Source organism: Ochotona princeps, chromosome 9 (genome assembly GCF_030435755.1).
Source record: "Ochotona princeps isolate mOchPri1 chromosome 9, mOchPri1.hap1, whole genome shotgun sequence".
Classification (NCBI taxonomy): Eukaryota; Metazoa; Chordata; class Mammalia; order Lagomorpha; family Ochotonidae; genus Ochotona; species Ochotona princeps.
In genome coordinates this window covers 78,283,302-78,354,480 of record NC_080840.1, presented here as the reverse complement: position 1 = coordinate 78,354,480, position 71,179 = coordinate 78,283,302, and the positions used below count along the sequence as shown (strand labels likewise).

General features: G+C 49.5%; 1 protein-coding gene and 1 pseudogene across 2 annotated transcripts; one reads left to right on the top strand and one right to left on the bottom strand.

Annotated features, from left to right (window-relative positions):
• LOC101532185 (ornithine decarboxylase-like) overlaps positions 1-7,966 on the bottom strand; it is a 9,878-nt pseudogene extending 1,912 nt beyond the window's left edge.
• A 29,075-nt stretch (positions 7,967-37,041) lies between these two features.
• Positions 37,042-70,192, top strand: FLT4 (fms related receptor tyrosine kinase 4). Of its 2 annotated transcripts, none has more exons than XM_058668868.1 (30): positions 37,042-37,363; positions 47,216-47,312; positions 47,609-47,853; positions 48,052-48,164; positions 48,255-48,417; positions 48,502-48,641; positions 48,863-49,031; positions 49,300-49,417; positions 51,682-51,836; positions 51,914-52,076; positions 53,798-53,930; positions 54,890-54,998; positions 55,735-56,097; positions 56,237-56,383; positions 56,478-56,609; positions 56,698-56,804; positions 56,997-57,132; positions 57,531-57,635; positions 57,889-58,002; positions 58,147-58,235; positions 58,318-58,468; positions 58,734-58,828; positions 59,188-59,310; positions 60,254-60,365; positions 61,006-61,105; positions 61,484-61,589; positions 62,152-62,300; positions 62,903-63,023; positions 64,267-64,364; positions 69,819-70,192. In XM_058668868.1, the coding sequence occupies exons 1-30, from the start codon at positions 37,306-37,308 to the stop codon at positions 70,006-70,008; spliced, it is 4,101 nt and encodes a 1,366-aa protein (XP_058524851.1). In that variant the 5' UTR covers positions 37,042-37,305; the 3' UTR covers positions 70,009-70,192. The 2 variants fall into 2 exon arrangements, with proteins under 2 accessions (XP_058524851.1, XP_058524850.1); XM_058668867.1 differs by having other exon boundaries at positions 64,267-64,338; positions 69,819-69,961.
• Positions 70,193-71,179: the final 987 nt, after the last annotated feature.

Genomic DNA, 71,179 nt, shown 5'->3' with positions numbered 1-71,179 from the left:
CCACACCCAGCCACCCTCAGGGCCTAGACTCCTCTAGCTCTCCCTCATACCCTCACCCCTTAGCTGAGAGGGGCGGAGTAAGATGACTATGTCTCTGTTCTAAATGTTTGGTGATTGTGTATATGTTTGTTTATTCATTATTGTTGGTGTCCCGTTACTTTTGTCTGGACAAGACTGAACTTTTTAACCTTCTTCCTCCAATTCTTTGTCTTGAATTGTTTAGTTGTTATTCTTATTTTGAATTAGGAGCATGTGTGACTGACTGACAGACGAGATAGGATGGACCATGACTATATGCTATTAGAGTAAATGAATACTTACATAGTTACAAAGAATGTATATTGATATTTATGTTCATTGGTCAAAATGTGTTCTAATCATGTAATTGATCCAGATTGTAAATCACTTGTGTTCTTATTTACAAAGAAGTATGTGAGATTTTGCCTTACAGGAAAACAACAAGTTCTTTAAAAATGTGTAGTAAAATCAGTCATAATGTGTATATTTTCTGAATATTTGCCTTTAAAGCAGTGGAATTAAAGTCTGATTCCTTGTGAAGGACAAGAGTGTTTTAACATCTCCTTTTAAGTTATATTCGTCTTATTGATAACTAAACCTGCTAACTAGCTTCAGTAAATTCTCAGGTAGCCTCTTAAGACAAGAGCCAAATTGAGAGGAAGGTAATTTGAAAAAACCTGCTGCTTCCCAGTTTTAAAGTGGGTTTGTTAAAAATGTGTTTCCTCGAATCGGAAGAAATGGCTGAAAATTGCTTAAAACAATTGTATTTAAAAGTTTGGCATGTTTTTATTTAGAGTATGTCTTAATTTGGAGTCTTACATGATTGTTTCAAAATGTAAATCAAGAAAATTGGCAGATTATTAAGGAAGAGAATTACTTGTAGAATATTTTGTCCTACAGAAGTATGGCTATCACAGAATGGAAAGAGAAAGCTGGGACAAAATTCTTACAGGCTTAAGTATGTTGAGAAAGAGATGGGGAAGTCAGAAAATTTGAGAACTAAATCTTGTAAGCTTTATATATATATATATATTGGCTATAATTGTAAAGATATTATTGCAACATTAAGTCTTTAACATTAATACTTACTGTATGCTGACATTAATATCTGTTTGCAAAAGGCTAGTAAATATCTGAAAAATCTTTAAAAAGACTAATTTTGAAAGCTATTAAAAACTGAAACATTGAACTTTATTTTTTTAAACTTATTTTATTTTGTATTTTTATTTTTTAAAGATTTATTTATTTTTATTACAAAGTCAGATATACAGAGAGGAAGAGAGACAGAGAGGAAGATCTTCCGTCCAATGATTCACTCCCCAAGTGAGCCACAACGGCCGGTGCTGCGCCGATCCGAAGCCAGGTACCAGGAACCTATTCCAGGATCCCAAGGATTTGGGCCATCCTGGACTGCTTTCCCAGGCCACAAGCAGGCAGCTGGATGAGAAGTGGAGCAGCCAGGATTAGAACCGGTGCCCATATGGGATCCTGGTGTTCAAGGCGAGGACTTTAGCCGCTAGGCCACGCCGCCGGGCCCAACATTGAACTTTAGATAGTCTCTGTTTAATTGGTGACTGTGTCAATTGTCTATTGAGCTTCAGTAAGCTCTATTCTTGTTTGTTCCAACCTTGAATTTGTTAAACTATTAAAAAGTTATGAGATGATTTTCTGCATTAATTACTGTGGTTAAGATTATATTTCCCTTTTGGTGACTGCCTAAGGAAATATATGTTTTGCTTTCCAGTTAGGTAATCCCTTTGGTTCTCTATATTGTCTTTGTTAAATTCTAATGGTTTAAAAAGAGCTACATTTTCAAGAGTGTTTTCTTGAAAGATGTACTTATTTTGAAATATTTATGTGGTCATTTTATAAGTGACAAAAAAAAATCTTGATCTGTCACTGTTTAAATCAGCCTGATTCTTCTGATTTTGGAATTTTGAGATGGACCCTTGGGAGTCTCACATTCAGAAGAATACTTGTCAAAAGATTGCATCTTTCTTTTGGTAAAGTTAATTGTGTAGAAAGAATTTGATTACAGGAAGGACTTTGGAAAGCCTTGCCAGTGGGGAGCCAGGATTAGTTGCAATCTTGCTGGGAAGGCTCAAGAAATGGTTGATATGAAAATTTACAGGGGAGGGGCCCAGTGTGATAGGTTAGCGGTAAAGGACCTGATGTGGTAGCCTAGAAGCTAGGGTCCTGCTTTGAACGTGCCTGGATCAATGGGTGCCTGTTCTGATATCTGTGTCTCCTCTTCCCATCCAGCTCCCTGTTTGTGGCCTGGGAAGGCAGTGGAGAATGACCCAGGGCCTTGGGATCCTGTACCCACGTGGGAGAACAGAAAGAGGCTCCTGACTTTGGAATGCTTTAGCTCCAGCAATTGCAGCTACTTGGGGAGTGAACCATCAGATAGAGGATCTTCCTCTCTGTCTCTTCTCCTCTCTGTATATCTGCCTTTCCAATAAAAGTAAATACATCTTTAAAAAAGAAAGTTTACAGGGGAGAACCTCATTAGTTCTCAGGTTTAGATAACAGATCAAAAGGATGTACTTTCTCCTCCAGGGTGAGGGAATAGAAACTAACAGACCAAGGAGAGGCACCTGCTAGATGAACAAATTGATAATTGGTATACTCCTTTTTATTCTTGATGTGTAAATTCCTCAAGTCCTCCTCCCTAATCTCTAAGTCACCATCTGCTTGTGGTGTCATCAGTCATAATGGCTAGGCCCCTGGGTCTAGAAAGTACAAGCAGGTGTAAAATCCTACAGGTGGTTTCACAGTGCTATGTGAAATACAGATGTCTCTACTTGCTTAATGTTTGATAATTCTAAACATAGACACTTTGTTTTCTAGTTTTCAGCAGACCTATTGTATGCATTAAAGCTAAAGTCTAACAATAAACTATAGATGTGGTTTATTCAGATTACTAAGAGCAAGATGTATTTCTAAACAATTGGTAACTTTAAAACTTTAAGAGGTTTTTCAAAAAGGCTGTTGCAAAAGCTGTTTTGTTTTATAATGCTCAGAGTCATTTTTTTACGGTGCTTTGCCATTCAAGGCCTACCACAACACATGAAGACTGATAATGGGCTATGCTTTGTTAGTAAAAATTTAAGAGAATTCTTTAAATGTTGGAAGATTAGCCACAGTACTGGAATCCCTTACAACCCTCAAGGACAAGCTATTATAGAGATTCCATCAAGATCTAAAAACTCAATTACAAAAAGGGGGAGTTAGTCCTCATCAGCAGTTAGGTCTGGCATTGTTTCCATTAAATATATTAAATTTTTTTTTTCAAAAATGAACCAGTAACCCATTTTCAAAGGCATTGGTCCGGTCAAGAGGTTAAACCTGAGGTTATGGTAAGATGGAAGGACCCAATGACCAGACAATGGAGAGGCCCAGATCAAGTACTAACAATGGGCAGAGGATTTGGGTGTGTCTTTCCAATAGGAGGAAACAACCCATTATGGATGCCAGCCAGAAGCCTCAAATTTTGTATAGACAATCCTAGGAATCCAGCTTTTGATGCCCAAGAACCAGAGGTTCCTGAGGCCAATCCCCCTGTTAAAGCACTGGGGATTAAGACTGTACAGGAAAGGATATGATGCAGGTATCATTTTTTTTTTCTCTTCAATTGATTGTTCAAGAATTTGTATTTCCCAAATAAACCGGAACTGCTTGGATGGATCCCCTGTTGTGTCTGTTTGTCTCAAAGGCTGGATGGCGGGCAGCAGACTCACCCCCTCCAACAATGGGTTACTAAAAGAATCTGTGGGGGAGATCCCACAATAGCCAGGACGTAGATTGTTTCAGGGATTAAATCTTTCACAAAAAAGAATAGCCCAGAACCAGATTTTTTTGCGAATGAAATCTACCAAATGTTTCAAGAGGAACGTACTCCAATGCTCCACAAGATAGTCAGTACAGAAAGGGAAGCAATCCGTCCAAATTCTATTGAGCAAAAATCACCTTAACACCAAAACTAGGTGGAGACACAGCAGAAAAAGAGGAACTACAGACCAAGATCCCTGATGAACACAGATGCAAAGATCTTCAACAAAATACCAGCCAACAGGGTCCAACAATACATCAGGCAGATCATTCATCCAGACCAGGTCGGATTTATCGCTGGCATGCAGTGATGATTTAACATTCACAAATAAATAAATGAGATGCACAACATCAACAAATTAAAGTAATGATACGATCATCTCAATAGATGCGGAGAAGGGGTTTGGTAAAATCCAGCACTTCATGCAAAACAGTTCTATACCTATACATTCTATAGCACAGTCAAAGCAATATACAAAAATCCAACCCCAGTGTCATAGCAAACAGGGAAAGACTGGAAACTTTTCCAGTAAGATCTGCAAATAGATGAAGGTGTCCCTTTTACCACTGTTACTCAATCTAATTTTGGAAAACATTGCCAGAGCTATTAGGAAAGAAAAACAAATGAAAGAAATTCAAATCAGAAATGAGGAATTAAAACGTTTCCTATTTGCAGATAAAATAATTTTCTACATAGGAGAGCCTAAAGACTCAACAAAGAGACAATTAGAACTCTGAAGAGAATTTTGCAGGGTAGCAGGCTACAAAATTAATGATCATAAACCAATGGTGTTATTATACACAAATAACTCCATGGCTAAGAAAGAACTTGCAAGTACAGTCCTATTTAAAATAGCAGAGGAATCTTAAATATCTTGGAATTAACCTAACCAACAATATAAAAGACCTCTATGATGAAAAATTATAAAACATTAAAATGAAACAGAGAAAACATTAAAAGGAAGAAACCTACTGTGTTCCTGGATTGGCAGAACACCACCATAAAAATATGCATATCACCAAAAGTTAACATACAGATTCAGTGCAATCCCAATCAAAATCCCAACAATATTCTTCTCTGAAATTGAAAAGATGATACAAAAGTTTGTCTGTAAAAACAAGAGACCACAAAAAGCCAAAACTGTCCTGCAGAATAAAAATCAAGCTGGAGGAATCACAATCCCAGACCTTAAAACATACCACAGAGCGATGGTAATCAAAACAACCTGGTGCTGGCATAGAAACAGAGATCAATGGAAAAGAACAGGAGCCCACACACGTACAGCCAGATAATCTTCAACAAAAGGACTAAAAATATCCAGGGAGAAAGCCTTGTCTCTTCAACAAATGCTCTTGGGACAATTGGATAACAGCCTGAAGATCTAAGAAACAAGATCCTTACATCTCACCTTATCCAAAAATCGGCTCTAAGTGGATCAATGGCTTCAGTCTGCCCCCAGAAACCATTGAACTAGTAGAAGAAAACATAGAAAACACTCCCGAAGATATAGGCATTGAGAAAAACACCTTAGAAAAGTCACCCAAAGCACGGGTATTCAAAACGAAAATAAACAAATGGGATTTCATCAAACTAAAAAGCTTGTATATCTCAAAGAAAAGGGTCAACAGAGTGAAGAAGCATCAATGGAATGGGAGAAGAGCTTTGCACACCACACAACTGGTGGAGAGAAAACATCCAGGATTTACAAAGAGCTTCAGAAATTCAACAACAGAACAACAACAAAAAAAAACTATGAAAGAATTGGAGAAGGAAATGAGCAAACATTTTTCAAAAGAACAAATTCAGGGCCCGGCGGCGTGGCCTAGCGGCTAAAGTCCTCGCCTTGAAAGCCCCGGGAGCCCATATGGGCGCCGGTTCTAATCCCGGCAGCTCCACTTCCCATCCAGCTCCTTGCTTGTGGCCTGGGAAAGCAGTCGAGGTCGGCCCAAAGCTTTGGGACCCTGCACCCGCGTGGGAGACCCGGAAGAGGTTCCAGGTTCCCGGCATCAGATTGGCGCGTACCGGCCTGTTGCGGCTCATTTGGGGAGTGAAACATCGGACGGAAGATCTTCCTCTCTGTCTCTCCTCCTCTCTGTATATCCGGCTTTCCAATAATAATAATAATAATAAATCTTTAAAAAAAAAGGACAAATTCAAATGCCTAATAGACATATGAAAACAATGCTCAGGCTCCCTAGCTATCAGGGAAATACAAATAAAAACTACATTGAGGCTCCACCTAACTTCAGTGAGATTGACCAACATTAGGAACTCAATTAACAACACCTGCTGATGTCGGAGACCGGTACCTTCCTTCACTGCTGGTGGGAGTGTAGGTGACCTGTAATCATATATTTAGAGTTGCACAGCCTGTGGAAAGAAATTGTGGGCATCTCCAGACATATTATAGGGTGGTAGTGATCAAAAAAGCCTGGTACTGGTACAGAAACAGAGACGTAGATCGACGGAGTAAAGTAGAAAATGCAGAAGGGAACCCACACATGCACAACTATCTGATCTTTGACAAGAAAACAGAAAACAATCCGGGAAAAAAAGGAAGGTCTCTTCAATAGTTGCTGTTGAGACAACTGGCTGATAGCATGTAGAAATAAGAAACCAGACCCACACCTTTCACCATACACAAAGATCAAATCTAAATGGACAAAAGATCTAAGCCTACCCGCAGAAACCATCAAACTTATGGAAGAAAAAGTTGGAAATACTCTGCAAGGTATAGACATGGCTGTCAACAGACAACAAAAAGAAGCTTAATGGAGAAATGACTTTATTATTTTGCACTGTGGCCATCATCCACACTTTCAGGATGACACACTTTGAGAATGCAGATAATTTTATACTCCAAAATAATGCAGATGTCACACAAAGGCTTTCATTAATTCTTATCTTATGTGAAGCTAGCAATTCTTAGAATAGCTATTCTTAGAATAGCTAATACTAAAAAAGAGAAGACATTAATACAGCGTCTTGATATGCTTTGGTCTGTTATTTACAACTCAAGGAAAGCATAAGAAGAGATAGAACTGAGCCCAAGGACGCTCTCTTCTGAGGGAGAGGCACAAAGCAGAGAGAGCACTGTGGATTTTGGTCAGCCACTTGTTGTTCCAAGGTTAGACACAAGCCCAGATGTTCATGGCTTGTGAATCGCTCCCTTGTAATCTGATGCACTCAGCTCTTTCATGTGAGCATAAACTTCCTAGAAAAAACACTAAAAGCAAAACAAGTCAAGACCAAAATAAATAAATGGGACTACATTAAGCTAAGAAGTTTCTGCACACCAAAGGAAACAGTCAACAAAGTAAAAAAAGCAATCAACAGAATGGGAGAAGAGCTTTTTACACTACACAGGAGACAAAGGGCTAATTTCCAGAATACACAAAGAACTCCAGAACAACAGTAACATCAAAACAAACTAGTCAAGAAATGGGCACAGGAAATGGGCAGACACTTTAGAAAGGAGCACAGTCAAATGGCTAACAGACACAGGAAAAAATGCTCAAGCTCTCTGGCAATAAGGGAGATTCAAATAAAAACATCACTGAGGTTCCATCCAACACCTGAAAGAATCACCCATACACACAAAACTACCAAAAACACCTGCTGGCAAGGTTGAGAATAATAAGGCAACAACTACTCCACTGCTGGTGGGAATGCAGGCTAGCACAGCCACTATGGAAGTCAGCTTGGAGGACACGTAGGCAATTAAAAATTCACCTACCATATGACCCAGCAGCACCTCTTCTAGGAATATATCCAACAGACTTTTTACACAACAAAGCAACATGCACCCCAATGTTTATTGCAGCACAATCCACATCAGAAGAACATGAAAGCAACCTAAATGCTCATCAGCAGAGGATTGGATAAAGAAACTGTGGTTCATCTACACTATGGAATGCTGTTTGACCATTTTAAAAAATGGAACACACTAACTACTTCATGGCCAAATGGGCCAAACTAGAGACCATAATGATAAGGGAAATGAGCCAATCCCCAAAGGTCAAATATCATATGTGTGCTCTAATGTAAGATAATAGGTTGTCAAATCTAGAAATACGATGTGAATCTTACCCTATGTCACTTCATACTTACCTGCATCTTTTGTAATAAGATCTTGTGATGTAATTCATTAATCAACCATCCATAAGAGGCTGGTTGTCTATAACCACCTGAGATGGTCAATGTCCATCCCACCACTGTTCTTGGTACAGTCCATAAACAACGAAGGCCTAATCCTCATTGTACCTACATTAGGGCCCCAGGATACAAGAATGAACCAACAATGAAAAGTTATTCTCCTACATGACTGGGAGAAGCATGATGGACTTGGGAAAATTCACAAAGGAAACACATTGTGAACCTGGAGGGAAGAGGGGAGGAGAGGGGGCAGGAACTTGGTTGGGGGTAGGAGAGAGCCCAGCGCCAACTAAATTGTATCAAAAACAATAAAAAAAAATTCACATCTACCATCATGGATTACTACTAAGTCATATAAAAGAACATCTATCATTTGTAACAAATGGGTCCAAACTATAGACCCCTATGCTCAGTGAAATAAATAAATCCCAATAAGACAAACAGTATATGCTCTCTCTGATATAAAGCAAGCCTCATGCAAAATACATGATCAAAAGTCAACGTCATATATTTAAATACTGGAACAGTATCAGAGAGAAGTGAAGATACAATGTAATATGAATATTTACTCCTAAATTTAAAAAAATGGACTCCTAACGAAACTGTTAAATATATCTTGACAATAGGATGCTTGACTTTCTACCATTGTCTATACTTACAATGTGATCACACACTTAAATAACAGAATGAGGGTCTTGTGACTATTGTTGAAAGACTGCTGTTGAAATAACATAGGAGAAAACAGTGGGGGTGGGGCAAGGGAAATGCATAGGGTGGAAGGTTAAAGCCCTGAATCAATGAAATATGTCATGAAAAATAAATTTGATATAGGATGAAAATATTAGTGAGTATGGGGCTTGGCAGCGTGGCCTAGTGGCTAAGGTCCTCGCCTTGATCCCATATGGCCGCTGGTTCTAATCCCAGCAGCTCCACTTCCTCTCTGTCTCTCCTCCTCTCAGTATATCTGACTTTGTAATCAAAAAATAAAATAAATCTTTAAAAAAAAAAGAAAGAAAATATTAGTGAGTAAATAAAAATCATAAAATTATTCATTGTTCATGGATTGGAAGAATTAATATCATTAAAATGTCTATACTGCCAAAGCACTGTATATATCTAACTAAATTCCTTTCAACACACCACTAGCATTCTTTACAAAATTAGAAAAAATCCTAAAAATCCATATAGAATCACAAAAAAAGACCTATAATTGGAAGGAGGGAAGGAAGGAGGGAGGGGAGGTAGGACGGAGGTGGGAAGGATAGGAGGAAGGAATAAAATGGAGGAAAGGAAGGAATAAAATGGAGGAAAGGAAGGAATAGAAAAAAGGAAGGGAGGGAGGAAAGGAGGGGAAAGGGGAGGAGAGGGGAGGGGGAGGGGAGGAGGGAGGGGGAGGGGAGGAGGGAGGGGGAGGGGAGGAGGGAGGGGGAGGGGAGGAGGGAGGGGGGAGAGAGGGGGAGGAGGGAGGGGGGAGGGGAGGAGGGAGGGGGGAGGGGAGGAGGGAGGGGGGAAGGGCAGACAAGGGGGAGGAAAGGGGGGAGTATCGTTCTGTTAGAATTGTGTCCATGACTGTGCCGGGCCCTGTGCTTGCTAGAACATACAAGAAACTAGTCTGGGAATAACTCAAAGTTTCTTTGGAGATCTCCCCAATCGAACTGCTGAACTCAGAACTCTAACCAAGAAAAGACAGAAGACAGAGCAGATCAATCATTCATCTCAGCTATATGTTGGCAGCGAAATATGGGGCAAACGGAGACTTTATGATGGACCATGTCAATCAGGGGACGACCTCATCGAGCGAAACTGGCAGCGATTCATAACTGGAGAACTATTAACACCACTCGAGCACATATCTCAGAGCATGCCCCACATCCGGGACTCGGGGTGGGCAGGATACCGGGTGGGGCTTCTCCCTCAATATCCCCCTTTACCTCAGATACATGATGGAAACAATATGGACATAATAGTATTACCCACTTCCCTATCCCCCTGAACCTTTTTTCTTTTCTCTTTTTCTTTAACTGTAATTAACTATGTAAAGATTGTCAACAGCAATACAATAAAATAGATTAAAAAAAAAAAAAAGAATTGTGTCCATGAACTACATTGAACCTGTTCTCTTTAACATCTCATTAACATGAGAATTGTGTTGTAATTATCATGCATTGGCATTTGCTGTGACACTGATAATCTAATGTAATATTAAATTCCTTTCTTTTTTTTTTTTTTTTAAAGATTTATTATTGTTGGAAAGCCGGATATACAGAGAGGAGGAGAGACAGAGAGGAAGATCTTCCATCCGATGTTTCACTCCCCAAGTGAGCTGCAAAGGGCCGGTGCTGTGCCGATCCGAAGCTGGAAACCAGGAACCTCTTCCGGGTCTCCCACGCGGGTGCAGGGTCCCAAAGCATTGGGCCGGCCTCGACTGCTTTCCCAGGCCACAAGCAGGGAGCTGGATGGGAAGTGGAGCTGCCGGGATTAGAACTGGCGCCCATATGGGCTCCCGGGGCGTTCAAGGTGAGGACTTTAGCCACTAGGCCACGCCGCCGGGCCCTAAATTCCTTTCTTAAAAAGAAAGAATTATAGAATGTGTCAGGGATGAATTGAGCTGGCAAGCCGAATTTATTGTAAACAAAAATGTACTCTTGGGTGAATAGGCAGGCTGTGGCATGGGGAGGGACAAATCTGCCCATGGATGCTGAGATGGGAAGAGACCTTTCTCCTCCTATTGGGACAGGAATATTCATGAGATGGAGAGGAGAGTCCTGGGAAGCAGGCAGGGGTTTCCTGGAATAGGGCTGGCCTCTATTTCCTTTCTTAATAAGAACCCTGCAGATCCGTCATGCTGATTGTGGGGATGGGTCACAGTGAACCCTGCTATGTTAATGAGCTTCGGGTTACCAAAGGTGATGATGCAGTTGACAGCTGTGACTGCCTGCTCTGAGACATCTGCCAGCTCCATGCTTTCTGTGGCTTTCCTTATGACAAGGAAAGATCTTGAGACTTCCTGGGGCAGTTGGGCTCCACTCCTAACTGCCAGCCTGCTCTAACGGGATGTATCAGTAGCTAAATGCACATGTGGTCACCTGAGCACCAAGGTGGTCCAGTAAGAGTAATGCCAATACTGTCATCTGCTCTAAAGCGGGCTGTTGTTCTCTTGCGCCAAGGTAGAAGAGAGCAGAAAGTCTGATCTTTTAGGTTTGTGCAAGTTTGCCTAATTGTTCCTCTAAGTAGCTGGAATGTGGCCCCCAGAAGAGTGGTGTTAGCAAGAGAAGGAGCCTGCACCTGCCAGCAGCTAAGCAGCCCATGTCTGGATGCCTGGCTAGAACCCCAGTTCCTCAGCTTCTGAGCAAGCTCGCTGCCAGCGCCAATTCTTGGAGGCAACAGGCAAAGACTCAAGGAATTGTGTCACCCTGCAACCCACATGGGAGACCCAAATGAGTTCTCCAGTTCCTGGTTTTGGCGTGGTCCATCTCTGGCTATTGCATATATTTAGGAATAAACCAGCAGGGAGGATATCTGACTGCAGGTCTCCGTCTCACTTGCCTGAAAAACAAATGCATCATTATAAACACAGCTGTTGAGATCTTGGCACTGTAGCCTAGTGGCCAAAGTCCTCACCTTGCAAGCACCAGGATTCCAGGTGAGCACCGGTTCTTGTCTCGGCAACCCCATTTTCCTTCCAGCTCCCTGCTTGTGGCCTGGAAAAGCAGTTGACGATGGCCCAAAGCCATGAGACCCTGCACCTGCATGGGAGACCCGGAGGAAGCTCCTGGCTCCTGGCTCCTGGCTTCAAATCGGCGCAGCTCCGGCCATTGCAGCCATTTGGGGAGTGAATCAGGGGACCTAAGATCCTTCTTTCTGCATTTCCCTCTTTTTGTAGATCTGACTTTCCAACAAAGTTCCAACAAAGTGAAATTAATCTAAATACATCCATACGTACACATGACCACATGACACAACATGACCACACGGTGGCGCCATTTGCACACTCAACAAGCTGTTAGCCTTGTTACAGGATCCCTATCTGGCAGTACAAGTAGTTTCCAGTGCTTCCTGAATGTTGCTCTAAAATTCTTACCACATGGTGAGAGACAGGAATCCATTCGACAGAAGCCCTTGTGTCAACACACGCACCCGTGTACTCAGGATGCACAACCTCCTGAGCCTTGAGCAAACTCGTGTGGGTCAAGTGCACATGTGGAGTGAGACAGCTGTATCACTGTGAATGTCTTCCCGTCAACAGAAGCCTCACAGACATCTTTTCAGCTCAGAACATGAAGTTTCACCTTCCTGTGACTGATCAGGATCCTTCCAGAGTAGCTGGGTTCATAGGCTTAGCCAAATCCCCTCTTGGGACTTCTCTTTCCTGTATGCGTACTTCTTTATCTATAGTTGAATGAAATTACATGCGAACACACCACTGCTGTCCTTTACCACTGATGATAACATACTTCTGCTCACCAAAGCTCAGCTGTCTCTAGCATAAACCTCAGCCTTTTTCCTGGGCCACTTAGCTCCTCTCAGCCAACTCAACAGGCGAGGCCCGCCCTTCTTCCCGGGGTGAGCTTGATGAAGTGATGTATGACCACATCCAGAACAGCAGCAGGTAGGCCTGGGTCTCCTCACCAGTCACAGTGTGTGACTGCTCAGCCTGACACACCACACCCTGCTGTGTCTCCCCAGGCCACGGCTGTGCTGTGTACGCCAAGCAACAGTGCCGGGACTTCGCTGGGCCCTCCTGGCTTTGTCAGGGCAACCCAGGGCCTCTTGCCTTGGCTTGGCCCTCCACATGTCCTTCGCTGCTCTGCAGGCTGTGGGCTTCTTGCGGTACCCTGCCTCCATTCCAGGATGCCCTCTGTCTCTTGCCCTAGGTCAGTGAAGATCTGGACCTCATAGGACTCCTCCCATGCTCCCTGCTTGCTGTGCGCGAGGGCATGCGTGACCCTCCCACTGGGCAGGTTTTGCTGCCAGAGCTGCTTCCTTCCTACATTGTGGCTTTGTTTTTGAAACAGTGTGGTCTGAATTCTGCACACTTGATCTTTCCTGGAGTTCACATCCAAACTGTTTCTCTATCCCAAAACTGGCATTTACACAGTACATCCTTTCAGCTTGCAGGCTTTCTCAGCCTTAAGAAGTTTCATCCAAGATTTACAAACAAGGTCTTAGGTCTTTGCTTAGCTTTCCATCCTCCAGCAGCTACTTTGGGCAGGCTAGGGTGTGGCAGGGCCATAGAGGGAAGGGACGAGGCTTTCTCTCAGTCACTCGTGCTGAATTCTGGCTATTAGCAGGACTAGAGACCTGGACTGGGTGTTTGTAGCAGTGCTTAAGCTGCTTGCTCAGAATAATTACAACCCATAGCAGAGTCTCTGGTTGGAGTCCTACCTCTGCTTCCAATCCAGCTTCCCACTAAGGCCTGAGAGACAGAAGGTGATGGCTCAAGTTGCTTGTCCTTACCAGCTCAGAGGGAGACCCAAAGTGGGTTCCAAGCCCCTAACCTTGATCTGGCCTAGCCCCTGCTACTGTAGGTATTTGGTGGATGAGCCAGCAGATAAAAAATCTCCCTCTGTCTCTGTCTTTCAAATAAAATAAATAAATGCATAAATAAATAAGCATTCTTTTAAAGCACATCAAAGGGAGGAAAGCTTCAAGTCTTGGTGGGAGAAGCTACCCAGCGCTCTGACAGAGTTGATGCACTCAGGGCATTGTGCAGGATGGGATGGGCTACCATCTTTGCAAGTCATCTACCACATTGGGAGAAAAGACAAAATAAATATTAAAAAAAATAAAAACTGGACTCACCAATAAAAGGTGAGGAAGAGGTGAGACAGTCACGGCAAAAATGGAACAGAACACAGCTGGATAGCAACCCAACTGTAGCACTGATTACACTAAATGTTGTTAGACTAAATTCAAAACTGTTGATCCAAAAGTCAACTCTCTGAGGTTTATAGGACACGTGTTATAAATACGAGAAGCACAGTTCCATAAGGTTTGTACTGATTATTTACACACCAACCAATGATACACGAGGGAAAATCTGGACATGATGCAGCTGCTCACTCAGCGTTGCGGTGCATTGTCTTAATTTTCATGATGTCCAGTTTACCCAATTTTTCCTTCTAGTTTGCATGTTTGTTGCATAAAGAATTCACTGCTGAAGAGAGTTAAGATGGTCAACCACGGAGGGTTGGTGTAGGGCAGAATGCAGAGACAAAGGGACCGAATTAGGCAGAGGAGAGCAGGAAGTGTAGAATTGCAAGGAAAGGTGTCTGAAGCTCCCTGGATCCCGCAGAACCAAGAAGATCCACACAATTCAGAGTGGCAACCCAGAAAAACGAGAAGGAAAAGCCTCTCAAGACAGTGACCCACACCCCGGGCTGCCTAAGGTGGATACCAATAGAGAACTAGAAACTTGGGGAGTTACGAATCCAGGCAGGGAAAAAGCCAGTGGGAGCCTCACTCAGAGGAGACAGAGAGAGTTAGAAAAACCTTTAGGGGGCCCGGCGGCGTGGCCTAGCGGCTAAAGTCCTCGCCTTGAAAGCCCTGGGATCCCATATGGGCGCCGGTTCTAGTCCCGGCAGCTCCACTTCCCATCCAGCTCCCTGCTTGTGGCCTGGGAAAGCAGTCGAGGACGGCCCAGGGCCTTGGGACCCTGCACCCGCGTGGAAGACCGGGAAGAAGTTCCTGGTCCCGGCATCAGATCGGCGCGCATCGGCCCGTTGTGGCTCACTTGGGGAGTGAATCATCGGATGGAAGATCTTCCTTTCTGTCTCTCGTCCTCTCTGTAGATCCGGCTTTCCAATAATAATAAAATCTTAAAAAAAAAAAAAAAAAAAAAACCTTTAGAACTGCCAGGCGACCCATGGCAGAGCCAACAGTAGCAGTGTGACCAAGTGAGCACCGGAGGCCTCAGTGGGTGGTAGTGAAAGCTACCCCAGGAGCGACCCTGGAGGCCTCAGCAGCCAAGGCCACTAAGACCATAAAGGGGGCCCAGAGCTATAAAGACCATTAGAACTTCCCAGCAGTCCCATCAGCGGTGGTGACAACTGAGAAGGCAAGGGCACCAGAGACCCCAGTGGCAGTGGCAGGGGTGCAGGGGTGACCCCAGCATAGGCAGCAGTCACAACGGAGGCCCCCAGAGCTGGCTCCCAGAGAAGGCAACACCTTTGGAGAAGGAGCAGTGGGGAAGTGAAACACATGAGTTAGGGCCTGTGGAGAGTGCCCTGAACTTACTTCCACCCAAGGACACTCAGCCCGAGCCATGCAGAGGGGTGTCCAAATCCTTTCAGAGCAGAGACATGGGGCCCACAGGCTATGAAGTTTCTCTCCTGGACTTGGCCCCTGAGGGTACACTTGGGTCAGCACCATAGCTAACAGACTGCAGGGGGACCCAGCAGCAGAGGTACAAATCCAGGGGTAAACAAAGCTACCCAACCCCTCACTGTCACCTGCTGTGCCCCATAGAGTGTGGAGAGTTACACTCCTGTCTGCACACCGTGTGGTGGTAGTTGGACCGCACCCACTTTAGGATACTGCAACTGAGATCATAGCCTGTGGATAAGCAAGTCAGAGATTAAATAAAATTAAATTAAATTAAATAAAAATAAAAACATCACTGAGGTTCCATCCAACACCTGAAAGAATCACCCATACACACACAACTACCAACAACACTCGCTGGCAAGGTTGAGAATAATAAGGCAACCTTACTCCACTGCTGGTGGGAATGCAGGCTAGCACAGCCACTATGGAAGTCAGTGTGGAGAACACGTAGGCAATTAAAAATTCACCTACCATATGACCCAGCAGCACCTCTTCTAGGAATATATGCAAAAGACTTTTTACACAACAAAGCAACATGCACCCCAATGTTTATTGCAGCACAATCCACATCGTAAGAACATGGAAGCAACCTAAATGCTCATCAGCAGAGGATTGGATAAAGAAACTGTGGTTCATCTACACTATGGAATGCTGTTTGACCATTTTAAAAAATGGAACACACTAACTACTTCATGGCCAAATGGGCCAAACTAGAGACCATAATGATAAGGGAAATGAGCCAACCCCCAAAGGTCAAATATCATATGTTTGCTCTAATGTAAGATAATAGGTTGTCAAATCTAGAGATATAATATGTGAATCTTACTCTATGTCACTTCATACTTACCTGCACCTTTTGTAATAAGATCTTGTGATGTAATTCATTAATCAACCATCCATAAGAGGCTGGTTGTCTATAACCACCTGAGATGGTCAATGTCCATCCCATCACTGTTATTGGTACAGCCCATAAACAATGAAGGCCTAATCCTCATTGTACCTACATTAGGGCCCCAGGATACAAGAATGAGCCCACAATGAAAAGTTATTCTCCTACATGACTGGAGAAGCATGATGGACTTGGGAAGATTCACAATGGACACATGGACACACATCATGAACCTAGACAGGAGAACGGAGGGGAGGGGAGGGAACCTGGGGGAGGGGAGAGCCCACCACCAACTAAATTTTATTTTAAAAGAAGTAAAAATAAAATAAAATAAAAATAAATCAATAATTTTTTTAAAAAAGAATTCACTGCTAATAGTGGGGGCAATCCAGTCTCTATGAAACTGTACCATAAAATTTAAAAATTCAAAATAAGGGCCCGGCGGCGTGGCCTAGCGGCTAAAGTCCTCGCCTTGAAAGCCCCGGGATCCCATATGGGTGCCGGTTCTAGTCCTGCCAGCTCCACTTCCCATCCAGCTCCCTGCTTGTGGCCTGGGAAAGCAGTCAAGGACGGCCCAAAGCTTTGGGACACTGCACCCACGTGGGGGACCCGGAAGAGGTTCCTGGTCCCAGCATCGGATCGGCGCATACCGGCCCATTGCGGCTCACTTGGGGAGTGAAACATCGGATGGAAGATGTTCCTCTCTGTCTCTCCTCCTCTGTGTATATCCGGCTTTCCAATAATAATAAAATCTTTTTAAAAAAATTCAAAATAAAAATTTAACACACACACACAAATAGAATTCACTACTAAGTACAAAACTAGTAATGGTTGCACCTTTGTTTCCTTCCAAGATCAGTGCTTTCGCTTTCCATTTAGACTTTAACCTATTTTGAGTCCATCCGTGTGTATAGTGTGCAGTTACCAAGGTCTAGCTCCATTGCTGTGCCACCCAGTGGTCCAGTACCACCCCTTAAAGATGAAAGAGTAGGAAACACTTCGTCTACCTTCACCTGAACAATGGTATGGCAGGATCTGCCAAATGTTAGTGTTGTACAATTATGAAGACTATTGAAGGCCTACAGCTTCCAGGATAAGGCTTGGAATTTTAGTTCTTTCTGTCTTTCTGTCTTTCTTTCTTCTTCTTTTTTTTTTTTTTTTTTTTTTTTGTCAACTGCAGCTATTAGGGCAAGGCAAGTCCTCCACCTCTCTCTGTACTGGTAGGGCATTTTGCAACTTCTGTAGCAGTTTACACTCAGCTTGTGGGAGCAAGGGTGGGCATAAAGGACACACTTTCCAACACAGAGGGACAGGTTCCGCTGATGGCTGCATCTGAATAGAGAACACACTATTATCAACATAACTGAAAAATACAGTATGTAAAAGTACAATTCAATGGTATCAGCAATTCAAGGTGCTGGGGAAGTACAAAGAAAGGAGCAGTTTTTTTGTATTACTCGAGTCAAATTGGTACAGATTAAAAATGAAGTAGTATAAATCTAGGATGTTCCCTTTAATTCTGGAGTCAACAAATGATTTAGAGGTTAAGGTGCCAGTTGTGAGAGCCATAGGCCCTATTGGAGTGCCTGGGCTTAAGTCCAGTTACAGCTTTTGTTGACAGTCACTGGGGGGCAGCAGGTAATAGCTGAACTAGTTGGGCTCCTGCCACTCAAGTGAACCAGCACTTAGGAGCTCTTTATGTTTAGCTCTGTCTCTATTACTGCCTCTCAAATTCACTTTCACACACACACACACACACACACACACACACACACACGTTGTTTTGATTATGTTTACATAATTGATTATGGTGGGAAGGGTTAAGGATTAGGAGAAAGTGAGTGAGACTACTGTTTGCAAGTTTTATTTTTCTTCTTTCTGTTTCTGGGAGAAAGAGGGAGACATGGGGGGAAGCCACAACGAGCCTCCCAACTGCCTCAGTACCTGGGAATGGGGAATGGCCAACCAATGTCATTCCAGGATCTCAACTATGGAGATCCAAGGGCTCTGCTTCAGTGGTTTCACTGACTCTGAAATGCTGTTGATCCCACCACTCCAAGGATGATGAAATCCTTCTAAGATCCATTGGCTGACATGGTCCACCTTAGAGTCTCCTTTCACCCAGGTATTTGCTGTCAGCACCTCACTGGGCTACTGGACCAATTTGTTCTGCCCTCCACCCTCCATACCAATAGCAGATGTCCTCTTCACGTTAACTTTCAAAGTATATCTCAGTTTCTTTACGACAGTTGTTTTCTGATTTGATATCTCTTTCCAAAATAGCTAACAAGCACACATCAAATGCATAAGAACAAGATTTACATGTTTCATTGGCAGAAGTCAACCAAACAGAAGAAGGAAGATGGTGACAAAAAATAAAAGTATACAGCATATATAAACGAAATTAAAAAGTAGCAGCAATAAGTTCCTCCTTATCAGTTGCTGGTTCAAGTGTCAGAGGATTAAGCTCCTCAACAAAATATAGAGATTGGATAAACAGACAAGAAGTGTCAACTACATGTTATCTACAAGGGAGTCATTTTAGACCCCAAAACACAGATAAGTTAAAAATAAAAAGAACAAAAATTATATTTCATGCAAATAGACTAAAAGAAAGGCTTGTTGTTACACTGACATTAAACAAAATAGACCTCAAGCAAAACTGTTACAACAAACGAATCAGGAATTAGATTTCAATGAGAGTAACCCATCAAAGGCACCATGGCATTGTAAGCTAACCTTCAAGCTGCAACGCTGGCACCCCATGTGGGTATCATGCCCTGTCCCAGCTGCTCCACTTATGATCCAGCTCTCTACTTGTGGGCTGAGAAATCCCCCAAGATTGGCTGAAATCCTTGGGACCCTTCACCCATGTGCAAGACCTGAAGGAAGCTCTTGGCTCCTGGCTTTGGATTGGTATATTGCTGCTGGTTGGGAGTAAACCACTGGATTGAAGAGCTCTCTCTTTTGTCTCTTCTTCTATCTGTGTATCTGTATTTCAAATAACAATAAAATAAATGTATTTTAAGAGATAGGTATCCCTTCATGAAGATATAGCAATTACAAATATTTGCACCTAACAAAAGAGCCCCAAGAAAGACAAAGGGAAAACATACAGATTTAAAAAGAGAAATAGCTTCACAAAAGTACAGAGACTTAAATACTCCACTGTTACTAATAAACTTGACAAAATATCAGCAAGTAATTACTAGACTTGAACAACACTATAAGCCAACCAGACCAAACTTACACAAACCATGAAACAGTTACTAGACTGAACTTCCCATATACAATCAGTCATTATCTAGAATGGATGTGAAACAAATCTCAGGAAAGTTTAAAACACTGAAATCATACCAAAGGTCTTCTTCAACCACATCAGGAAGGAAAACCAAAAAAATTCACAAATTTGTGGAAATGTGGTAGCACATTTAAAATACCCAATGAGTCAAGAAAGATTCACAAAAGGAAAAAAAAAAAAAAAAAAAACAAAAAAAACATCCCGGGGAGAATCAAGATGGCAGAATAGGGTAAGGACATGTTTAAACACAGAGAGAAACATTTAATCAGGATGAAGCAAAGAGAACACATTTCAGGAAATAGCAGAAGACAGAACAACAGCAGAGGGGTACCTGGAGACTGACAGACACAGGAAAACAGCAGACACAATGGTGTGGTGTTGCAGTTACAGATACTCCAGTGGCATTCTGCTAACAGCAATCTGAACTTCACCAGCAGCCGGAACTCCACCAGCAACCAGGTGGGAAGGGACTTTCACTGGGAGCTTGGGAGGTGAACCCAGTCAAAGAACTGTCCATCCTGCTGGTCCATTTGATTTGACCAGGAGCAGAGAGAGAGCAGCAGATTCCAGATGGGCAGTGCGAGAACAGAGTGGATTTCACAGCCCAGTCAGATCCCTAGAGCAGAATTGAGCACAATTTTGTTTAAGCAGACAAAGGAAAGGGAAAGGACTGAGCACACGCTGAGCTGGGAGTGAACTCATTTCTGACTCAGTGAACCGTAGCAATGTGGCATTCTACAGGTTCCACCCAAGACAGGTCCAAGTAGCCCTCAGACCTGACAGTCAGCAGATCTAAAACTCTAGTAGTGGTACATCAGGTGCCATTTCTTACAGTGTGGCAAAAGCTTTAGGACTACAGGGGACAACAGTAAGCTGCGTATGCCCTGAGTTCGCTAGAACTCACTGAATTGCCTGCATTGCACTGGTCTCACAGAAAAAATAATACCGACTATGGCATCATAAGGGTCAAAATAGGTTAGTGTGGCACCCAGACCTAACAGCCAACAGGTTCCAGCAAGATCAGCGTCACCAACAACCTAATTGTATAGGACACCTGGTGTCTCCCTTATCCTGGGACCTGCTCCAAGTGGAAGTGGGAGAAAGGTTGTACAGATGATGTTTAGCCTCAGCATGGTATCACAGGAGGTGGAGATTGGTGAGCCAGGAGTTGGGGCTATAGAGTTCTTTGTGGAAATCTAACATAAGAACCCAGACCTGGAACTCGCTGGAGGTTGTGGCACAAGTGGCTGCAAGCAAAAATTTGTGTACCAACTGCAATAAGTAAAACTGAACTATAAATTTGTGGGTGACACAGCTTAGAAACCTGCTGAAGGAGAAGACTGCTAACCAGAAGTACAATGACTAAGAGCAAAAGAAGAGACAAAGGCACAATGAATATTACTGAAAACTCCCCTGCAAAGAATCAAAACCCTATGCCAACCTCAGAGTTAACTGAGGAAGGAATTGAGAAAATGGGGGGATACAGAATTCAGAAAACTCATTTTAAAGCTTCTGATTAAAAAATGAGAAGCATATATAAGAGTTCAAAGAATTTAAGGAATATTTTACGCAAGCAATAGCAAGCAATAAAGCAAATCAAGGCTGACATATCAGATATAAAGAACACAGAAGAACAAATTAAAAATACAGTGGAGAGTCTCCAAAACAAAATCAAGGAGGCAGAAGAAAGACTGTCAGAATTGGAAAATATTTCCTGTCACCAGGGGGAAACAAACAACAAGCTGGAAGCAGAGCTGGATCAGGCCAAAAAAAGTATTCAAGAATTGAAAGACACTTTTAAGAGGCCAAATAAAAGAGTTATGGGAGTCCCAGAAGGTGCAGAAAGAGAAGCTGGGTTTACAAATGAATTTAATGAAATAATAAGGGAAAATTTCCCCAACATGGAGAAAGAATTGGGAAACAAGTTCCAGGAGGGGCACAGAACTCCCAACAGGCTTGATTAAAAGTGATCTTCACCAAGACATATGATCATCAAGCTCTCTTCAATTGAACAAAAGGAAAAGATCCTTAAATGTGCACGTGAAAAAAATCAACTGACATATAAAGGAATGCCAGTTATATTCACAGGAGACCTCTCACAGGAAACTCTACAGGCAAGAAGAGAATGTAGTGATATATTCCAGATTCTAAAAGAAAAAAATTGTCGGCCTAGGATAACATACCCAGCAAAGGTTTCTTTTGTCTTTGAAAATGAAATAAAGTTCTTCCACAGTCAAGAAAAGTTAAAAGAATTTGCCTCTTTCAAACCTGCCCTACAAAGGATTCTTCAAGAAGTTCTCTTGACAGAGAAGAGGAATAGCACCTACCAAAACCAAAGGCAAACGGGAAGAACATCCCAGTAAAATGACAACAGAAGACTAAACCAATGAACAACCTATTCCTAAAATGACAGGACCAAAGTACTTCCCATACATACTAACCCTGAAAATAAATGGCTTAAGCTCAATCAAACGTCATAGATGAGTATTGGATTAAAAAACACAACTCATCTATTTGTTGTCTAGAAGAGACACAATTCACCAACAAAAATCAGTGGAAAAATATATTGCACGGGTTTTGATGTTTTCTGTTTCATCTCTTCAAAACATTTTCTTCTGATTCAATTCTTCAATGACTCATAGATCACACAGTAGAATCATTTTCTGCAAGAAGGTTCTTGATTTTCATTTCTTCGGCTACACGTTAGTCATTTAGTACATGTTATTTAACTTCATGGTGTTGTTAATTTCTTTTTTTGTTTTGTGGGTTTTCATTTTAGGGAATGTATAGTAGCTGTGTAATGGAGACTGTCATATCTCGTAACATGTCATTTAACTTCATGGCATTGTAAATTTCTATTTTTCTTTCTATTGTTAATTTTGTATTATGACCTTTCATTTGAGGGGATGTACAGTAGCTGTGAAATGGAGACTATCATATCCAGATGTGAGGATACAAGGCAGTATGCATCTCTACTTCCAGACAAAGATGGACTTACAATGAAACTATTTACTGTATCTTGACAATAGGATGCTGGACTCTCTGCATTGTCCATGCCTGCAATGATGGACGTATGACCGTGTATGAAGAATTATGCTTTAGTAATGATATAGAGGAACTAGACGGGGTGGGGGGGAATTGAGGCTGGAATAAGGGAAAAACCAGGAGCCTATGGAATTGTATCAAAATGACAATTATTATTATTATTATTATTATTATAAATGTGGAAAAAACCACAAGAGGAATTAGAAAATCCTTCACAGACAATGAAAATGAAAAAATATATACCAAAAGTTCTGGTATATACAGAACAATATTTATTGCTGTAAGCACAAGAAAATAAAGCAGAAAAAGGATCTTAAGGAAATAACTTTATAATTTAAGCAACTAGAAAAATAACAAACTAAAATCAAATCAAGCAGAAAGAAGGAAATCATAAAAATTGTAAGCTGGGATAAATGAAAGAATAAAAAAATAATGAAGAAAACCAACAAAACTGAAAGTTGACTTGTAGTAAAGGTCAATAAGATGACAAAATGCTAAGTAGATAGACTAAGAGAGAGAGAGAGAGAGAGAGAAGGAGAGAATTCAACTTACCGAAATCAGAAGTGATCATGGGGGTCACACATACGTGGCAGGGGGAAAAAGTGATTATAAAGGTAATACAAGCTATTGTACCCCCAGCAAGTTGGATAACCTAAATGAAATGGACAAACCCCTAGAAACACAAGACCAGCCAAAATCCAAACCACAAAGAAACAAATAATCTAAAGAGCTCTATATTAAGAAGATTGAATCAGTTATAAATAATCTACCAACAAAGGGGATTTGTAGTAAATTCTCTCTAACAATTGAGGGGCAACTAACATGAATCCTTGGAGAGAGAATGCACTTGCCATTGCTGAATCCTTGTGCTGCTGAAAGCGTGGTCCCCAGTGTGATCATTTGAGAAGAAGAGGAACCCTGGAAACTGGTGAGGTCATTAAGGGCATCATCTTGGATGGGACTCTCACTGGTACTCACAAACACAAGGCCAACCATGGGAGTGACCCCTTCTGCAAACATTTCTCAGCCCACTTGTCCATCATGTTTTGGTGTAGCAGAAGGACCCCCACTGGCACCAGGCAGACACTAGCAACACGCTCTTGAAACTACAGAAACAGTCAGCTACACTAACCTTTTTTTCTTTTCTTTATGAAGTTCCCATCCCTGGATATTTTTGTTTAAAGCAGTTGGAATAGACAAAAACAGCCTGCCAAAGTCACACAGAAAACTACAGCTCAGTGTTCCTTAAACTCACTCATACAAAAACCCTCAACAACATGTTAGCAAACCAAATTCAGAAAGATGTTTATCCCAGCTGTAGCAAATGCCTAGGTTGCCTTGAACCTAGGCAAGTGTTAACACTGCAGGGATAAATGCAGCTAATAGCTGATAGGCATCCTGTGCTAGGTTAATGCCAAATCTCTGTTAACTACACCAGGGTGCCACCATAGTTGCTTATTCTATTTTTTAAACACATATAGGGGGCAGATGTTGACACACTGGCAGGCAAGGGGGCCAGCAAGCATGTGTGCATGGGCCCTGGGCAGGCAGCAAGGGCCCCAGGCCAATGTGCCACACTGCTGGAGGACCAGGCCTGGGGACCTGTGTACTTGCAGTCGTGGGGAGCTGTGGATTGCTCAGGAAAGAGAAAATGGAGATGTGTGGGAGGAAGAACTATTGAGAAAGTATGTCTCAGGTGAAGAATGGCTTCTGGGACATTTCCACTGACCAGGTTACTTGCACTTGCAGGTAAACAAGGGGGTTGAGACTGGGTGGTTTGGAGGAGGAAAACTAGAGAACCTTTAGGAAAACTAGAAAACTGACCCCAAGGTCAGAGCAATGTACCTGCCCATGTGGGAGATCTGAGCTGGGTTGGTTGGTATCAACCACTGTCCACCAGTACACATGAAAGCTAGGGCTGGGAGCCTGCCCATCAGGCCTAGACCACAATATCCACCAAGCAGTGTTGGGACAAAGGGTGGGCCACACTAAGCAGGACCATGACACTAACCAGATGCAAGAGAACCAGATCTGGGGGCAGATTCTTTGGGGGATTTGTAGGCCTAACCCTGTAGAATTGCAATACCTACTGGTTTGCTCGAGAGCTGGGGATGATGATGGTCCAAGAAGTCATGACCATAGAACTCACAGACGCTTATGAGAACGGGGGTTGGGATCAGGCGAGGCTGTTTCAAGCTGTAGCACCTGCAGACAGATCCAAAAATTGGATGTGGGCAGGCCAGCTACAACATCCACCACCACACACAAAAGATGAGACTTGCTAGCAGACTATTCCAGGTAATGACTTAGCACCTACTGATACTTCTGGGAGGGGCCTGGTGGGGGAAATTGGGGAATTCCCCTTACTGGGCTCTAGCTCCCACTAGTGAGCCTGAGACTTGGGTGTGGACCAGACTAGGCAAGGCTGCTCCACTCATTGGCTTCAGGGGTAAATTGGGCAAGACCAGACGAAACGATAGCATACTGACCTATGCAGGAGCCAGAGAGGAGTGTGAGCCATGTTGGGCTAGGCTATCACACCTACTGGTTTGAATGAGAGTCAGGGATTGGGGCAGGCTGGACAGGCATAAGCTGCAGCATCCACTAGCAAGATTTGGGACCAGGGGCTGACTGGGCCAGGCCAGGCTGCAGCATCTAACAGCCAGGGCCAAGATAGGGGTTAGATCATGCCAGGTTGGGTCAGAGCACCCACCAGCACATACAAGATTAAGATTTGTGGCTGGGAGCATGTGTGGTAGGGGAGCTAAGACAAGGCCCCCTCCTGTGCTGGAGTTCCCAGTGGTGAGCCCAAGAGCCAGGAATGGGTAGACCTTGCTGAACATGACTACAACATCCTTCAGCATGTGTGAGCTTGGTTTGGGAATGTGCCAGACTGAGCTAGACTGTAGTACCCACTATTGCTAATGAGAGCCTGAGTGGTTATGGAATAGGCTGGGCTAGGTCTCAGCATCCAATTATGCACATGAGAGCTGGGTCTGGGGTGGGCCAAGAAGAGCTAAGCTGTAGCATCCACCAGTTAGAGCCAAAATGTATGTGGGCTATTCTGGCAAGGCAGCAGTACCTACTGGTGAAGATCAGGACTGGAGGTGAGCCAGGTTAGGCTGAGCCAAATACCAACCAGTTGCACAAGATCCATGACTGGGAGCTGGTCTGATAGGTCAGCTTGGGGAACTTCCCTGTTAAGATGCAGCCTCTATTGGTGAGGGCAAGAATCAAAGCTGGGGCAGTTCAATCCAGGCTGGGCTGGAGTACCCACCAGCATACATGTGGGTCATATCTGGGATAGTCTGGGTTGGGTTAATGTGTACCAATTAATGGCAGGTGCAAGAAATAGGACAAGATACAAGCTAGGTCATGTTGGGACACAACATCCACTTGGCCACGTTAAAGCTAGGGTTGGAGGCTGGCTAGGCTGGGCTAGGCTGAAGCATCCCCATCAGGAGCTGGGACTAGGGGTAAGCAAGGTAGAACCAGGCTGCAGCACCCACTGGTGAATGCTGAGGTGAGATGGGCCATGCTAGACTGGGTCGTAGCACCCAGCAGCATAAGCAAGACCCCAGGCCAGGAATGAACCTGAAGTGGGGGTGCAGGGGTCCTGCTGGGCCACTGGTGAGCGTGAGAGCTGGGACTAGGGGCAGACTGAGATACAACATATCCTGGGCAGGACGACTACAACAACCAACGGCCTGCATGTGAGCTGAGTTTGGGGAAGGGCTAGGTTAGGCCATCTACTTGTGAATGCAAAGGCCAGAATTAATTGCTGACTGGCTAGGCTTTGCCACAGCATGCACCATCAAATTGTGTCAGACTAGATTGCAATACTGCCTGGAAAGTTCAAGATCTGGAACTGGGAGTGGGCCTAGGAGGGAAACTGGGCACTCTTCTACTGGGCTGCAACTTCTGCTGGTGTGCATGAAAGCCAGGGCTGGACAAGGCTGCAGCATCCATTGGTATACAGGAGGATTGGTTCATGGAGTAAGCTGAGCCAAGCTCCAACACCCATAGGTGAAAGTCCAGCTGGAATATGGCACTGACCAGGAACCTAGGCTAAAGTTGAGCCTGGTGAGAATTATTGTCTGTCACCCTAACCAGACTTCAGTTCCCACTGGTATGTGCAAAGACCAGATATAGGCATGCTTGTCTGGACTGGGCCACAGCACTCATTGGTTTGCATGGGAGTGGGGCTAAAGATGGAAATGACCAGGCAACTACAATCACTAGGATGTATACACACTGGCTGATGTGGGTGACAGACTGAACCAGACCCTGTACTGACTGCTACATGCCAGAGTCAGGGTCACCCAGGTTATGTTCTTTGGGGGACTCCCAAACTGGATCACCAGACTTAAAACTCCAGCCACAGGGAGAATCATGGAATTTGTGGTCTGCCCTTGGAATGCATCTTTCGAGACTGGGCCTCCTCAATTTCTGATGCCTGTGCAGTGGACGTCATGCCCAGGTATATGAGTGGAGCGCTAGGGTAGACTCTGTCAGCCAATGGACCTTGTAAGTATTTTCTCAGTGTTGAACCAATAAAACCAACAGCATCTCAGAATTAGAAAACCATCCAAACAATACCCTGGAAACATTCTTCTCCACATCAGGGTTTCAAAGATAACATCAAGTGGACATTCCATATACCTAGATGTAGTTTGACAGCTGGGAGCAGCTCCATTCCCCCCGCCTCCCCACACCCCATATGAGAGGAAAGGGAAGAAAAGGAAAATTGAAAGAATTTGCCCCACTCACTTTCCCTCATACCTTGATCCTCCCCACCCTATTTGATGGTCCTCATGGGACTGTATTCTTGTCAACTTTCTGAACATTAAAAAAAAAAATAGGACCCATTGCAGCAGCCTAGTGGCTAAAGTCCTCGTCTTGAAAGCACCGGGATCCCACACGGGTGCCAGTTCTAGTCCTGGTGGCCCTGCTTCCCATCCAGCTCCCTGCTTGTGGCCTGGTAAAGCAGTCTAGCATGACTCAAAGCCTTGGAACCCTGCACCCATGCATGCAGGAGACCCGGAAGAGGCTCCAGGCTCCTGGCTTCAGATCGACTCAGGTCCAGCTGTTGTGGCAACTTGGGGAGGGAATCAACAGACAGAAGATCTTCCTCTCTGTCTCTCCTACTCTGTGTATATCTGACGTTCCAATAAAAAATAAAATTAATCTTTAAAAAATAAAAAGATTAACTATAAAAATAAAGATGTTTTTAAAAATTATAAATCATGATTGACTATAATTCCTGGATTGTATGGGTGGTTCAACAGGAGAAATTTTATTAATGCAACACATCACATTTGTAGAGTGAAAAATAACTCCGTGATCATTGCCTTTTGTAGTTTTTTTTAATTAAATATTTCTTCATTTATTTGAAAAGCAGCATTACAGAAAGAGAGGAAGAAAGCGAAATCTCCCATCTGCTGGTTAATCTCCAAATGACTGCAACAACCAGGATGGGCCAAGCCAAAGCCGGGAACCAGGAACTCTATCTGGGTGTCCCATGTGGGTTTCAGGGAACCAAGCATTTAGGTCATCTTCCACCGTTTTATTTGGGGCATTAGCAAGGAGTTAGATTAAAAATGGAACAGCCAGGACTCAAAACTGTGTAGGTATAGCCCACTGCACAATAACACAATCCCCAATATTCAATGTCTTCCCTTGTGCTACTGATAACGGACAGTTGATGAGGAACTAAAAAGTGTTTCTCTCAGGTGTGAAGGTAGGGAGGATTGAGATCACTTGATGGTCAGTTTTAGTGTCTGGTCAGGTTTTCTCTCTTCTTTCAGGCTGGTACTTCATTGCTACAACTTCCAGAGGGGACGATGCCTGTCCTCACTTGGTGAAAGGGTCAAGAAAGCAAATTCAGCCTCTCAAGCCTTTTCAAGGCACTAATCCAGTCCAAGCAATCCAAGGAAGGGAGCCTTCAAGACCTGCTGCGTATGCAGAAGTTCCACATCTTAAGTCATCGGGATTACATTTCAACATGAAATTTGGAGGGTATACAAATATTCAAACCACAGTCATCGTCTCAGTTGAGCACAACAAAATACAACAGCTTTTCTGATAGATACATTTAACAAACTAGAAATAGAAGTAGGAGTAATGAAATTATTTTACCTCAGAAGCAATGTATATTTCATGATTCTCTGTGATAATATATTGGTCTAGACGTTTGTCTTCTTGCCAGTACCATGTTGCTTGTATTACTGTGGCTTTGTAGTAAGTGATCAAACAAACACAATGAAAGTCATATATTAAAACCCACGGCAGGAAAATCCATTAATGAACAGGGAGCCTTCTGTCTAAGAACAGGAATAAGATAAAGTTATTCACTTTGGTCACTTTTAGTCAACATATTAACAGGAGTCCAAACCAAGGGAAATTAGACAAGAAAAAGAAATAAAGGTCATCCACATTGGGGGAAAAGGGAATAAAGATTTTTCTATTCACAAATCACATGGCCTCATGTACAGAAAGCTCTAAAGATTACTTTCTCTCCCTCTCCCGCTCCCTCCTCTTCTCCTTCTCCTCTTGGAACCAATAAATGAATTAAGAGAAGTGGAAGGTTACAAAGTCAACAAACATAAACCAATTATATTTCTCTACACTAACAATGGATATTCTGAAAATAATATTTAAAAACTTTCATTCACAAAAATATCAAAAATACTTAAGAATTCATCAGCAAGGTTGAAAATGAAACATAAAGTAGTCCTGATGGAAGATGAAAAAGACATAAATGGGCCTGTGTCATTGTTTGCTCAATCATGTTAGCAAGCTGTTTTAATATATTTCCATTGTTGTAGCAAAATACCTGAGCCTGATTGCTTTACTAAAAAAGAAGAGGCAGATGGAAAGATGCATTATGTTCATGGCTTGGAAGACTTAATATTGTTAAAATGTCAGTCCTGTTCAAAATAAGCTGCAGATTTAATGAAATACTGGACAAAAATCCCACTGATAATTTTTGTAGAAAAAAAAACCTTATCCTAAAATTGCTATGAAGTCTCAAGGTGCCCAAAAAACCAAAAATAATTCTGAAACATAACAAGGCCAGATAACCTGCCCTTCCAAGTTCAAGACTCACTAGAATGGTAAGTAATCGAAATAGTGTGGTGTTAGCACAAAGACAGACATACAGACCAACGGAATAAAATATAAGTCCCAAATGGTTAAGTTTTGACAAAGGTAAATGGATTATTTAATGAGGGAAAAAGCAGTCTTTTCACTAATAGGTGTTGGGAAAGTTGGATATGCACACTCAAAAGCCTTACCAAACACCATAGGCAAAAATAAACTCAAAGTGAGACCATGACTGAAACGCAAGACATAGAACTTTCAGCAGCAATCACAGGGGCAAAGCTCCCTGACACTGGATTTATTAATCATGTCCTGGATGATGACATCAATGGCCTAGAAAAAGAAAACAAATTAGAGTTCACACAGATTTTGCATTTTGTGCATCAAGGAACACTATTGGTGTGGGAATCTTTTCTAGCACTTAAAGCACCACTGGAGGTTACCATATTCCATGTTGAAACACCTGCTTCCAGAGCAGGTGCCATTCCAACTTGAGCTTCCTGTTGGTGGCAGCAGATGAGGACTCCATTCAAACAGGTGGGTCTCTGCCACTCATGTGACAGACATTCTTAAGTTACAATTTTTCTCTGAGCACTTTTATCCCTGATTAAGTTATTGGCTCTCAGCTTCTACCTGGCCTGACCCCAGTTGTTATGGGAATTTGACAAGTGAAAAAAATGGATGAAACATTTCTCTGTATCTCTCTCTCTCTTTCTCTCTCTCTCTCTCTTTCTCTCGCTCTCTTTCTCTTTCTCTCTCTCTCTTCCCCCCTCCTCCCTGACTCTAAAGAATATAAGACATACAAACAAAAATTTTCAAAAAAATTTAAGGATACATTATTATTGGAATAAAATACAACCACAGAATGAAAGGAAAAATATTCATAAATCACGTCTCACAGGAGATTTACAACCAAATATATCAAGAACTGAAACTCAACAATAACAAATAAAACTATGCTAATGTGCAAAGCTTTTACTCTAAAATTTATATTATCTAAATTCTAGTGAGATAAAGAAGTTTCATCACTGTGGTACTCTAATTCCTTACCCTGCTTTGTGTAATTTATATTTAACCTACAAATGTTGTGAATACATATATACTATTGTAATCTTACCGTATATAATTTTGTATCATTTAAAAATGGTTGGAAAAAAATCATGTATGTATTAAAAGATTTTCTCATTTAGCCTTTCTGGTCCTCTTCATATGTCCCTGTGGCTTTGCGTTTACCACCTCGAGTCTTCCTTCAGCGCAATGCATCTCTGCTCTCAACTTCCTCCTTTGAGCTGTATTATAAATACGTGATATTGTTATATATCAGAGCCGTGACAATATATTAATACACATATTTCTTTGCACAATTGCTCCTTTAAAAGTTACTTAATAAATAAGAGAAATGGTATAATTTTAACACCATGTTCCAAGCTCAGCATATGAGCGATTCTGAAAGTACAATAACATGAACAATAATGTAATCTAGTGACAAAATGAAGAAGCATCTAATCTTAATCCTTTTCCTGTTGATGACTGCAGCGTAACTTTATGTGAATTTGGGGGGCACTCTATTACTTCTATATGAATTGAAGATCCTAGCAATGCACATGGCAGTTATTGTGAAAATCAGCGCTATGAAGTGACAGAGAAGTGTATACTTCCTCAAAAATTCTTCACAAAAAAATATATTAACCCTAGGATTTTTTTTTCTATTGGTGTCCATTAATTCAGAAATCTACATACAGTAGCAGTATAATTCATGCCTGAGCATTTGGTGAAAGCTACACTAGAGAAAGTTAAAATAACTTGCTGGGTCTTTGACCCTAGAAGCAATTTACACTCAGGTTGATTCCTTCTGCAGTGTTTCTGAGAGCTAAACATCCACCGGGGCAAGAGTGTGATTTGATCAAATTCCACACCTAGTGGCAGTTGCAGACAGATTGCCGAAAAAACCAAGTTCCAAGGCATTTTAGGAAGGAGTGGGAGAACTTCTTCTCAGGGAGTCTGTTATTTCCCTTGTCACTTTCAAAGAAGATCCACCACAATAGCCGCATCTCTCAGAAACAATTGCTATTTAAATCAGGCAAGATGAGAAAGAAATAAAAACATGCAGTTCTATTATATTTCATCATTTTCTTTACTAGTGTTGTTTTTGTTCTTTTTAAAAAATTTTGCATATGGAGTCCATAACAGGGGTTACTTACTTGCAACCCAAAAACTTATACTGTTATTTTATTGTCAGGGGGATCTGTTAGCAACAAATTCTTTCAGCTTTAAAAAACAGAAAATAAAACTGGTAATGTGTTTATATTGTTGTCTTTTAGGAAGATAGCTTTATCATATATAGGATTCTTAAGTTAAAACTTTTCTCTGAGCACTTTTTTTTACTTCTTTTTATTATTATCATGATATGATACAGTTCCACAGGCCCTGGGATTTCCCTTATCCCCTCCACAAATCCCTCCCTCCCTCAGTGCGTTTCCCTATATCATTACTGTAGTATAGTTCTTCATACACAGTTACATGTCATTTATTGCGGTCATGAGCAATGGCAGAGAGTCCAGCATCCTATTGTCAAGATATAGTAAACAGTTTCAGTGGGAGTTCAAATTTGTCTGGAAGTAGAGATACATACTGCCTTGTATCCTCACATCTGGGTATGACAGTCTCCATTACACAGTTACTATACATTCCTAAAATGAAAAGCCACAAAGCAAAATAAACAACCGGAAGAAAAAAAGAAATTAGCAACACCATGAAATTAAATAACATGCTACTGAATGATTAACATGTCACTGAAGAAAAGTAAAAGAAAATCAAAAACCCTCTTGAAGGAAATGATGCTTCCGCATGATATAGGAGTCATTGAAGAATTTAATCAGAAGAAAATGTTTTGAAGAGATGAAACTAACAAAAACATCAAAATCCATGAGATACAGTTTCCGCTGCTTGTTGGTAAAATGTGTCTACTGTAGGCAACAAATAAATGGGTTTTGTTTTGCTAGATAGATTTTGTTTTGACAGATAGATTTTAATCTATGACATTTGATTTATTAATTTAAACCATTTACATTCAGGGTTAATATGAATGTGTGTAATTTGGTCTTGACATATTAGCAATAGATTGTTTATTGATTTAGTCTTCTGTTATTTTACTGGGATTTATTTGCATTTGCCTTTTGTTTTGGTGGACACTATTCCTCTTCTCTGTCAAGAGATCATCTTGAAGTATCCATTGTAGGGAAGTTTTGGAAGAGGCATATTCTTTTAACTTTTCTGTACTATGGATGACTCTTATTTCATTTTCAAAGACAAAGGAAAAGTTTTGCTGGGTACGTTATCCTAAGCCGACAATTTTTTCTTTTAGAATCTGGAATATGTCACTCTATTTTCTTCTTGTCTGTAAAGTTTCCTGTGAGAGGTCTCCTGTGGATACAGTTGGCATTCCTTTATATGTCAGTTGATTTTTTTCACGTGCACATTTAAGGATCTTTTCCTTATGTTCAATTGAAGAGAGCGTGATAATCATGTGTCTTGGTGAAGATCACTTTTGATCAAGCCTCTTGGGAGTTCTGTGCCCCTCCTGGATCTTGTTTCCCAATTCTTTCTCTAGATTAGGGAAAATTTCCCTTATTATTTCATTAAATTCATTTGTAAACCCAGCTTCTCTTTCTGCACCTTCTGGGACTCCCATAATTCTTAGATTTGGCCTCTTAAAAGTGTCTTTCAATTCTTAAATACTTTTTTTGACTTGATCCATCTCTGCTTCCAGCTTGTTGTTTGCTTCCCCCTGGTGACAGGAAATATCTTCTAATTCTGAGATTCTTTCTTCTGCTTGCCTCATTCTATTTTGGAGTCTCTCCATTGTACTTTCAATTTGCTCCACTGTATTCATCATTTCTGACATATCAGCTTTCATTTAATTCATTGCTATTATTGCTGTGTGACATATTCCTTGAATTCCTTGAACTCCTGCTTTACGTGCTTTTCATTGTTGATAAGAAGTTTTGTAACGAGTGTTTTGAATTCTATATCCCCCATTTTCTCAGTGTGTTCCTCAGTGAACTCTGAGGTTGGCATAGGGTTTTGAATCTTTGCAGGGAAGTCTTCAGCAATATTCATTGTGCCTTTGTCTCTTCTTTTGCTCTTGGTCATTGTACTTCCGGTGATGATTCTTCTCCTTGGGGCAGGTCTTTAAGCTGTGTCACCCACAAATCTACAGTTCAGTTTTACTTATTACAGTTGGCACACAGCTCTTTGCTTGCAGTCACTTGTGCCATTCCCTCCAGCAAGTGTCAGCTCTGGGTTCTTATGTTAGACTTCCATCATGGTCTCTGCAGCTCCAGTGCTGGCTCACAACCCTCCACCTCCTGTGATACTATGCTGAGGCTGAACGTTGTCTGTACAACCTTTCTCCCACTTCCAGTTGGAGTAGGTCCCAGGATAAGGGAGACACCAGGTGTCCTATATAGCTAGGTTGTTGTTGCTGAGCTTGTGCTGATCTTGTCAGAACCTGTTGGCTGTTAGGTCTGAGGGCATATTTTGACTTGTACATTTCAAATTTGGTATTACTTTCCTGTGGGATCAGTGCAATGCAATGAGCTGGGTGAGTTCTCATCGAGCTCAGCACATATGCAGCTTACTGTTGTCCCTGCAGTCTTTAAGTTTTCCCACACTGTAAGAAATGGCACCTGATGTACCACTAGTAGAGTTCTTGATCTGCTGACTGTCAGGTCTGAGGGCTACTTGGACCTGTCTTGGGTGGAACCTGTAGGATGTCACATTGTTGCAGTTCACTGAGCCAGAAATGAGGTCACTCCCAGCACAACGCATGCACAGTCCTGCCCCATAGCCCTTGCCTCCTTACACAAAATGGCACCTAATTTGGCTCTTGGAGGCAGACAGGGCTGTGAAATCCACCTTATTCTCCCACTGCCCATCTGGGACCTGCTACTCTGTCTCTGCTCCTGATCAAATCAAAGAAGCCAGCAGGACAAGTATCTCTTTGTCTGGGTTCATCTCCGGAACTCCCAATAAATGTCCCCACCACTTGGTTGATGGTGTCATTCCAGCTGCTGGTGAAGTTCAGATTGCTGTTCACTGAATGCCAAAGGGTATAGGTCACTGAAACACCACACTATTGTGTCCGCTGCTTTCCTGTATCCGTCAGTCTCCAGGTACCCCTCTGCTGTTGTTCTGCCCTCTCCTATTTCCTGGAATGTGCCCTCTTTTTTCAACCTGGTTAATAATTCTCTGTTTAAATGTGTCCCTACCCTATTCTGTCATCTTGATTCCCTCTAAATAAATCTTTTTAAGAAGTGTTTGAAAAATGCAAAATGATACCTGATGAAAATATAATGCCCAAAATGGCAAATACACAGGATATTTTCTTATCACTTAAATTTCTTTTTTTTTTTTTTTTAAATTTTATTGTTATTGGAAAGCCGGATATACAGAGAGGAGAAGAGACAGAGAGGAACATGTTCCATCCGATGTTTCACTCCCCAAGTGAGCCGCAACGGGCCGGTACGCGCCAATCCGATGCCGGGACCAGGAACCTCTTCCGGGTCTCCCACGTGGGTGCAGGGTCTCAAAGCTTTGGGCCGTCCTCGGCTGCTTTCCCAGGCCACAAGCAGGGAGCTGGATGGGAAGTGGAGCTGCCGGGATTAGAACCGGCGCCCATATGGGATCCCGGGGCTTTCAAGGCGAGGACTTTAGCCGCTAGCCCATGCCGCCGGGCCCATCACTTAAATTTCTATAAAAGATAAGTGAGTAAACAAAAATGCTGTAACTCCATTGTGAAGTATATGATAGGCATAAGACATGTAGTAATCTGGGAGACAAGAAACACAGGGGGTATTATTAAGTTTCTGCGTTACACACAAAATTGTACATCACTTGGAGCTGGGATTTTAGGAGTTAAAGACATTTGTAAATGAAAGATTTAAGAAGAAACAGTAGCTAGTAAGAAAAAAAAAATCATAAAAAATATTCAATCCGGGCCCGGCGGCGTGGTCTAGCAGCTAAAGTCCTCGCCTTGAAAGCCCCGGGATCCCATATGGACGCCAGTTCTAATCCCGGCAGCTCCACTTCCCTTCCAGCTCCCTGCTTGTGGCCTGGGAAAGCAGTTGAGGACGGCCCAATGCTTTAGGACACTGCACCCGCGTGGGAGACCCGGAAGAGGTTCCAGGTTCCCGGCATCGGATCGGCGCGCATCGGCCCGTTGCGGCTCACTTGGGGAGTGAATCATCGGACGGAAGATCTTCCTCTCTGTCTCTCCTCCTCTGTGTATATCTGGCTGTAATAAAATGAATAAATCTTTTTAAAAAAAAATATTCAATCCAAGAAAAAAAGAAAAAGAGGAAACAAAGAACAGAGGGGACAAATAGGAGACAACAATCAAAATGGCCAATTTAACCTAACCACATCGATAATCCCTTTCAGTATACAAGAACCAAACTCCCAAAGAGCATCTCTCTCTGTCTCTCCTTCTCTCTGTAAACTCAACTTTCCAAAAAAAAAAAAAAAAAAAAACCTACTATGGCACCACGATATATAAGCAATGCATTTATTTAAACAAGTTTTTTAAACAATAAAGTCATGTATCTGCCCGAAACAATGATAAAGAAAAGCAGGGAAATGATGCAGGCAGCACAGTGGGAATCTTCAGTGGGGGAGGGGGAAGGGCACGCAGCTTCTGGAATTCCGGTGCCATTCTAACGTCCTGGCCTGATGTTTGCTGTAAAGTCCATTCACAATACACTGTTATCTTATCTACTTTGCATGTCACATAATGTAGTAAGTGTTATTAAAAGACTGAAACGCCCTCACAAAATCAATATACAACAGGAAAAATCTAACCATTCCTTGTTAGGGTCTTCATTCCTCCGGTTACTTATGAAATCACGAAAATTGTGTCCCCGATAACCGTTCCCGAATTAACATCACATTCAGTCCTTCCCTGTCCTTGAGAACAGGAATGGCTGTTACCAAAAGTCGCATGTTGTCCTAGAGGCTGATGGGTCCCCTGAGGACATGCGAGCAAAAGGAGGGAAAGCCGGGAGGACGGTGAGACGTGCGTGGCCGTGGGGGTTATTCTTCAACAGGAAACTTCAGGACGGAGAAGGGGACGCTCAGGGTCCCCTCCACCGACTGGATGAGGTAAGCACCAGCACGAACATCTGGGGGAGGCCCCCCGACCCCCGCAAGGGCCAGGCCTCCCAGGGCGGGGAGGCGCAGCGGGCAGCCCGCACAGCCACATCCCACGTGGGAAGGGGAAGTCTGGGACCCACTGCTGCGGTCCTCGCTCTACACGCAGAGACCCCACAGAGAAATGCTCGCTGCAGCCTTGCGTCCACCCTGGGAGCCAGTCTGCAACGGGCGAGTGACGGGCACCCCCTGAGACCTCCAGGGTCCGGAGCGGCCACGCCGGCCACTAGCAGCCGTGGACCGGGAAGCGCACGCCCTCGGGGCCGTCCAGAGGCGGCGGCTGGGAGGGTCGGAGCGAGGTGCCAGGGGGCGGTCAGAGGTGCCCCCGGCCCGCCTCCCTGCCAGCCCCGCCCCGGCCCGCCCCCCCAGCGCCCTCACTCCCAGCCCGGAGCTGCGGCCTCGCAGGTCGCACCCCTGCCACAGCGGCCGGAGATGCCGGGGGGCGCCGCGCTGGGCCTGCGCCTCTGGCTCTGCCTGGGACTCCTCGACGGTGAGCAAGGGTTCCGGGGGCGAGGAGGGGGGCGCGCGGGGTGGACGACGGGGCTGGAGCTGGTGGGGTTGCGTGCCGGCCCCGGGGAGACGGGAGGGCTGTACCCCGGGTGTCCCGCTAGTCCACCACCCAACGTCTTCTTGTAGCAGGGCCTGGTCGGGACGCAGCTTTCCTGCTCCTTCTCTGCTCCTCCCCTGGCCCGGCCTGGCACGGGCTCTCGGAGAACTGTCCCAGAGGGCCAGGGCCACCGACCTGGCCTGGCCCAGTCTTGTGCGCTCTTCGCCTGGGCGCTGGAGCTTTTTCCTGGGGCCGGCCTGGTGGCTGGCGATTTCTGTGAGGCAACAGAGGGAATGAGGGCACAGGTGCCTGCGCAGACTTCAGGCGAATTCAGGATCAGATTCTCGTGGGCGAGCAGTGTCGCGGCAGAGGCAGAAACGGGCTGCCCGGATTGGAGAGAACAGGTGGACGCCTTTGAGTAGCATTTGGGTTTGAGTTTATGTTGAAACTAGCGTGTTGGGGAAGGGGACCCTAAGGAGAACAGCTGAGGCTGAGGGTTTGGAGGGGGACGCGGAGGTAAGGGCAGGAGCGGAGTGCACGCACAAGATGGGGGTCCTAAGAAGTCGCGGAGCAGAGGGCTCATCGGAGGCTGTGATAGAGCGAGGTTGGGAGAAGCCACCCAGTGTGTGGGTCCAGCTGGCTTTACTGCTTCCTCTCCTGGTTCCCAGGGTGCAGCAGGGAAGAAGCTGCGGCTAAGACGGGGGAGAAGGGTCTCTCAGGGCTGTGCTGCTGCAGGACTGATCAGGGGCTGCCCAGTCAGCACTTGCATGCAGTTGGACACCCACCGCAGAGCCAGACTCCCCCGAGCTCGGGCTGGGTTTGTTGAATGAGGAGTGAATGGGGCCCTTGTGGGATCACCTGGGTGTACAACGGGAGATGCCTGTCCTCACCTCGGAACCTGAGAGCACAGCACAGCCCAGGATCCAAGAGGGGCAGGGATGAGAGCCATCCGGGAGCTCTTCCCCAGGAAAAGGGAGAGCCAAGGGAGGATAGAGGGCAGGAGGAAGAGGAGCCTGCTGAGATGAGGGCATTGCCCCCACTCCACACACTGAAGGATGGGGGGACCGGAAGGGTGTTTGCTGGAGAGACTGAGGAAAGGGATCTCAGGCCAGCAGGGAATTGCCAGAAATCACCCCTCCCTGAGCCTGCACCTCCGTGAAGCCTCAACCAGGCAAAGGAGAATCCTAGAAGCTTCGGGCCTTACAGGGGTGCTGCAGCCTGAACCCCTAAGTACAATCAAGCATCAGGGTTGCCAGAGCAGGAGGCAAAGAAAAGGCCTAGCAACCTGCATCTGACTCTTAAAAGTAAGCCAACGATCCTGGGAGCAGAGCTGTGCCCCTGCTCTGTCCCCAGGGTCCTCAGACTTCTCCGCTTGCTGCACCCAGCAGTGAGGCAGGCAGGCTGGCAGACACCAAGAGAGCGCATGCCTGGGCTGCAGCACAGGCTCACAGGCCGGGCCACTCAGATATCCCGCAGAGCCCCCTCTCAAGAGAGGGCTGTGTTCACCTGCTCAGTGGCCAGCTCAGAGGATGCTGGCTGCTGCCGCTGCTGCCGCTGCTGCTGCAACCTGAGGCACTCAGGCCAGGTCCTTGCTCCCCAGCCCTGACCCAGGCCCAGGGTTGACAGCAGTGTAAATGGCAGCAGACTCCTCAGTGTGCCAACCCCACTCTGACCCCAAAGCAGTGGTCCGTTGACCCAGGCAAGTCATGAGCCTTGCTGCCTGCTCAGGGTGGTCGTGGGAGGATTTGGCCCATACCACACTGGCAGGGAAACTGGTATGACATCAGATATCCATAGCCCAGGGACGCACATGCTCAGTGGCCTCCATGAAACCCAGCAGGTGACTGTGTACTACACAGGAAGGCAGTGTCACTTCCAGGCACGGGCTTCCTGGAGGGGTCTCAGAACTCCGGGGAAGGGAATCCCAGGCAGGGCAGTGGCCATCTCCAAGCGCCACAGGCCGGAGAATGGAGCTGGTGGAGGGGTCTTGAGCATGCTCACACAAAGGAGAGAGTGACAGGGCCCTGAAGGGCAAGAGCAGTAGGGAAGAGTGTGGGGTGCCGGCAGGGGCAAAAAGTGGTTATATATTGGGTGGGGATCCAGCAGAGGCATCCAGGAGGATCCCTTGAAGACGCCAGGTTCTGTAACCCAGCCAGAGGAGAAAGGAGGATGGCTGGAGCACTCAGGAGGTTGTCCAGAAAGTAAAGGGGGAATTCTCTGTGTCTGGCTTACATTCCTCCTGCTACCATTGAGACAGATCTTTGTCACCAGAAGGGCCTGGCCTTCGCTCCCAACCCCTCTGAGAGCTCAGGAGATGGGCAGGCAAAGGGCTCCAGAGGACCTTCGCACTCCCCGCTCCACCTCTGAGTGAGGCGCAGGCAACACGTTCCGGCTGGAGCCAGGCATTCCTGAGTTTCGATCCTTTTCAGACACTGGCTTCCTCTGGGATCTCGGTTTTCCGGTCATGCCGAAGGGACAAGTGTGGGAGCAGGAAAACACTGATCTGCGTCGCTTAAAGAGCTTGGGCTAAGAGCGGGGGCAGGGCAAACCTCAGACCCAGCCTGCCGGTGGCCCTTTGGGAAGGCACAGGTCTGGGTGATAGATGGGGGAGCCCCGCCACGTGGCCCTAAGGGTCAGCAGGGGTTCATGGGAAAGGACTTGTCGGCCACAGAAGAGGACATCCTGCCTGCATTTCCCTCTTCCTGCAGCAAAAGCTGGTGGCCCCGATTTAGCAGCACAGGGGGCCACCTCTGAGCCAGCTGGGCTGTCTGATAACACAGCTCGTCCTGCCGGTCACCAGCAGAGCCCTGACCCTAGAGAGGCCGGGGCAGCGGCCCTATACTGGGCACTCCACATCTGCTAGGGCCCCTCCCCATTGTCACCTGCACAGGCTGTGCAGGAACCCCCAGCTCCCAACAGGTCCAGCCTCTGCTCAGCCTTCCCACGTTCCCTGGCTGCTTCCAAGGGCCATCTGCACCACAGGTGGAAGCTTTCCACAGCCCCCAAAAGACCAGCAGAGGCCCAAACTGCACCCTCCAGCCCCAAGCCCTAGGGGTTTTCCTGGCTCCACAGGCACCCTGCAGGAGGCAGTGAAAGGCCAGACAGGAGATGCTGCTGGCTGTACACCTTCCCCCATGCACAATGCTGGCAATGCCAGAATAGAATGATCCTCTCATCCTTGAACATCCTTGAACTAAGGAACTTTTGGCATAACAAGGCAGCCTCAGAGCTGCAGGAGGCCTGAGGAGAGGAGCCTTGCAAGGGGCTCAGGGAAGGGGGCAGTTGCAGTGTCAGAATGCAGGAGCCTTACACGTGATATAACACAGAGGATGAAGTCTCCTGGGATACATGAGCAGGGAGGTCCATCCAGGGAGGTCACACAGTGCTCAGATTGCAACCAAAAGCAGCTGGAAGCCAGAGTGATTACACCAGGTTGGAGATCAGTGCTCTAGAAAGTACATTGGTTACAGAGTGGACTGGGTACACCAGGCGTAGGTCCATGGGAGAGACACTGAAACTGCATGGCTGGTGGGGACGGGAAAGGCAAGTGATGTGTGCAGAAGAGCTCCGTGGCCAGGCAGCGTAGCTGCCAAGGGCTGCACCAGCAGGAGAGCCTGGCATATTCAACTACCTCTCCACTGATGCCAAGATCTGCTCACATGAATGCCCCCTGCCCTCAGCAAGGCTTTCCCTCACCACCATCCCTCCCCACTGCAACCTCAACACAGGATGACAGACACTCAGCAGGTGACCTCAGCAAAGCTTCGTGTGCATTAGCTGGCAACATTCTACTTGTGAGGACCCAGGGATGGATCCCAGCAAGCCTGAGAACAGCCAGCAAATCCCCATGGGGAAACCAATGTAGAGGGCAAAAGCAGCTTGCCTGAGGCCACCAAGCCGGGACCCAGGCTCTGAGTATACTCCAGCCATTGCCGCTCCCAGCACAGCCATCCCAGTCCTGCAGGGTGAGATGGGAACCTGGGGACGTCCTGGCCTTCACACGCCAGCTCGGGAGGCACTGACACTGCCCACCAATATGGGAGGACTTCAGGGCAAACCCCTCTTGCACCCTGCCAAGACTCTGCACATGCCTGACAGAGAGGGACTGACACAGGTCTCCCCACTATTGCCTTAGGATTAGTGCACAGGGACCTCAAGCCCGGCTGTGCCTGCCCAGCTGTCCCTTGTCCCCCCAGTGCCTGCCTGCTGCCTGCCTGCTATCTGCAGCTGTGGGCCTGAGCCCTAACTGCTTTGGTCTTTCTGAGCAGTTTCCCAGGACAATGGCAAGACTGGGAGGACTGCCTCACAGCCCCCCGTCTTCCAAGTTACACAGGGCAGGGAAAGCATATGGTTACACTCAGCCAGAGTAGAGCTATCCCAAACTCACTGAGGATCTTGGTGTCATCTATGTGTGGGACCAGGGGCAGCATAGCCTAGGCACCACCTAGTGAAACCCCCAGCCTCTGCCCCTGCCATGCTGTATGTTGTGGCTGGGAGAGCTTGAGGCTGTTGGCACAGGCTTTAGGCAGGAGTGGGAGTAGCACAAGAGGACGGAGGGTGCAAGGCAAGCCCAAGCAGGGAGATGGAGCAAGACTGAGAGTAAGAGCCAGCCCGGGACAGTAGGGAATTCCAAGAAGATATGCTTTGGAGGCCATGTTGAAGGTGTCTGTGGCTGTAGATGCTGTGAGAAGCCAAGGAGAGCATCTTGGGCCATGATGTCCCTCTGGGCTGGGGGATGGATGGAGACCCTACAGCAGACTGCTCAGGACCATGGAGGGGAGCGGCTGTATTGAAGGCAAGTAGGGCTGCTGTTACTCCCTCCCACACACACCAGCAGCATGCCTCATCAACTGCTATGCAGGCAGCTCCTAGGAGGACCTGTCCCCTGACCCCTAGATCCTAGTGGACACAGAAGAGAAGAATTCTTTTTTTTTTTTTTAAGATTTATTCATTTTATTACAGTCAGATATACACAGAGGAGGAGAGACAGAGAGGAAGACCTTCCGTCCGATGATTCACTCCCCAAGTGAGCCGCAACGGGCCGATGCGCGCCGATCCGAAGCCGGGAACCTGGAACCTCTTCCGGGTCTCCCACGCGGGTGCAGGGTCCCAATGCATTGGGCCGTCCTCAACTGCTTTCCCAGGCCACAAGCAGGGAGCTGGAAGGGAAGTGTAGTTGCCGGGATTAGAACTGGCGCCCATATGGGATACCGGGGCTTTCAAGGCGAGGACTTTAGCCGCTAGGCCACGCCGCCGGGCCCAGAAGAGAAGAATTCTGCACGGGATGGGGCAGAAGGAATGGCAATTCCCCAGGGCCACCCTGGACATCCATGAAATTAAGCAGCCTCACTGTCTGGTAGCCGTTCTGCCTAGGCCTCAGTTCCCCAGGAATGATAATAGCATGGAAATGGCTTTGAGAGTTAAAAGAGCTTTGTCAGCAGTGACCAGGGCAGGCAGAAAACTCAGGACAGGCCCCCGAGTGGACATAGAGTGACTGCAGGGAGACCAGGTGGCCTTGCACTCTTCTGCAAGGACTTTGCTATGAGGGAGAGCCTGAGAGGCACCATGGGGCCCTGGTTCTGTTCTCTGAGCCCCTCTGTCCTGGGGAATCCCCAGCAGGGCTGGCCTGGGCACTGCCCAGCCGCAGCCGGCTGCTACTGCCAGGCTTGTTACCTAAGTCTCCTCACATATGGACAGTGCTGCTGGGCCCTTCCTCCTGGCTCCCAGGCTATGGGGGATCAGTGGACATGGTGCCTGGCTCACAACCAGCACCCATACAGACTACTCCCACTCTCCCTGTCCATCACCAAGGGGTGTAGGCACTGCCTTGGGGAGGCTGCAGGACCCCCATGCACTGCTTCCATTGTCCACTGTTCCTGTGGCTGACACTCGGGTCCCCATGGCCCCGGGCCAGAGGGTGTCCCAGGGCTGCTGACAGCACAGAGAGAGGAGGCGTGCATTCTGGCCCGCTGACCCTCGCTGGCGCCTGCCCGGGCCCCTCTGCTGCAGGCCCTGGGGGAAGGAAGAAGCCAGTTCCCGGGCCAGGAACAGGAAGGCATGGGGAGTGTGGCAGAGGCCAGGATGACAGCGCTTCCTGCTGCGGGAAGGGAAGGACGGAGGAGACAGACAACAGCCAGGCAGGAAGGATGCGCCTGCTCCAGGGCTGCAGATGGGGGCTGGGCCATCCCAAGCCGGGAGCAAAGCCGGGAGCACCAGGGAGCAACCCTCCCAGGCTCATCCTTTTCTGCCCAGCCTCCTATCTGTTCTTCTAATCTCTGCCCACGCAGGCATTCACTCAATACTTACCTGTGCCAGCTGCCGCTTAAGGTGTACTCCTTGCCCTGGGGACAGCATGGTGGCACACAGAGAAGGCAGTGGGAGCACACAAGCCATGGTCAGAAGGGCAAGTGAGCACCCAGGGGCTGAACTGGAGGCTGAAGGAAACTGGTGTTGGGAGGGTGTGAGGAGGTGGCATCTAAGCCAAGGCCTGAGGGGAAAAGCAGCCACAGACAGGGAAAAGGAAGGAAGCCAGGGGGTGATCCGTGTGCAGAGGCCCTGGGGTGAAATAGTGTGGAGACCATGGTGGCTGCAGGACATGAATGTGGGGTGTAAGTGATCAGGCCCAGGCCTCCGTCTGCAGCGGGATTCAATAAGCCTATTATGTCCCCTTTGTGTTTTTAAAATACCACAGACAAGTATGTGGAGGAGGGCAACAGGGGCTCTGGCTGCCATGTGGGTGGGTACAGCTGTGCAGGTCCCGATAGGAGAGAAGAAACTGGCCCTGTAATACCTCTGGCCTGATAGATGCGATGGTAAATGGACAGACAGCAGAAGGAGAAGTGGCTGCCCATGGTACATCCCATGGGAGATGGGGCTATCAAAGGAAGAGCTACTGAAAGTAGGATTCTGGAGGTTTCCACCAGGGCTCTGGATTTCCAAGGAGGATGTGATGGGTGGGAGGAAAGGGGCTCCTGATGAGATTGAGGCAGCAGGAGGGAGAACCTGGGACGGTGGGGGTCCTGGTGGCACCCAGGGATGCCTGTGAGAGTGCATGGTCGGGTAAGGGTAAGGAGGATTGTAGAGGCAAGGATGCTGGTGACTCATTGCATGGCTCATGACATCACAGAGAACAGTTTGAGCTGGGCCGGGAGTCCACAATGAATGAGGGGAAGTGACCGGCACTGCTGCTGACGACAAGTGCATGAGGCGAGGGGGTTTGCTGTCCCCAGTAACCATGAAAGGGCTGCCTGGGAAGGGAAGGACAGTTTCCCCCTGAGCTGTGGTGGCTGAGCCCAGGACCTGTGCCAAGGGCGTCAGAGAAGATGAGAGGGATACTCAGGTTCTGTAGCAGAGTCCACTGATCACACAGGGCCCTGTGGAGGGCTGGCAAAGGTAGAGGACTAACTGGTTTAAGTCAGGGCAAAGGAAAACTTACAAGGGTGGGGGAAAAGGTTCGCAGGCGTTGTGATGGCCCTGTTAAAACAGTCAGGTTTAACAGTGGGTGTGAGGCTCCTTCCCCTATCCATGCACACCCATCACTCATCCATCCTCTGCCCATCTACACACCCACCTGTCTATTTGCCTACCCACTCTTCCATTCATCTCCACTTGCACTTAGCCATTTGCCCATCTACTGATCCATCAGCTACACTGCCATTCATGGAACCATGTTGATAACCTTTTGCACATGGGGTTAGGAAGATGAGCCCCTGTTTGACCACCACAGTTCAGTATGTGTGTTCTATATAACTGTAGAACAACGAGGATGCAGAGGAGATAGAAGCCAACAGAGTAACATCAACTTCCCCACAAGGCAGGGGTATCTGCTACAGAACCCTCAAGGGAAGGAGGTGCAGAACTCCCAGGGGACAAAGACCTCAGGGCAGGAGAGCACAAGGCTGGCACTCAGGAGTGTGCTGAGAGTCCATGCTGCTCTGAGTGCAGCTGGGTGGACAGAGAGGCTGCCTGAGGAAGCTGGTCAACAATGGCCCAGCCCTCTGGCTGACACTTGCCAGGGGTGCCCAGAAACCAGCAGTGCAAAGAAGAGGAGCTACTGGCTCCCCATACCCATGCATGGCCCCCCAACAACTCTCCTCTCAGGTGCTCGCCCTACGTGCTTCTGACTCCTACCTGGATTTGTCAAGAGGACACTGCCCAGACCCATGCCACTGTCTTTCTTCTAAGTAACTCAGAGAGCAAGTGTCTGTCCACTCCTGCCCCATGCAGCCCCCTCCTGGCTGCCTGGTGTGGTGGTATTCAGGTTCCACTGCCTGGAAGAAGGCCTTCTCACTCCAGGGTGTCCTCGTGGGAACTCCTGCTCACAACTCAGTGCCAAGAGGGGAACATTCTTTTGTGCCAGTTTCCTTGGCCTCTGGCTCAGCTTCTTATCATGGCTGGCACTTTGTTTTCTTCCCAAGGGTCCCAGAGCAGTTGGGCTATGAGCTATGTGTGTGTCCAGGGAGGTCAGGTACCAGTCCTTCAGGGAGAAGGCTGCAAAGCCAAGGGCCCCCTCCCACTATGATACCCCAAGACAAGGTAGCCGTGGGAGCAGCCCTAGCTTAGGTCCAGACAGGGCTTGGGGAGGGTCTCCTAACCCTGACCCACCTTTCAATGGGGGCATAGAAGGGTTTGGCCAAGAAGGAGGGAGGTACTGCCTGGTGGCTGTGTGTGTCCTGGGTCATGCCAATATGAGGTGTCTGTGGACAGTGTAGGCTGGCCGGGTGCCAGCTGCCTGGACAGTAACGTGGAGTCAGGGTGAGTGTGTCTTCTCATTCTACCCTCCTCCATTCTCTGTAGCAGGAATCAGGGATTCTGAACCCCAAGGGGCCTGTGGAGCTAGAAACCACTGCAGGCAAGAGACTAGATTCCTTCTCCTCCGTCCCCTTACCCCTCCAGGACAGGGACTTCAAGGGAGGGGCAGGAACGCAGATCTGGGCCTCTGGCCACAGAGTCCTCCCTTCCTGTTGTCTCAGGTTGGTCTGGCAGGATACATCTGCCAGAGCACCAAGCCCAGCCCACCAAGCACAGCCCGGCTGGTGACACACACGCATGCATACCTGTTCACATGTAAAGTCATACATACGACTCACGGACGCAGAGATGCTCCCAAATACACAGTGACTCACACCCAGGCCAGGGAGACCGGCATAGATGCACACCTGTGGACAGAAGGCAGAGCCCCAGACAGCCTGTACCTCCCAAGGATGGGTTGCAGTTGAGGCCAGTCCCTCTGTGCGTATGAGGAGGGAACCTGGGAGGACATAAGGTGTCAGGGGGAAGCCCAGAGAGAAGGCGAGGATAGACAGTGGGGTCAGTGAAGGTGGAGACAAACTGAATGGACTAAAGGATGCCCATGAGGTAAACACCCTGGGGCTGTGGCAAGGGTGAGGCCACAGGCAGGGAGCAGACCAGGAGGCCCATACCTGCCTGATTGGGTATACAAGAGCCACTCACAGACATGCAGTCTAGGCTTGGAGTTCAAGAAAGCAGAGTCACAGTGCCTGCATGGAGCCATGGCGCCTGTGTAGAGTGAGTCTGGGGTTCCCCTTCTTGCTGGCACCATAGCCTGCATGGAGCCAGGTTTCTGGGCCAGTCCAGGCTTTGGCCATGACTTACCTGGAGCATGGCTATCTGCTGCCAAGACAGGCTCTGCCCAAGGTGCGCATGGCAAAACCAGGCTGCTCCTGACCTGGTTGATGACTGCTCCTGTGGCCTGAGAAGGCCTGAGAGCACCTAAGTAACACTTCCGTGTGAGCCCCAGATGGCGTCTCACACTAACCCGGTCTCCCACCTCAGGCCTGGCCAGTGGCTACTCCATGATGCCCCCAACTCTGAACATGACAGATGAGGTGCACGTCATTGACACAGGTGACAGTCTGTCCATCTCCTGCAGGTATGTAGGCTCCTCCCCCAAGGCAGGAGGTAACCTGATCCTGTGGGGGTGCCTGCAAGCCCTGCATGCATCCAGCCTCTCCCTGCCTCCCCCACACCTACAGGTGCGCTTTCTGATTCCTTGAAGCCCTGGTTGTGATCCAGGGTGCCCTATGCAGCCCCAGGGAACCCAAGAGTACCCTGCCCTAGGGGTGTGGTCATCTAATTCGCAGCGACATAAAATGTTCAGCAAGGCTTGCCCTCGGAGGGAGGCTCCTTGGGAACTGTTCTTTTCTGACCTCCCTGGTCCTCTGCCAGAGGGCAGCACCCCCTCGAATGGGCCTGGCCAGGGGCTCCAGGAGCACTCACCACAGAGGAGAAGGACAGTGAGGACACAGGCGTCTTACGAGATTGCGAGGGCACCGAGACCAGGCCCTACTGTAAGACACTGCTGCTGCGTGAGGCCCATAGCAATGACACAGGCAGCTACCGCTGTTACTACAAATACATCAAGGCTCGCATCGAGGGCACCACGGCCGCCAGCGCCTACGTGTTCGTGAGAGGTGAGGCTGACAGGCTTCTGCATTCTCTCCCGCCAGCCTGCTGACCCTGGAATTGCCAGGAGGGAAGGCAGCCTCACTCCAGAGGGTGGCAGGTCCTCAAGGCAGCAGCAAGTCCCAAGGGGTTGTCCCACTGCCCAAACCCAGCCGGAAATCCCCTGAGCCCCTACCTTCTCCCGTATCACCACATTCTTTCCTCAGACTTTGAGCACCCATTCATCAACAAGCCTGACACGCTCCTGGTCAACAGGAAAGACTCCATGTGGGTGCCCTGCCTGGTGTCAGTGCCTGGCCTCAATGTCACGCTGCGCTCGGTACTGCCCCCACCTGGGGATCTGGCCCTCCTGCCCCAACCCTGGGAGTGGGAGAGTGGCCGGGTGCTGAGAGTTGCCATGTCCCTGCAGCAAAGCACAGTGCTGCGGCCCGACGGGCAGGAGGTGGTGTGGGATGACCGCCAAGGCATGCGAGTACCAACAGCGCTGCTGCGAGATGCCCTTTACCTGCAGTGTGAGACCACCTGGGGTGGCCAGGACTTTCTGTCCAACCCCTTCCTGGTGCACATCACAGGTAGAGCTCGCCCACTGTCCCAGCTGGTGCTCTGGGGGCATCACCACATGAGGGTCCTGGGGGTCACTATACCTGTGTCTCCAGGCAATGAGCTTTATGATATTCAGCTGTTCCCTAAGAAGTCCCTGGAGCTGCTGGTTGGGGAGAAGCTGGTCTTGAACTGTACCGTGTGGGCTGAGTTCAACTCGGGCGTCACCTTTGATTGGGAATACCCAGGCAAGCAGGTGAGCTCGGCGGCCTGCTACACTCTGGGCCACTGCGTGAAAGAAGCAGGCCAGCCCCAGGAGCCCCAGACCAACGGGGACATTTGTCAACCCCAAGGAAGATTCTGGGTCTGGGTCTGAGGCTTTTGCAACCCTTGCTGGCGGGACTGGGCACATGCCCTCCGTGGGTTAGCCCTGCTGAGGCCCACCTACTGACCCCAGGCTTCCCCTGGGGTGGGCAGGCAGAGCGGGGTAAGTGGGTCCCCGAGCGGCGTTCCCAGCAGACTCACACAGAGCTGTCCAGCATCCTGACCATCCACAACGTCAGCCTGCGTGACTTAGGCCCATACACGTGCGAGGCCAACAATGGCATGCAACGCTTCCGGGACAGCACCGAGGTCATCGTGCATGGTATGGCCTGGGCTCAGCCTCACTGTGCCCTTCCACCCACCTTCACCGTGGCCTAGCCACAGACATCCCGGGAACCAGGGTCCTTGTCCAGCAGGGTCTGGGGTCAGAGCTCATGGCAGGGGGGAAGGGAGGCAGTAAGCAGAATCCCTGCCCAGATCCCACACGCTAGACAGCCCAGCAAGCAGCGGTGTGGCCGTGTCTGGCTGTGGGGCCTCCACATGCAGCAGTGATTAGCCCAAGACTGACCTCAATGCCTCCTATCTGGCAGAAAAGCCCTTCATCAGCGTGGAATGGCTCAAAGGACCGGTCCTGGAGGCAACAGTGGGGGACGAGCTAGTGAAGCTACCCGTGAAGCTGGCAGCCTACCCCCCTCCCGAGTTCCAGTGGTAAGCACCCTGGTACCTTCCCCTCACCAACTGGGCAGGCTCAGCCCAATATGGATGGGGATGAGGACAGGCCCTTACCAGGCCCCATGCTGAGTCCTGCTAGGGACTGTCTGGCGAGGGGCCCCAGGCTGCTGAATCATAAGCGGTAGCCTGTGACGTGGGTGGCTCAGTCTCCCGTTCCTCTTTGAGAGCCCCGTGGACCCTCCTGTCCAGTCAACAACAGAGCAGCCAGGCTGCCGGATCTCTGATCTGAGAGAGTGGCATTGCCCCTGCAGAGTGTGCCAGGGTCAGTGAGGAGTTCCTGAGTGGCAACTTTGCCCTCAGCAGGTACTGCCCACAGAGTACCACATCTGCACTCTCAGGCAGCTGAGCCTATAGGTCCCCTATAGTGCAGGCCAGGGAGTCGCCTTCCAACATGAGTCTAGAGCCATATCCTGTGCTGTCTTCTCCCTTCTAGCCAGAAGAGCCTCACCCCTTCCAGATTGGGGTACTGCCTCCTGGCAGGGGAATTTTTCTGGTGTATGCAAGTAGAGGCCCAGGCATCCTGAGCCAGTCTCCCCTGCTCTGACCATAGGCAGGAGGCAAGCTTCCCCTAAGAGGGGCCCTGGTTATCCTAGGCCTGGGGAGAGCCCTCTGAGGCCATGGACATAGGATCCTGTGGAGATGCCCGGTGTACCTTTGTGCCACTAAGAATTGCCCTGGTGCACAGAGGGAAGCTCTCAGGATCAGGCAGGCAGGCTGCTCCTCAGCCCCACTAGAGTCCATGGCCTGCCCCACTGGGTGCCACTCCCTCTGCAAGGTGCATTTCATCCTTCACATTTGCAGATGAGGACACTGAAGCTCATGATAGTCAGAGCTGTGCTTGGGATTGCGGAACTGACAGGTGACAGACTAGGGGCTACAGCCCTGTGCAACAGCACAGCCTCAGCTCTCCCCCTGCCTGACCCACTAGCTGTGTGACTCAAGGCCCATCACATCCCTGAGTCCCAGTTACAGCATCACAGAAGTGAGTAGGGTTCCTCACTGCTGACCTTTGCTGGTGCAGCAGTGTGCCTTGCTCACAGAACCAGAAGCCCCTGCCCTAGCAAGGTTGTCTCCAGCTTTCGTGTTATAGAATATGTGGCTCAGGATTGGGAGGGAGCTCCCATCAAGATGTGAAGCCTCAGATACACACACACACACACACACACACACACACACACACACACAGCAGGCATCAGGCTGTAAAGCTTCTCCATGTGCTGCCTCCAGGGCTTACGGCTCAGTGGGTATGACAGGAGGCAGAGGGCAAGCCAACAGCTACACCCAGGAACCATGGCACTGATAGCAAGGCTATTATATGGAAATAGCCAGGGAGACTTCTCTGATCAAAGGAACATTCCCAACCCCAGGAAAGGGGAGGGAACTGTGCCGATCACCCCAAATGGAGATGAACGTCCCCAGCAAAGCACCAGGACCTGAGGGTTCAAGTACAGACAGCCAGGCAGACAGGGAAGGAACCGGGCTGCTTTGCGCAAGGCCTGGCTTTGGAAGAGGCTAAGGGCACTGCCACTGGTCTGCAGACAGGATGTAGGAGACTGAGAGGGGCAGGAGCAGAAGGCCAGCCACAACCACAGGTGGGGCAGGAGGAAGGCGGCTGCCCCACACAGGCTATGTGTGGAAAGGGTTTGGAGGCTGCAGGGCTGAAACTGGACCTCTCAGACACTCAGCCTGACGCCTGTTATGGTTGTGAGCACAGGCAGTTCAGGCAGGGCCCGTCAGCATCCACCACCCCACCTACACTCCTGTCAACCCCTCCTGGCCTGCCCCAGGAGCAGCCCTGGGCTGCAGCCTGGCCCACTGGGATATGCAAATTGGTTCTCATTCCCTTTCTGTTATCACTAGACATGGGCCTGCCATGGGTTCCACATCTGTGGATTCAACCCCTAGGGATAGTCGATACTTTTGTCTGTACCAGACAAAACACACCAGAAAAACACACAGGTTTTTCTCACTATTCCCTACACAACACGGCTTGCCTTTACCTAGCATATACACTGTGTCAGTGAGTCATCCCCTGACATATAACGCACAGGCAGGAGAACTTCACGGGTTCCATGCAGCTCCTATGCCGTTTTACACTAGGGACCTGTTTGGCTTCTGAGTTTGGTGTCCAGAGGGGTCCTGTGGATCTCAAGGAGCAATACTGCAGTGGAAGGGCATGGGACTGCTGGCTGGAGCTGGGCCAAAGTCCACACTGTTGCCTGAACCCCCTCCTGGGCCAGGTACAAAGACAGGAAGGCAGTGCCTGGGCGGCACAGTCCACATGCTCTGGTACTCAAAGACGTGACTGAAGCCAGCGCGGGCATCTACACACTCGCCCTGTGGAACTCTGCAGCTGGCCTGAGATGCAACATCAGCCTGGAACTGGTGGTGAACGGTACGTGGGGCAGGGCGCCAGATGTGGGCATTGTGGGGGAGGCCAGCTTGACCAGCTGCCTGCCTGTGCCCCCACAGTGCCCCCCCACATCCACGAGAAGGAGGCCTCCTCCCCCAGCATCTACTCCCACCACAGCCGTCAGGCCCTCACATGCACAGCCTACGGGGTGCCACAGCCTCTCAGTGTCCAGTGGCTATGGCGACCATGGACACCCTGCAAGACATTTACCCAGCACAGCCTGTAAGTATGGCTTCCCTATCCTATCCTCTGCTTCCCTGTTCTATCCCCTTACTCACGGCCAGCCTCATTTACCCACCACCCAGGCCTCATCTGTTCCCCTTACAGGGAGCCCTGCTGTGAACTTGAGTCCTATAATTTCTTTTGAGCTTTGATCCATAAAATCTTCACCCAGGCTATGTCGCGAAGCATTCCTCTGTTGCCTTCCAGTGGGTTCTAGTTTTGGTCTCACACTCAGATCGTTTCATCCTTTTGAGTGAATTTTTGACGCTGGTGAAATACAGATCTAGTTTATTCTTTGCTGTGTGGATTTCCAGTTTTCCATGGCTCAGGTACAAAAGGAACTGTCTTCTCCCCAAACTGTATTCTCGGTGACTTTAGTGGAGATCTGTTGGCTGCAAATGTGTGGTTTGCTCTCTCAGCTCTCTGTTCTGCCCCTGTGGCTGAGGTGAAGATTTCATCCTAGGGTCCCCATGACTGTGTGTGTGCCTGGCTACTGTGGTTACATCAGCTCTGTGGTGTGCTTTGACAGTCAGCTGCTGTGGCACCCCTTGTCTTGTTCTTTCTCCTGTTTGGGGTCTTTTGTAAGATTGTTTTTTATGCTTCTGTGAAAGGTGTCATTGGGATTTCACTGAGTCTGCAGATTGCTTTGGGTAATATGGACATTTCAACAAAGCTAATTCATCCAATCTGCTGTAGCCATGGCCTCTCGTCCCTCGAGCTAGGCTCAGACCCTCCCTTTATCAGTCCAAGAACCCTGGCTCTAGAGAGTAAGCCCTCAGACACACAACTGCTCTGTCAGAAGAGGCCCAAGGGTGTGTCTTCACGCACCAAGGGCAGTGCCCTGCCATGGCTGGCAAAGCCAAATAGCGTCACAAGGTGCACTGAGCAGTCACCAGTCACCCCATACAGAACAAAAGGCAGGCAAGTTTGCCAAGGTCACCACTCTGAGCAATAAAGCATACTCCAGGGCTGGGACATGGCCCACACACTGAGCTGGATGTGCACAAGGCAGATGGATTGACTGAGGTGACTCCGACACCCAGGGGTGGGCAAGGGAACCAGCACTGAGCAGGAGCATGCCAGCAGGTATGCCATTTAGCCTGAGAACCCTGAGTCGCGGGCTAGAGAGGCACAAAAGCTGGAAGACCAGGCAGGAGATGGGGACTGGCACTCCAGTGTGACCAGGAAGCAGGCTCAGTAGGGATGACTGTGGGCCTGAAATGTCCACAGTTCCCAAGGGACCCTCCACTCAGCCCGGGCCTCTTGAAACATACTTGCTTTGGATGCTCTACTACCACAGTCTGTGCCATGCAGGGAGGTCTAATCTGCTTCCATCCTGGTGGCAGACAGGAACCTCCCTCGGGATGCTGAGATGCCCACAGATGTCCTGTGAGAGCCCAGGTGTGCAAGGGACGCACCACAGCCTGCAAAGGAGCTTGTAGTTCCAAGAAGACAGGAAGAGCAAAGGGAAAGGGTGGCTTGTGGCAAGCTTGCTGGGCAAGTTCAGAGTGGACACTGGGCACACACATGAACCTGGGCTGAGCTGGCAGCCTGTGAGGGATGGGGCTCTTAGGGCCCGAGAAGCATCCTGTGTCCCACCCACCTCCTTCACCCTGGCTTGAGAGCCAGCTTGTTCCACCATGTTGGGAGATGTCTCTATGGATGACCAAGGCTTGGCCCTGCCACAGTCCTGACCCACCTCTGGCCCTCTCTGTCCACAGCAGCCGGAGGCGCCGGCGGCAGCGAGACCACATGCCACAATGCCAGGACTGGAAAGAGGTGACCATACAGGACGCCAGGAACCCCATCGAAAGCCTGGACACCTGGTCAGAATTTGTGGAAGGGAAGAACAAGGTATGGTTTCCCATACCACAAGAGGCTGGGGAAGGGAAAGAGGGCAGCGGAGAGGCAGCTTCCCTGCTTCACTGGTTTCTACGTGGACTGCAAGAAGCAGGAAGTTGACAGACACCCTCTCTTCTTACCTGGGCCTGGCCTTTGCTGCTGCCCATTCAAAAAAGCTGAACTCCAGTGATGCCTAGCAAGGCCATGACCTCCAGGGCTAGCAAGCGACATGGTTGGGGACTGGTCAGGTCTCCACAAAAGGGACACTGAGCCACTGGACCAGCCTGAGGGGCAATGCTGACAAGACGCCGGGAGGGGGAAGGGGATTGAACAAAGGCACCCACTTCCTACAGTCACTTCCTGTTTTCCTACACACCTCCAGAGCCTCTTCCTGTTCCAATCCTGGCCAGGAAGTGCCCAGCTTGGGGCGGGGGTGGGGGGGCCTCAGGATGGTAAGCAGAGCCTTCTATCCTCCCCTGCTTTTCATCCTTCTCACTCCCTGAAGTCAGAGTCCTTCTGAAATGCCTAGGTAATAACCCCCTCACCTAGCAACTCCCCAGGACATACATACGGGCATAGGGCATAGCAAGCACATGGATTACATGCGTACACCAGCTGTTACCCCTGGGCCACAGCCTGACCCCATTATAGGAGTGGCTGGACCCTAGGTGTGCCCTGAAGTTTAACTCTCAAGCAGCAGCCTGATCCCTCCTCAGCACTACAGGCCTCTCTGGTCCTCATCAGGCTGCCCTCCAACCTCACCCACAGCCTAAGCTGTCCATCTGTTGCCCCTTTACTGTCCCAGGCAGCCAGCTCTCTGCTGCTTAAAGGCCTTGCCTTCCCAGTCCCGGCTCAGTGCTTCAGTCATGTCTGGCCCACTGCCTCCACTTTCCCGTAACCTGTGTGGGCACGCAGCCCTGTCATTAGGGCGACCCCCAAGAAATGGACCCACATGCCTGTGTTCTGCCCAGACGGTGAGCAAGCTGGTGATCCAAAATGCCAACGTGTCTGCCATGTACAAATGTGTGGTCTCCAACAAAGTGGGCCGGGACGAGCGGCTCATCTACTTCTATGTAACCAGTAAGTGACCCCAAGAGCCCTTGGGCAGGCCTGGGGACAAGTTCAGAAACCAAGTGCATACCCATTAGTTTCTGGTGACTGCGGGACAAACCAAGAGAGATAGCCAAGACCTGCTGGCCCACTGGTCTTTGTGGGAATTGGGGTCGCAGTGTCCAGATGGGATGGAATGACACCCTCTGCCAGCCCTGCAGGGCATGATCCAGGGATGCCCTCTGGCTCACTGAAGCCCCGCCTGGCCCTGCCTCCCTCTTACCCTCCACCCCGCAGCCCAAGCCCCAGAGTCCTGCAGCCCACAAGCATGCTTCTGCTCCATGGAGGAGGTCGAGTTGACCCAGGAGGATATATGAGAGCTCCTCCAGAGAGACAGAGTAAAAGGAAAGGGTAGCATAGGAACCTTGGCAGGAAGCAGCCAGGGCTACCAAGGGGCATGAGAAATGGCAGGGCAAAGCTGATGGGGCAAATGTATCCAGGAGAGGCTGGTACTGGGGCGTGGGAGGTAGTAGGGAGACAGTCAGACACTTAGGTCCCCTCTGACTCTGGTGGGAAGCCACTCACAAACATCAGGCACCTGAGAGATGCTGGTGGCAGCGGAAGCCATGGGGCTGATTTCAGCGTGGGGAGGGCCATCCCCCACACAGTGCACACATTTAACTGAACACAAAGACTAGTATGGGAAGTCTGCAAGCTCCCCCAGAGGAGTCCCAAGTGTACCCAGGCATTCCTCCACCCTCCACAGCCATCCCTGACGGCTTCAGCATAAAGTCAGAGCCCTCCGAGGAGCCCCTGGAGGGCCAGTCTGTGCGCCTGAGCTGCCAAGCGGACAACTTCACTTACGAGCACCTGCGCTGGTACCGCCTCAACCTGTCCATGTTGCATGACGCGCAGGGCAACCCCCTGCTGCTCGACTGCAAGAATGTGCACCTCTTTGCAACACCACTGGCTGCCAGCCTAGAGGAGGCGGCACCGGGAGCACGCCACACCACACTCACCCTGAGCATCCCCCACGTGGCCCCGGAGCACGAGGGCGACTACGTGTGCGAGGTGCAGGACCGGCGCAGCCGCGACAAGCACTGCCACAAGAAGTATCTGTCGGTGCAGGGTGAGGCGCCGGCGCCCTGCAGGACTTCTGCCCCGTCCCTCTCTCCCTCTCTCCCTCCCTCCGCCCCCAAACCCAGGCGATCTCCTCAGGGTGACTCCGCTTAGCTCCCTCTCGTCCCCCCTTCATCCTCCCACCCTAGCCCTGGAAGCCCCGCGGCTCACGCAGAACCTGACTGACATTCTGGTGAACGTGAGCGACTCGCTGGAAATGCGGTGCGCAGTGGCCGGTGCGCACGTGCCCAGCATTGTGTGGTACAAAGACGAACGGCGGCTGGAGGAAGAATCCGGTGGGCAGGGCGGGTCCCGGGCCGAGGGCGGGGTCGGGCCGATGAGGCCCACACCACCCAGACACACCTGGGCCTGTGCTCACTCCTGCCTCAGGAATCGACCTGGCTGACTCCAACCAGAGGCTGAGCATCCAGCGCGTCCGAGAGGAGGATGCCGGCCGCTACCTGTGCAGCGTGTGCAATGCGAAGGGCTGCGTCAATTCTTCTGCTAGCGTGGCCGTGGGAGGTGCGGCACATGCCTCTCGACCTGTCCTACCAGGATCCCCTTGCACGCTGCACACCCTGCAGCACCGTCTGGTTTTCTGCCCACGCAGGCTCAGAGGAGAGAGGCAGCATGGAGATCGTGATCCTCGTGGGCACTGGCGTCATTGCTGTCTTCTTTTGGGTCCTCCTCCTCCTCATCTTCTGTAACATGCGGAGGGTGAGTGCCCCGCCCCAGCTCCAAAACTGGGTCTGCATTACACTTGTGTCCCCAAGCCTCCAGTCCTCGCCTGCCAGGCTCTAACAAGGGTGGCATCAACCCATCCCTTTGGGTGGATGATAGATCCCCAAAGAGATGCCACCTGCTTTGTCAAGTGGAGTGGCCAAATCAAAAAACTGCCCCCACCCCCAGCCAGCCCACGCCGACATCAAGACGGGCTACTTGTCCATCATCATGGACCCTGGGGAGGTGCCCCTGGAGGAGCAGTGTGAATACCTGTCCTACGACGCCAGCCAGTGGGAGTTCCCTCGTGAGCGGCTACACCTGGGTGAGGCCAGCACCCAGCCTGCCCCCCCAACACAGGGCAGACTGGAGCCAGAAACCTACCCCACCCCACCCGCTTCTCAGAACTTGTGCCAGGATGGCCCCCACCTGGCTGACATGTCCCTCTGGGTGTGCATCCCAGAGCCACAGCCAAGACTCCCAGTTCCCAGGCCCCCAGGGGTCACTTCCTGCTGCCTGGAGCTGGGTGGGCCTGTCACACCTGCCTGGAGAGGATGCTGGGGACTTCCTGTCTGCCTGTCCTCTCCCTCCTGTCCCGCTGCAGCTGCCCATGCGCTTCCTGTTTGGCAGAGAGGACCCGGCCCCAGGCCCTTGGGACAGGCTGCCCCTGCTGCCCACCCTCACTTCCTTACAGTTTACCTGGCTGCACCCCTGCCCCCACAGGGAGAGTCCTGGGCCATGGAGCCTTCGGGAAAGTGGTGGAAGCTTCTGCTTTTGGCATCAACAAGGGCAGCAGCTGTGACACGGTGGCCGTGAAGATGCTAAAAGGTGTGGCCACAACAGGGCAGCTTTGGGAGGGCCAGGAAGGGAAGTTGAGGTCCCGAGCAAGAACCTCACCCCCGACGCTACAGGGAGACCTGGGAGAGACAGGGTCATGTCCCACCTATTCCCCTCTTCTCTGCCTCAGTGTGGTCAACGGAATGTCTCCTGCCACCCCTCTGCAAATGACAGTGTGTGGGAGGTGGGAGGTGGGGTAGGACAGCAGGGCTTGGGGCACAGGCTGAGGCCTTGTTCCTTCCAGAGGGCGCCACAGCCAGTGAGCACCGAGCCCTGATGTCTGAACTCAAAATCTTAATACACATCGGCAACCACCTCAACGTGGTCAATCTCCTAGGGGCATGCACCAAACCCAACGGTAGGAGCTCAGCCTGGCGGTGTTCTGGGCGGGATGGCACGGGGCAGCCAGTGGGAGACACAGAGGGAGGGATGGTGGACACTGGCAGTTCTGTGCACCTAGCACCCCAGTGCCCTCAGTCACCAGGGGTTGGCCTCACTGCAGGCCCCCTCATGGTGATCGTGGAGTTTTGCAAGTATGGCAACCTCTCCAACTTCCTGCGAACAAAGCGCGATGCCTTCAATCCCTTGGCGGTAAGTCGGTCCCCACTGTGAGCAGGCGGGCAGGCAGAGTGTGGTGACAGGACAGCCTGGGATCTGCTCTGCATTCCTTCAGGAAAAGTCTCCAGAGCAGCGAAGGTGTTTCCGCGCCATGGTGGAGAGGGCCAAGGCTGATCGACGGGGTCCAAGGAACAGCGACAGGGCCCTCCTGAGTCGTCTCCTGATGGGAAAGGGTGGGACAGCGCGGGCACCCCCAGTCCAAGAAGGTAAGGGCCTGAAGACTGTCCTCAGGGTCAGAGCTTGCAGGTTTTGATGTCTGACTTGGGATGAGTTTGCTGACAGAGTCAGGGAGCAGTCCAGGGCCAAGACAGGTGCCAAGACCAGGTAGTGGAGGAGGCTGACAATGCCCAGAGCTTCTTGGCAGCTAGAGGGGCTGCAGTTGTGGGGGTGCAGGAGTCCCCCTTGGGGCTGGCTGAGCAGGGAAGCCATGGCAGAGGCTTCTCCTGAGCCCACCTCCACTTCTGTATGTAGCTGAGGACCTGTGGCTGAGCCCACTGACCATGGAAGACCTTGTGTGCTACAGCTTCCAGGTGGCTCGAGGGATGGAGTTCCTGGCCTCCCGAAAGGTGAGAGGAAAGGGGCCCAAACCCACCCCCTGTCAGGCCAGGTGTGCCCTGTTCACGTTTAACCCAACAGGGATCCCAGGACCCATCAGCCACTCCCCTTTTCTTGTAACTTCAAGTATGGAGGTGACTTGCTGAGGTGTCCTGGCCAGTCAGTACAAAGCTGGTGTGGTCCCACAAGTCTACATGCCCCCTCCTCAACATGTCCTGAGGATACATAGACATCCTGGCCTAGAATGGGGCTCAGGCAGGGTACAGACAGGACCCCAGCCTGCCTCCAGGGGCAACCTGGAGCTCCAGGCATGAGCACTCCACCTCAGGGGGCTCTGTTGATGGCTCCTTCTGCTGCTCTGCACCCTTAGTGCATCCACAGAGACCTGGCTGCTCGAAACATCCTGCTTACGGAAAGTGACGTAGTGAAGATCTGTGACTTTGGCCTCGCCCGGGACATCTACAAAGATCCTGACTATGTTCGCAAGGGCAGCGTGAGTGCAGACCATGGGGAGGAGGAACAATCAAGGCCGGGTAAATGGATGGTGGGACCATGGTTCTCCCATCCAGGAGTGGACAGGAAATGCCAGCACAGGGTGACATGTGCTCCTTGGCCTGTTATGCCACCTGCCCAACTGCTGCCTCCTGGGTCCCACTGAGGGCTGAGATCTGAGGTCAGGGCACTGGCTGCAGAGGCATCCTGCAGCAGAGAAAGAAAGAGGAACACAGTGCTGCAACTGGAGCTCAGTGTGTTTGCTCCTGCCCCATGGGGTGGGGAGCAGAGGCTTCCACCCCCACCCTCCCCTAGGATGGGCAGGCCTGGTGCAGGGAAAGAAGTCTGGCTGTGTTCAGGCCACAGATCCTCTGTCTGGTCATGCCACTAATGGGTGGACGGAGCATAAGAAGCAGGCAAGGGTCAGGGTGTGGAGTGATGGCTAACCAGCCTGCATGATCCTTCATTATAACTGCTAGGTGTGTAGGTCGTGTGGAGGTGGGGTCAGGCCTTTGCAGAAGGCCCCTTAAGCTGTGAAGAGAAGGCAGTGAGGGGCTGGGGTGCAGACAGATGCCAGTCTGAAGCAGTCGCAACCCTCAGGGCCCCCAGAAGAGGCCGTGACAGGCAGAGCAGGAGACGCATCAGGGGCCACAGGAGGAGGGGTCAGGAAGGGTACCTGGCAGGACTGGTGCAAGGGTGATTCCGAGCTGTGGAAAGCAATGGCATTTTCTCAGGAGGCAGGGCTGAGAGTCTGGAACTGGAAGAAGTGATGTCAGAACCGTTTCATGAGAATATGAGAGAGGAGAGTTCTGTCTTGGGCTGATAGTGGGTGGAAGCTTGGATGGAAGCTTGGGCAGAAGGAGGCGGGGTTGCCGGATGGTTTGACCTTAGCCCCTCCACCCCCTGCCTCCCCTCTCCCCACATGGCACACCTACATCCTCCAGGCCCGCCTGCCCCTGAAGTGGATGGCCCCTGAGAGCATCTTTGACAAGGTGTACACCACACAGAGCGACGTCTGGTCCTTTGGAGTGCTGCTCTGGGAGATCTTCTCCCTGGGTGAGTGCAAGGCAAAGTGTCCAGGCCAAAGATGGGGGATGGAGGCTGACCCCTGGAGCAATCAGCCCAGAGTGTTTGAGGCAGGTGGCTCCCAGGTCACTAAAAGTGCCCCCCCATTTCTCCTGAAGACTTGGAGACCACCTTGGCACCACCCTGGGTACAGCCCACTGCAGCCTGTGCAAGGGCTGAGCTCAGGTCCACATGACAGCCCAGGTACCTGCAAGTCCTGGAGGGAGCTAGCTCCAATCTTGTTCTACAAATTCTCTTGCTTATACAAGTCCCATAAAAGACTTGGGCCCCAGGTCATCACAATGGGGCCCAACGCAGCACAGACGGTGCTCACTGTGGTGCATGAAAGGGAAGGAGCGGTCAGGGTTTGGGAGGGTAGAGCTGCCTGTGAGCCAAAAGGGCTTCTGGAGGAAGCTCAGGGTAGGTACTTGGGCCTCAGCCTTGCTAACGTGTCTGGAACACGTGGGTGCTCTTGTCTCCCCAGAAAGTAGGTAGTGTGAAGAGCTTGTAGCTGAGGGAGGGCTGCTGCATGTGGGTGGGAGGTGGGGGACAGGACTAAGAAACGAGAGGGGACAGGACTGGGGTACACAGCTGGTAGCCAGCTCCCCACCCTTCCCTTTCTTGCCACCAGGGGCCTCCCCATACCCTGGGGTGCAGATCAACGAGGAGTTCTGCCAAAGACTGAAAGATGGCACCCGGATGCGGGCCCCAGAGCTGGCCACCCCTGCCATGTGAGTCTTCCCACTGGGCACAGGGAAAGAAGTGTGCATAGCAGTGGTGAGGTTGTGTGCAATCATGGGGCAGGGCTGAGGCAGGAGAGGTCAATGCTGCCCCGGGTCCGACTGTGGACAGGCATGGGTTGGGGCCCAAGCAGGGTGGGACTGGGGGCACATGGAGGTGAGGCTGGTGCAATGTGCAGGCACAGGGCCTCTCACCCCATGAAACTTAACTCACCTGCCCATTTCTCCATGTCTGTTAGGAGCTAGGGCAGCTAGGAACAGGGGGTGCTCCAGGCTGAAACCTAGAGGAAGGCAGAGCTGGTGTGAGGGATACACAGGCTGGGGTGGGCTGAGAGCAACCCTCATTCAGCAGCCAACTGTACCCCACAGTCGTCACATCATGCTGAGCTGCTGGTCCGGAAACCCTAAAGCAAGGCCTGCCTTCTCAGAGCTAGTGGAGATCTTGGGCGACCTGCTGCAAGCAGGGGGCCAGCAGGTGAGTCCTCTGTCCCTATCCTGAGTTCCTGCCCTGGCCACCCCTTCCCAACTCTACCCACTGCTCAGCTGCCAGGCACAGGATGTGACATGTCCAGGCCTCTAGCCCCTGGCCCTACCCTCTCAGTGCCCACTGTGCAGGCTCCCATTTTTCTACCGCAGACACTTCAGCAGACCTTCCAGGCAACCCTTGTCTCCCTGGCCCATCAGTTCCTTCACCTTGTACCCATTCTGTGCCTTGAACCTGCCCAGGACATAGCCCACTGGGGCTCCATGGAGGTGGGGAGCAGAGCAAGCTCAGAACCCTGCTCAGGGCTCAGGGCAATTTGGTTCTATTTCTACCTCAAAAAGAAAATTTAACGAGATTGGTCCAGGGGCATCCGCTGAGCTAGACACGAAAGTGTGCTGAGAACCTGGTCTCCCTCACAGGGGCTCGCTCACTCCCACAGCCCATCCTGCCCCCAGCTCAATCTCAGGGGCCGGAGCAGTCCCATGGGCAGGGCTGGATGAAGAGGGGGTAGTACAGGGTCCCTGAAACTGACCGCCTCTCCCATTCCCGCCAGGAGGGAGAAGATGGTTACCCGGCCCCTCGTGGCTCTCAGAGCTCAGAGGAAAGCAGCTTCTTGCAGGCATCCACCACAGCACTACATGTGGTTGAAGCAGACGTGGAAGACAGCCCGCCCAGCCTGCATCGCCACAACCTAGCTGCCAGGTCAGCCGCCCTGCTTGGGCCCTGAGTGGGATTGGGTGCCTCCTATCCTCATGAGGCACCCAGGGCTCAGGGGGTCCGAGAAGCCCAGGGACCCACACGGTGTTTTCCTCTGTGCCTGCCGGTGCCCCAGTCCACTTGGTGCTGCTGGACCTGGTGCTTTAGCAAGAAAGGACTTTGATTCCTGTCCAGTCCCCGGGGAAATCACGGGCAAGGCTCAGAGAAGGGCCTCATGGTACAGGTCACCACAGTGGAGCAAGCTAAGACCACAGAGCAGGACGGGAAGTCAGGGCAACTTGTGGCTGGACTCTTTGTGATGACACACTTCCTTGGGAAGTAACTGTGATCCCGGGGCGGGGAGGGACGACTGCTGAGTGCCAGTGGGTCCCTCCTGCACAGGAGAAGAGACACAGCTGGTAAGGGTGTCCTCTGGGGAGGGATGCTACCGAGGGCCTTCCTCTGATGGACATCAGAGGACAAACATCAGAGGTGACCAGCACTCAGACAGACCCAGACCTGGGGTCCTTCCCTGGAGGGGAGAGGGAAAGAGCTTTCAGAGAGCACCTGGGTACATTTAGTCAGCACCTTCCATTTTCTCTTCGTAGATACTACAATTGTGTGTCCTTCCCGGGGTGTCTGGCCGGAGGGGTGCAGGCCCAGGGTCCCTCTGGGGTGAAGACGTTTGAAGAGTTCCCCATGATGCCAACAGCCTACAAAGCCTCAGGGGTAAGGAGGGGTTGTGGGGAGGAGAGGGGCTGTATGCTTCAGGGCGGGGGGGGCCCACCCCACCCCACCTCACCCCACCCCACCCCACCTCACCCCACCCCACCCCACCCCCACAGGCTTCTGAAGCCTGGCAGTGGGACAGAGATAATAGGACAGATTGTACCGGAGAAGTTCAGGCCCAGGTTGTGCCTGGGATGCCTTCAGTGTTCACAGCAGGTGTCTCAGTCCACTTGCATGGCTACAATGCAGCATTTGAACACCGCCATCCTAAAAGAGAAGAGGTCTGCTCAGCTCACAGCAGCGGAAGCTGGGAGTTGGGGGCCAGACTGATTTCTATGTAGCTCCCTGGGGGCTTGAGAGTCACCCTGGCTCCTCCAGGGACCTAATTCCCTACCCAAGGCATTGAAGCTCCCATCCTAGAGCAGCACTCCCCTGAGGGCCAGGCCTCTTACACAAGGCCTTTGGGAGGCGAGCCTCACCCACAACCCTGCAGGATGCAGCATCCCTGGGTCTCCACCATGCCAGAGAATCCCATCCGGGAGACGACTCCTCTCCAAGCAGTGGTGGCATCCACCTGAGTCATTGCCCACTTCCGCTGCAGTCAGGATCACTACGCTACATGGAGTGAGAGCTGGGGGACAGCATTAACAGAGGACTGAACGATGCAGGCACAGGAAATCAGGTGTTCTCAGTTGCAGGGTAGTCCACCAGAGCTCGGCTGACCCAGTGGGGTGGCAGGAAATGTGTCCATTCCATCAAAGGGAAAACTGAGCCCCCAAGACCCTAGTTCTACTTTCCTATGGCCAGGAGACCAGCCAGAATCTCCCTGTCACATCAACCTCCGTCAGAGGACCCAGAGAGGATGGGTGGGGTAGGGGGAGCAGCAGAGGGGTCCAGCAGAAGACCTAGGGGGACCTTGCTGTCTCAGGAGACTGCAGTCTCCCTCTGTGTGATTCACACCACACCTCACCTGATGCCCACTGTCCAGGGCATGTGCCCCCCAATCCTCGTGCCCAGACTCTGTCCCCAGCACAGGCTGGCCCAGGGATAAGGCTGTCCATGGTAGGGACCCTGTCCTACCTGCTCTGGTGATGGACCAAATATTCATTTGAGTTCTGCGTTCACAGGGACAGTGCTGAGCCTGAGGGCACAGGCTCCTGGTGGTCCCATCCTAGCTGAGGGCAGCCGCCTGCAACAGGGCCTTGTGCGTGGTGCCCAGCCTTGGTTCACTCTCTCTGCACAGGACAACCAGACAGACAGTGGGATGGTGCTGGCCTCGGAGGAGCTGGAGCAGATAGAGGACAGGCGGGTTCAGGTAAGGCCTTTGGAGATGTCTTACCTGCCCAGGTGGGCACTACCCTCCTAGGAGAGGATATAGCAGAGATGGCCAGCAAGGGAGGCTGGGGCTGGGGCGTGCCCTGACACTCTTGGTCAAAACTTTCCGTGGATCCCCGTTATCCCTGTGTATGTTGAAGGTGGGCTTCTCTGAGGCATGAGATCCTTGACTCCAGGCTCCCACTCCACAATTTCTTACCACCATTGTGACCCAGCACCTTTGCATTGGTGGGACACGTGCCGATCCACCACGCCCCATGCACATACACACCCCTCCCAGTCCCAAGTCTCCAGAACCACCCACTGTGACTGGGGACCACAGAGCCAAACAAGTCGTGATAACCTTGGCTGACCTTATGGGACATCCTTAGCAAGTTTTATTATTATTATTTGAATTGTATTGGTTAACTTGAGAGACAGACCAAGACAGAGAGAAGGAGACCAGCCATGCACTGGTTCAGCCAGCAAATGACAAAGCTGAAGCCAGGTGCCAGGTACTCCGTCTAGGTCTTCCACATATAGGTGCTGTGGTCAGTGCTGCCTTCTAGGATCTGTAAGCCAAAAGCTGGAGGCAGAAGCTGGGTCAGTTGTCTAACCCAGGCACTAGAATACTGAATGAGGGTGTTCCAAGTGGTGCTTTGACAGCAATTTCTAGTGTTGTTATGGTTTTTCTTCCTCCTCCTCCTCCTCCTCCTCTTCTTCCTCTTCTTCCTCTTCTTCTTTTTCAGTAGGGAAAAACAAAAACGGAGTGGGGCTGGATTGAAGTTGATCTCTGTTTCCCTTACAAGATTGCCAGGAATTAAAAAAAAAAAAAAGTCCTATCTTGAACCTTTAGACTCTTAAGGGCATAAATAAATGCATTAAATGTCTATTTAACATATGATTTACATGTAGCTGTTTACATGTATTCATTTGAGGACTTTTTAAACCATGCTACCATAACCATCCACCTGCTCCTCAGACACCAGGGTGTTTGTTAGTCCTATTTGGGGTTGTCCAACCCAGCTTCCGAGGGTAAATCCTGCCCCTTGTGCAGTGCCAGACCACTGAGTAGTCTACCCTCTGCCACGACCTTTCACATCAGTCTTCGCTAACCATGGTTCTGCGTTAGCAGTTTCAGTCACCTATGGTCAACCGCAGGCTGAAACTGTTAAGTGAAAACTCACAGAAATGAAGATCCAGTCCGCTCTCAGTGGCACATGATTTGAGTAGGATGATGACACCTCAGCACCCACTCTGCCCGCTGTGTGCAGCACACCCACACTGCATTTGTGACTAGAGCCAGCCTCTGCTGCCTAGAAGTGCTCTTGTTGAAGTTCCATTTATTTTACCCAGTAACTCATCACTCACCAGGCATAGTGATGCTGGAAAAACCTCTTAAGGAGAGTTGAAAGTCTCCAAGTTAGCACAGGAGGTATGTGTACAGAGGTATCTGTTATGTGCCGTAAGAGTGAGTCACGATTAATGAATGGTGCGAGCTGTGCTGTCATACTTTGAATTGCACAAGTGACAGATACTGTGTGGCGTGAGCTCCATTAAGATGAAAAGGCCTTCAAGTACAGGGTCCAGTGCTGTCTGTGTGCCCAGCCATCCACGGGGTCTCTAGGAGCCTATCCTTGTAGCCAGGGGACATGATCACATTGGTTTGACCTTACTTTTCTCATTACTAGCATTATGGCTTGATTGTTGCTTGCACCAGCATCCAAAGGCCATGCTGGTGGTATGGTTGGCCCAGGAATGACCCCTGACCTGCTCCTGTCTCTACCAGTTCTATCATATAACTTCCTTTTTCTCTTACACTTGGGGTTGGAAAGTCAGAAGTACTTACACCTGCAGAACTAGTTTTTGGAGGGAAGATTCTTTTACAAACAGCAAACTAGCTTTTCAAAAAAACAAAAAGGTAATTAAGTGAAAGAGCGAAGCAAGAGGGAGTTACCATTTAAATCATAATTTTAATTTAAATGCTAAAAACAGCATAACTGCTTAAAAACAAACCAGGCTACCAGGCCAGGCTTGTGAGGAAGTTCAGACAGGCTCTGTGCTGGGCACTGGGGCCAGCACATCTAAGCATGAACCATGCTGGGGATGTGCCAGGAAGGGAGCAGGACAAGGGCCTGGGAACAGTGGCCACACAGACCAGGGAGGCTGAGGCACAGCAGAGGACAGCAGTGCTGGGATGTACATTAGAGGCACCAGGACCTGTTGTGTGGGGAAGACACTGCTTCTAGAAGGCCAATAACAGGCAGAGAGTGCTATTTAGTGATGAAAAAAGAAAGTTCCAGAAGATAAACATCCTAAGGTAGGCAGACAGCATCAGGAATTCAGAAGGTCACACATATATCCACCCATACACATAGCACACATTCACACCACATACATGCATGCATGATACATGTTATACACTCACAGCACACATACCTGTACACAAAATACACACTACATACATGCGTGCATGATACACATTATACATTCACATCACATAAACCTGTATACACACAATATCTGCATGGTACATATTCATACCACATACATACATGAATGATACACGCTATACATTCACACCCACATATACCTGTGTACATGGTACATATGTCCTTGGAGAGATCTATGGGGGAAGAAGGCACGCGTTTAGCTAACTGATGCCTTGCTGCTAACCTTTGGTCAGAGTCACCCCAGGGGGAAGGTAGTCTCATCTGGCCGTTTCAGGGGCCAGGATGCTGGATCCCACTCACAGTCGTCTGAGTCCAAAAGTGAAAGAAAAGGTGGGAACTCTGGGGTATGGGTAAGCCCGGTGGCTGCATGAGAGAGCCAGAGAGAGGGTCCAGCACTGTCCAGGGCTCTGCAACCCTGGTAGCAATGTGATTCAGGACCCAAAGCCAGGTGGCTGCATGGGGACGTGAGTGCCACCAAAGATGCAAAATGTTGTGTCACTTCTCAGTGAAGAAAGCTACCTGTCTTCATTTGTGTCCGCTGCTGTAACAATATACCTGGGCCCGATTAACTTAGAATGAACCGGAATCTCTTTGACTCACAGTTCTGGAACTGGGAATCCCAAATGGTGCTGGGGTTTCTCACCCCATTCCAAGGCAGAAGGGAGCATAAGAGGAAGACAGACCTGAACTGCTGTTTCAACAGACTCACTCCTGTGATGGCCCTTGTGACCAAGCCACTTCTTAAAGGTCTCAACTACAATGCTGTGGCACTGTGAACTTCCAAGGGCACACTGAAACCATAGCACCACCCCAGCCCTCGCACCTTGCACAGAAGAACCTGCTATTTCCGATGTAGGAAATCCTGACATGAATAATCATGAACGGGCAAAAAAACAAGCACTGTCCATGCAAAGTCATATAAGAATAAAATAGGGTATTAGGATTTATTTTTTTTTGAGATTTATTTATTTTATTACAAAGTCAGATATAAAGAGAGGAGGAGAGACAGAGAGGAAGATCTTCCGTCCGATGATTCACTCCCCAAGTGAGCCGCAATGGCCGGTGCTGCGCCGATCCGATGCCGGGAACCAGGAACCTCTTCCGGGTCTTCCACACGGGTGCAGGGTCCCAATGCATTGGGCCGTCCTCGACTGCTTTCCCAGGCCACAAGCAGGGAGCTGGATAGGAAGTAGAGCTGCCGGGATTAGAACCGGCACCCATATGGGATCCCGGGGCTTTCAAGGCAAGGACTTTAGCCGCTAGGCCACGCCGCCGGGCCCAGCGTATTAGGATTTAAACACTACAATGGAAAATTATCCAGAGCAGGTACTGGCAAGACAGCACTGGCATGGAAATTAAACAGATCGTAAAATAAGAGCTGCTCTGCCACTGAGAAATGCAAGCACGTGCAAGACAGGCAGGCAAAGACGTTAAGTGACAACCGCCAAGAGGCAGATCCTCTCAAGGGCAGCGTATACCGGGAACGGTGCCACCAGCCCACCTCTCTTCACAGCTGACGTTGAGACAGCGTGTCTGGAAATACCAATGAATGTTAGTATTTAAGCCTTTGAGAGAAGCTGCCTTCATGGGACCTTTAGACCGGAAAGTCTGTCATTGATACTTGTCCTATTTCTCATTGTTAATCTTCTGCCTAATTTCTAAAAGTAAGTTTGCACAGGCATGTGTACATACAGCTGGAAGAGAGACAAGCTTGCTTCTTTCCGAGCTCAGGGACCTACCATAGCAGATGCCTGCTGTACACATGACCAGGAAACTCGAGAGAAAGTGACAGATTAGAGAAGACGAGGAGAGAATACCAGTATGTGTAGCATTGCAATCCCTGGAGGAGAAAATGCAAACAGTGATAGGACTAATATCTGAAACCTTCATTTCAAGATAGTGCTCCTCAGTCAAGAAAAGGAGACCTTACCCATCACCTTGCAAGAATACCCGGGGGGAAATGAATCAGGATAGAGCACTGTGAGGCACGGCACAGAGAAAGTCAACTTTAAGATGCACACTCCTAGCAGCTCAGATGCCAGTTTCGGTGCCCAAGACCCATATCAGAGCCCCTGGGTTCAATACCCAGCACCAGCCCCAGCTCCTGAACAGCAGCTCAGGGAGTTGGAGTTGGGACCCTGCCAGCTGCACAGGAGAGTTCATGAAAATCACAGCTCCCAGTTTTGGTCCCACCCAGGCCTGGCTGTTGCAGGAATGTAGGGATGGAAACAGTGAATGAGAGTGTGTTTGTGGCGCTGTGTGTGTGTGTGTGTGTGTGTGCTGCTTAAATAAATAGTAGTTTTTTTTTTTTTTTAAATAATTCAGGTTAAAAAACCAAGTCACAAAGAGTCAGATTGGCAACAGACTTTCTCAGCCCCATGCAAAACAAAACAGCAACTTACCAACTCTCTCAAAAACCAAAGAAGAGTTTGTTAGGGCAGAGGTGAGTGGCTCTGGAACTGGCAGGGCCCCACAGGCCCTGGGAAGAAACTCAGCCTTTCCTCCCAGAGCCATGGGAAGCCTTTAGAAAGTGAGGCCGGGTGAAGACTCTGGCAACACATCTGACCTAAGGAATCTGACTGCAGAATGAGCAGCAGAGAACACAGGAACTCGGCAGAGCCTAAGGGGATGGCAGCCCTCCACAGTAGGGGCGAGAGTGGGCAGCCAAGCCTGGCGCAATCTGGGTTCAGAGTAGACAGGACTTCTGGATGGACTGAATGTCAAGTTGTGGGTGGGGAGGAAGGAAGCAAGGGGCCACAGATAGCGGTCTGCCTTCAGCAACTGAGTGAACTGAGTGGAGCCATTTCCTGAGGGAGAAAGGCAGGTTTAGGGGTACGAAGTTGGGCCTTCTTCACAGCCCCATGTCCAGGCCTGGGACAGATCAGATCAGGCTGAGCTGTGTGTGGCTCTCCAATGCCCTGAGCTTGCTTCATGCTCCAGTTGCATCTGGTGGTTCCTATGAGACTGCAACCCAGCACCAGTTCTCTCGCTTCCTGACCTGCTAACACTACTTTCCTTATCTTGGCAGCTGTAAAGGACCTGGTCAGGCTGCAGACAGGACCAGGGTGCACCCTGGTCCCCAAGGGAGACAGCAGCGGTCTGACCGGGAGACAGTGCAAGGAGGCCAGGTTTCCTACAACAGCAAGTATGGGGAGCTGTCTTGGCCATGTGACGATGGTGACAGCTCCTGTGTCTGCCTGCCTACCCTTCCTCACTGAAGCCTGGGCCCTGCCAGCTGGAGGGGTGGGGGCTTGGCCAGGAACTCCCCTCCTTTGGTCCTGGCCCAGGAGGAGTTTCCTTTTCCCTCTGCAGCCTCGGGAGCTGGGAGAAGCAGAACTCCAGGCTCCAGGGCTCCCACACTGTCTTGCCACACCTGTCCCCAGCCACTGTCCATCCTATTCAGATGCCTGTGTGTCGGTGCACCCTCTGGACTGGGTGTGTCCATGAAGAACAGCCCTGCGGGGACTGGGGGACACTTGTCTTCTGTTGAGGAACGTGTGTGTCTCACAGTCCCACAGCCACTGAAGTGGAGCTGGCACACAAACCACCTGCCCCCGCTTCTCCTTCCCCGGTTTCTCCAAGGCTCCAGCCAGGGGACAGAGCTCCTGTCACAGCAGCAGCGGCGGCGGGAAGTGGACGCCTCTTCCTAAGGGGGCAGTCATCTTGCAGAGTGAACCCCACCCACACCGTGAAGCTCACGGGCCGCCCCATTCAACTTTGGAACTTGGGACACTGTGGCTGCTGCTGCTACAGTTGCCAGCTGACCCTGGAGACAGCCTCAGATGCACCTGCCTGCCCGGCAGGAAAAGAACCAATGGATGGATGACCTGGCGTAGCTGCACCCACCCCTCCCCCCCCCCCCACTGCTTCTATGGCAGGCCTTATGTGTCTTCCAGGTACCTCCCAAGACCTGATCCTTCACCCTGGTTCCCTCTCCTGGCTGCCCAATGCTCCCTCCCTCTGCCTCATCTCCCCCACACATCCGCCCAGTCACTCTCCCAAGAGAAATATCATCGTCCTAGTTAGCCCTGGAACCCAGGCCCAGCTGTTCCTCTGCCCACTCCGAGCTGCTTGCGGGACAGGCACCGGAGGTAGCTTCCATGGGGGCCCTGAGTATGCACCTGCCTGAAATCCTCTCGGTCCTGCCTCGCCTGTGCCCTCGCCGCACGCGCAAGCATTCAGGCTCCCCTGGTGGCAGTCTGCCCACTTACGTACCACCTGCCTGTGCCACCCCCACCCCACCCCCACACCATGTGCCTGTGCACACAAGGATGTCCTGGAAGAAAAAACCTATCACCCCTCCCCGTAGCCAAATGTTCTCTGAAAAGATTTAAAATATTTAACAAAAGATAATAATAAATCCAATGCCAGTCTCTGAGTTACTGTAAG

Bases quoted from the DNA above. Each gene is read 5' to 3' on its own strand.
- FLT4 (XM_058668868.1), top strand. From the start codon at position 37,306: ATGCCGGGGGGCGCCGCGCTGGGCCTGCGCCTCTGGCTCTGCCTGGGA. The intron at 47,854-48,051 runs GTGAGGCTGACA...TTCTTTCCTCAG, and splicing joins CGCCTACGTGTTCGTGAGAG to ACTTTGAGCACCCATTCATC. The intron at 60,366-61,005 runs GTGAGTGCAAGG...TCTTGCCACCAG, and splicing joins CTGGGAGATCTTCTCCCTGG to GGGCCTCCCCATACCCTGGG.